This window comes from Macaca thibetana, chromosome 11, assembly GCF_024542745.1.
Source record: "Macaca thibetana thibetana isolate TM-01 chromosome 11, ASM2454274v1, whole genome shotgun sequence".
In the NCBI taxonomy this organism is placed as follows: Eukaryota; Metazoa; Chordata; class Mammalia; order Primates; family Cercopithecidae; genus Macaca; species Macaca thibetana.
The window spans coordinates 55,119,684-55,191,772 of NC_065588.1; the positions used below are offsets into that span (position 1 = coordinate 55,119,684).

A 72,089-nucleotide genomic window follows, 5' to 3' on the forward strand; every position below is an offset into this window, starting at 1 on the left:
ATATTGCAAAATCAAAAACTATGTTACCTTTCTAATCAAATAAAAGTGTACTTTTAAAATAAAAAATAGTTAACTTTTTTTAAAGAATGAAAGAAAAAATGCATACTTGCACCCTATTTAATGTTTATCCCCAACAGAATTGCCTTCACAGGCAGGTATTTTGATGCTTCTAGACAGTCTTTCATTGCAGTCTCAGACACTGCAATGAATTAGCTCTAACCATTTTTTGGTTGTATTATCACCATGCATGCTTTAGAGAGGCAGAGTCTAATTGGTTTATCTTAGGTTAACTTGCATTCACCCCCTTGATGTGGCAGAGGGTAATAACTTTCCCCAAACACCTATTTTGTCTTTCTCTCTTTCTAAAACAGAACTCCAGAGGTTTAGCTGCATACAGGCTCTGCACCTAGAGACTATATTTCCTTTGCAACCAGGTGTGATCATGTGATTTAGTTCTAGTCAATAGAATGTGAACAAAAAGATGTTCACAACTGTCAGGTTCTCATAAAGATAAAGTCACCTTACCAGGACTTGTTTTTCCCAGTCCCACCTACAGAAACATGAACATGTGGAACAGGTTAGCTGTGTCCAGTGTTGTTACAGCAAGTGAAAACAGTAGCCTGGGGATGGTGGAGCAACAATATGGAAGGATCAGGATCCTAGAATGACTTTCTGTAGCAAAGCTGATCTGCCAACTTGAAATGGCAAGTACTATGAGAAAGAGAAATTAACTCCTACCTCCTTTACTTTGAAGTTTCTTTGTTACATCTGGTTACGGTAACTACTATGCCCTACATAAGGAGGATAAGGGACTGTTTTGCTGACTGTTCTTAACATGAGATAATCATTTCTTCAAAAGAATTAGAAACCAAGAACCACTCCCTAAAATGGAATTCATTCTGGGAAACTGAAACAATGAATCCAGTACAGCTTTCACAGGGTAATAAATATATTGTGCAGCTTTCATAGAAATGGGCAAGTCAAACCAATTACTGTGTTTGCCTGAAGATTATTTTGAGGACTTTATCCATGATATCACTCACTTTTCCCTAAAGTGTCCCTTACAACATTTTGTTTACAATGAAATGCTCAGAGAAGTTTTTATTCCCCTGAGAAAGTGATCTGATTTTGATTTTGACCAAAAAACTACGTGCATGAAAATGTTTCCCCCTTCATTTTGTACCGAGAAGTTTAGAGTTGAATTTACAATTCAGGTAACTCTTATATTGTTCCTTATAGTACGCAAAGTAGTGTCCTTTTTAAGTTTTGGCCTTGGATTCTTAACCTAATTTTTATTATTCTGGATTTTGACTTTTAAACTTTTATGTTTTAGCATTTTATTTTACATGCTTTTATTGTCCCCAGATTCAACTACTAAAAAAGATTGGTGGACTATAAATAAATGAGAAAAGAATTCAACAAACAGAGTGTTCATAATTTTAAAAGATATACATTCAACTTTTTCTAATTTTTCAGGAAACTTATCTATATTTTATTAATCACTACCAAGTTCCCATTCTCTTTCCAAAGTTTCTATATGTTTTCTTGATTCTCTTCCCTGTCAATCTTTAATTATAGTCATTTAGCCTTATGTTAGGAGCAAAGTGGGATCCAGGTTTTGTGGGACCTAAAGCTTATATAACATTGGAGACTCTATTAAATGCACAGCTAGGACTGAAGTGAATATTTATGTAGAATGAGATATGAAATTATAACCACAAATATGTTAGAAATTAAAAAGAAACCATAACCACAAACACAATGAAATCTGCAGAAAATATTAGTAAACTGCCTACAGTATGTTCATGCAAGTATATTTTCAAATTCTTGACAGCTATAAACAATATTGTGCTTGTTTTTTTCTCATTTAATACTCCATCATTATTTTCCCATGACATTTAGGATTTATTTTTAAATATAAATAATTTACTATTAAAAGATTTGAAATAAAGAGCCCCAAAACAAAACAGATGCTTGCAAGGATGAGGGGAAAAGAAAATGCTCATACATTGTTGGTGGGAATGTAAATCAGTATGACCACTAGGGAAAACGGTATGAAAAGCTTTCAAAAAACTAAAAATAGAGCTACCATAGGATGCAGCAATCCCACTACTGGATATCTATTCAAAGAAAAAGAAACCAATATATCGAAGGAATACCTGCGTTCACATGTTTATTGCAGCATTATTCACAATAGCAAAGATATGGAATTAAGTGCCCAGCAACAGACTACTAGATAAAGAATATGTGGTACATATACAAAATGGAATACTATTTGGTCATAAAAAAGAATAAAATCACATTATTTGTAGCAGTGTGAATGAAACTGGAAGCCATTATGTTAAGTGAAATAAGCCAGCCACAGAAAGACAAATATCTCATGTTCTCGTAAGTGGGAGTGAAAAAACCTGAACTCAGGGACCTAAAGAAATAACAATAGATAACAAAGACTGACAAGCATGGATGGGTGGGAGTGGGAACTGAAAAGAGGTTGGTTATCGGTACAAACATACAGTTAAATAGAAGAAATAAGTTCTAATGTTTGATAGCAGACTAGGGCGCCTATAGTTAGCAACAATATTATGTATATTTCTCAAAGCAACTAGAAAGAGCACTTTGAAATGATGCCAACACATAAAAATGATACTCAAGGTGATGGATACCCCAATTATCCAATTACATGCAAAGAATATATGATTTTCTATCAGACACTCACATGCATGCCATAAATATGTAAATTACATGCCAATAAAAGAAGATTTGAAAATAAAATATAATTTTTATGTGTTTAAAAATGAAATCAATTTAAAAACTCATTAAAATTGAAAGCAAACTGAAATGAATACATCTGTGGATCAAATTTGTGATATAACTACACACTAAAGATAAGTAGAGCTATTACAATCCCTACTAAATGGAACCAGAATTCCTTGAGAAAATGGCTAATTCTAGGTCTGGGGCAGAAAACATATAACATGAGTCTAGGATGTGCCACAAAAGAGAAAAATTTCAAGGACTGATGGAGTTGTATCAGTTGGTCATGGAAGCAAACATAAAGGATCTCCACTGATCAAAGATGAGAAAAAATGAATAAAAATTAATGGAAGTAATTGATTGAAAGCAATTAAATAAAGCAAATTTTCTATGTTCATAATGATGAAGAGGAGAGAGATGGTGAGAGAGAAACAGGTCAAAATTTAAAACTCAGTAAACATCACTAGAAATAACTAGAGTACCAAGTACTATTTACAGAATGGATAATTTAACATAACTGAACACTTATTTTGCCTTGAATATAAACTATAGTTCAAGAAAACCAAACAGTCATAGTTGATGAAAGAATGATATTCTTTATAAATTTCATCTAAAAAAATTAAGAAGCATAATAGAATTAGAAAATTACCCCCAATGAAGAAATTAAATCAGGAAACTATCATAAAGAAATGTAGACATCATATCAAAGATTAATGTAAAATATTAAAATGGAGGGACCAGATTGTCACCACCTGAAATCACTGATCAATCTCAGCATCACTAAATTGGGAACAACCAAATATTTCAGGCCTTTGATGTGATATCAGTTGAAGCATACAACACCATCTCTAAACATTCGTGGCAAAAATGTTGAGCCTAAATCTAATAAAAACTCTAGAAGTAATTTCCATTTAGAGAAAATATGGGAGGTGGAGGCACATGTTAACTCCATGAGGAACAAAGCAGACAAATTTAGAATGTGGAACATTCTACAGAGCAAATATTTTGTTTCTGTAACAAGTAAATTGTACAAAAGAGGATAAAAGAGATGAGCGGAAAGTGGGCTAAATTTCAGTTGGTGGAAGGGCTGTGTCAAGTGTAACATGTGATCTTATTTGGATACTGTTTCAAGCAAACTAACTGTTAAAAAGGCACTTTTTATAATTGAGAAAATTTACTTATGGACATTATATTATCTCAAATAATTATCTTTACTTTCCTATAAATGATCATTGCATTGCCATTGTATAAAAATGCAATTGTTTTACTTGTATAATGGAGCATGTAGGGATAAAAGAACATGATGTATAGAATTCACTTTTAAATACTTCAGTAGAGAAGAAAAGGAGACTAGATGAAGCAAATTAATTGTTAAATTTGGTTGATAAGTATATGAAAGTTCATTGATTATATATGAAAATTTATATTTTATAAGTCTGGCTTAAAATGCCATGAGACCGAATGTTTTAAAATAAATGGTTATTTTGGTATTCAAACAATACATTTTTACTGTATGTAATATGAAAGTAAAAATAAAATTAAAATCCCCTGAAATCTGTTCATGGAGAAATTACTATTGTTGGCAACTGGATTTAATATTTACATGAATAAAATATTACAAAATAAAAATGAAGTTTTTAACTTGCTAGTATCCATTAAATCAATATCATCATATATATACACAATATGAAATTATCACCCCCAAAAGAACTATTAAGAAAATGCTAATCTAAAATGCTGAATTACCATTACATATACGTTATGCTATGATAATTTCTATTGTTATGATTTCTTTCTAATTGGTCTTGAGGTCTCTCTATTGAGAGAGGCCTAAAGCCAAGATAAACAGGAGAGCCCTGACAGGGGAAAGTTAAGTTCAAGCGTGTGTTTCAGGTGAGGCACAATGAAGAAGTAAAACCAAAGTGCATGAAACAGAGCAAATTTATTACTCACTGGCCCCAGAGTGATTCAGTGTGTCAACAAGAGGCCGCCTGGGAGATTTGGAGGTGGCAGGGAGCTGGAGCTGTGGAAGTAGAGGAAAACATGTAGAGAGAGAGAGAGAGAGAGAGACCTGGGAACTATTCCTTTATTAAGGTCCAGGGGGTTATCCTTTAGGCTTTCCCTTGGGAATTGTGGATTAGCTAGTTTAAGGAAAATATTTATTTATTTATTTTTGAGACAGCATCTTGCTCTGTCACCCAGGCTGGAGTGCAGTGGCCTGACCTCGGCTCACTGCAACCTCCGTTTCCCGGGTTCAAGCAATTCTCCTGCCTCAGACTCCCGAGTAGCTGGGATTACAGGCACGTGCCACCGCGCCTGGCTAATTTTTGTATTTTTAATAGAGATGGGGTTACACCATGTTGGCCAGGCTGTTCTCGAAGTCCTGACCTCAGATGATGCACCCGCCTCACCCTCCCAAAAGTGCTGGGATTACAGGCTTGAGCCACCGTGTGCGGCTGGGGAGAACTTATTGACGACTCTAGAGTTGACCATTAGGTTTTATCGCGGTCAGGAGCTGTGAAATGTTTTGGGTTTTAGATCACTGAGATGAGGAACAATGAGCTATATCACAAACAGCTGCATAGGAAGAAGGAAGTTTTAACTAAACCAGGTGACAGGGCACAACTGGGTCCAAACAACTTAGATCAGCCCTAAAAATAGATACTGAGGCAGCATGTATATGAAACAAATTTATGACACATCACCTAGTAGTTAATAGAATAAACCCTCTCTGCAATGTCTGTTTTTGAATTTATCTTTAGCATATACATTAGTTTGCCTACCTCATATGTCCTTGATTATTTTTCTTTGTCCACTATTGTAACTTTTGATAGAAATGGCTTTCAAATAAAAATAAATTCAACAAATATTTATTGAATGCTTACTGTGTGCCAGGTATAGGGGTGGCAGGATGCACTGATAAATTAGATATGGTTGCAGTCCACAAGGAGTGAGAGGCTGTTAAAGCTTGTGGATATAATAAATTTAAAATCTACGATAAAATATGACATGTGCTCTAACAGATGTTTACTGGAGGTGATACAGGGCATAGAAGAGGGAGCAATTGACTTTCCCTGGCAAAGTAAAACAAACAAAAAAAAAACCCTTCAATTAGCAGGGATGTTTTATGTCGAATTTTAAAAGATGATTGAGGTTTGCGGTGGGAGTCATAGTGAAATGTCGCCCAAATCAAAGTGAAGATGGTAGAGGCAACAAAGGCAGGTTGACATAAAGTCAAGTTGCAAGGTAAGCAGAGTGCCAGGCAGTTCATGATGACTGTAGGGTCGTGAAGGGAATGAGGGGAGTGGGCATGGAAAAGGAGGTTGTGGGACATTTATAGAGGCAAGACTAGCAGATAGGCACAGCCAGATCTAGAATAGAACACAAAGGTTAGACTAAAACTTTTTATTGTTACAAATTTACACATGATAGTAAGACACAAAAACGCTAACTTAAAAGTATTTTCTCAGGCTCTTCATATATATTTTATTTTTTCCCATCTTTAAAATTTAGACACTAGAGGATTTTACTTTCAATCTGCAGTAAGAAGGCAGTAATAGATTTAAAAAGACATTCAAGTAAAGAGAGTACATTTGGACAACCCAATAAATGCATGCATGAGATTGCCTGGTGTTCTGTAATGAGAGTTCTGGAGGCTTTCAGGGCTGTGTCTGTTGGCAGCAACTAAGGAACTAGCAGACAATGTTACAGGCAAAGCAAGCTTGAAGGAACTCACTTCTAAGTCTCATGATGGGTTTTGGACATGTTGATTTTGTTATAAAACTGAACAGTTTTATTCCTTTTTCAAAACATTTTTAAGTTCAGGGATACATGTGGAGGTTTGCTATATAGGTAAATTTCAGGTCATGGGTAAATTGCATGTTATGTTTAGTGTACAGATTTTGTCACCCAGGTAATAAGCATATCTGAGAGGCAGTTTTTCCATCCTCCCCCTCCCCCCACCTTCCACCCTCAAGTAGGCCCCAGTGTCTGTTGTTCCCTTCTTTATGTCTGTTGTGTAGCCACTGTGTAGCTCCCACTTATAAGTGAGAACAAGCAATAATTGATATTCTTTTTCTGCATAATTTCACTTAGGATAGCGACCCTCAGTTCCATCCATGGTGCTGCAAAGAATATAATTTTATTTATTTTTTTTATGGCTGGCTGCTTAGTATTTCATGGACACACACACACACACACACCCCATGGGATATATGTGTGTGTGTGTGTGTATATATATATATATATATATGTTCTAATTGGTCTTGAGGTGTCTCTATTGAGAGAAGACTAAAGTCAAGATAAACATACACACACACACATATACACACCACAGAATACTAAGCAACCATAATATGTGGCTTTATTTTCTTTATCCAACCAATTGTTGATGACTGCTAGGTTGGTTCTATGACTGTTATTGTGAATAACGCTGCCCTAAACGTACTAGTGCAGATGTCTTTTTGATAGAATAATCTCTATTTTTAGTGGGGCTGAATACCCAGTACTGAGGCTGCTGGGGTGAAGGGTAGTTCTATTTTTAGTTCTTTGAGAAATCTCCATACTGTTTTCCATGAGATTTGAACTAATTTATATTCCCACCAACAGTATATAAGCATTCCTTTTTCTCTGCCACCTTGCTAGCATCTGTGTATTTTGACTTTTTAATAATAGCCATTCTGACTGGTGGGAGTTGGTATCTCGTGGTTTTGATTTGCATTTCTCTAATGATCAGCGATGTTAAGCTTCTTTGCCTATGCTTGTTGACCATGTGCATGTCTTCTTTTGAGAAGTGTCTGTTCATGTCCTTTGCCCACTTTTTAATGGGGTTGCTTTTGCTTGTAAATTTGTTTAAATTCCTTGTAGATTCTGGATGTTAGACCTTTGTCAGATGCATAGTTTGCAAATATTTTCTCCCATTCCATAGGCTATTTACTCTGCTGATAGCTTCTTTTGCTGTGCAGAAGCTCTTTAGCTCAATTAGCTCCCAATTGTCAATTTTTGTTTTTGTAAAACTGTTATTCTGTCTAAAATCAGTTATTTGAAGAAAGAATTAGAGTACATCAAAAGGTATAATTCACTTGACAAGTCCAAAATTACAAAATGTTTGCCTTTTATTTTATTGTTTATTGTTTCTACACTGTTTTCTTCTTTGAAAAATGAGATGGTCTATTATTTACTTGGTAAAGCATTCCAAAGGCTCAAAGACACACACTGGGCATCAGATCAACTTCAGTTTCTCTTTATGTTTCTAGAAGGTCAATTTCTTAGTCTCATAACAAATCATCTCAGTGAATCCTGGCATTTTTTTCTACCTCCATTTTTGGAATTAGAGATGGTATATTAAACATGCAGAAGTTTTGTTTATTTAGCACATAATTTTTTACAGTTTCAACTTTATAGAATATTTTCTATCTCTCGCTCTTTGAAAGAAGAAATATTTTTGTTCCAAGTTGATAAAATGTTAGTTCTAGCTTTTTCCTTTGTTTCAGCTTATGAAAAATATGAAACAAATTTCATAGGTCATCCATTTTGATGACATATAGATGTCTCATTGCTAGAGATGAAACAAAATTCCTGTAAAACTAAAGCATATATTATAGAAAAAATGGAAGGCAAAGTTTCTTGGCCTCAAATACTTAGAAGTATAGCTTTACATTGAAACTACTCCATGCTTTTAGATGAGTATGATTATGCTGTCACATAAACAATCCATATGGATTCTTTTGTACCAGCAATTGTAAAATAAATTGTTGTCAAATATTTTCATATGCCCTCTTAATATCAAAAATAATCAGAGATCACATATTTCTGAAATAGTAACATTGGAGAAGGTAAACTATGTGAAGGAAAACAAGTGGAAAAATATACTACAAAGCAATTTTCATAGCGCAAAGAAGCCTTCAACGATATCCAGTTATATATATGAGTGAAATTTCTCCCTTATAGAAGTTTCATAGGCATTTCCAAAAGTTCTAGAAGTTTAAGTATAGAAAATGCCTTTTTTAACCTTTAAAGACAGTTGAATCTGCAGGCAAGACAGTGAACATTATGAAAAAACCAAGGACAATTGAGATTTTTAGATTATCCTTTTGTGACCCTGGCACTCAGAAAATAGAGAAATTTGTCAAACCTCCAGCATACTATTTGAAGAGGCACCTATACAACAATTAGAAATAAACACAAGAATGAGTGGCAGCTGTGACAGACATTCTGAAACTTTGTCTCACAAAATATATCTCAAAGTCTGAGTGCAGCATCTATCTGGAAAATCATAATATTTTAAATAAAGACAAAGATATTGAAGCTGTGTCCTTTGTGACATGCACATGTTCATGTGTACACGTGCCTGTGCGCACACACACATAAAGATGTTCTCCTTACCATTTTTCATGCTGCTTTTCTGTACCAGCAAAAGTGAGCTTTGCTCAACATTATGGGAAGCATTCCAAAGGAAAACTCTTAGAACTGATGCATGAAAAAGAAAAACCCACCTGTTACTAGGATACCAAAGTCCTTTATCTTCTGACGTTCAACAGTAAATTGGAAGCAAGTTGAAGACTCACTCATAATGCAAGAAAGCAGCTTGAAAGACAAGCTGCTTCCATAGACATTTTATTACACACTGGCTTCAAGAACATTGCCCACATTTAATGCACTGGTATACCTTGCCATAAAGTAAGAGAGTCACTAAGACCTGCATTAGAAACAGTAGAGAAATTTAATTTGAAAGAACTGCGGAAGGATTGTGTCATACTGCCAAAGCAAAATAGATCTGTGCCTGCGCTTTCACGGTGCAAGGCTTAAGCTGAGTTAAATGAGAAAAATATTTGAATATGTTCAAAAGCTTGGAAGTGATTTTCATACTTTACATGTGCAGTGTTACTGTACCTATCAGGAGGAGACATAGTACAAGAATATAATTATTAAATTACCCTTCAGACTTGTCTTCCCTGTCCTAAATAATATTATTTCCTTTAACATTCCCACAGTTCTTATGCTCCCCCATTTCTGAACACCTTATTTCTATTTCCTGACTTTTCCATCTTCTCTACCTCGATTTGCTGCACTGAAATAATTTGGTCAAATGGCTTTGTAACATAGCAATTGGTATTTAAATGTGTGAAAGTTGTACAGATCTGTCATACCAATTTTCATATAATGTATTGACATATACATAAATTTTAATATTTTCTACTGATGGTAGCATTTATGTGAAGCATCTAGGGAATTTCTACATGATTAATTAGAGCCTCAGTACAGTATTATTTGAGATTCATTGAGACTTAGATTTAGTGGTTGTCTTGTTACTGTAGTAAGGTGTTATAACATGTAAGAGCAATTTAAATATACATTTTCTGCAATACTTCAAAGATAGTTATCACAGGCACTGAAACTGAATCACTTGGTGTCCTTTTCTTTTCAGAGAAATAAGAAAATCCGTTGTGAGCGATTTTAGCCATAAGAGTACATTCAGTTATCTTTGCACAGCAGTTTTCTCTCTGTTCCCAGTCTCATGCTCTGAGCAGTATAGTACCAACAGACTGACATTTAAAAGAACTCTTGAGACCAGGTCATTTATGCCAGCAGGATGTTTTGTGAAATTAATACATTGTGCTCATCAAAGGGACATTGTAATAGAAATCTATTCTTCTGCAGTTGACTCCAGAGACCACAGATCACTTGGCCTACCTGGATACATGTTTTTAAGAAAGAAGCCAAGAGATGATTTTAGGTTGTTAGGGAGGTGACATTGCTGACAAAGGCAAGCTAAAATATACGAAACAGAACCATAGTCAAACTTACCTTACTTCTAAAATATGACAGCTACAATCATTAAAAAGAGACTGTGATAAAAGGAATTTTTCTTTAAATCCTCTAAGATCTTGACTTTTTCATACTCTTTACCTTAGACCATTTTGAAGAATGAGCCGTAGGACTTTGGATCTTACAGGAAGAACCTTTTGGTGTCTGGGGTCTCTTACAGCAGCTATCATGCAGTGTTATGAAAAGTGCCCTTTTCCAGGAGACTTATGTTTGTTTGACTCCAGTTAGGCCACTAGTTGACCAGGTAACCACTTGGCCACTTAATCATTACAGGTTTCAAGTTCTTTATTTGTAAAATGAAGGGATTAGACCAATATTTCCATCATACTATAAGAAATCTGTTTTGTTACACAATTTGCTGGTTTCTACTCATTACTGTTAGAACGTATTTAGATTAGTTCAAGAGAATAAAAAGGTACACATCTCACATCCTGTAAGACAAAATAGGGAGTTGCCCACACATCTGAGAGATTCCCCACATCACAGGCTTTGTATAAACTTCATGAGCACCTTCCCAACCTGATTCAAGAATGTGACACCCCGGACTGATAACAAGGGATCAAGTGATCCTGCTTTATTTCCACAAACTCGGTTTGTAAAAACTCTAATAATTAAATGCATTTTCTGTTACTTGTAGTGGGAGAGATAATATTTTGAGGCATGTTTCATCAACAACCCTCTGTGAATTGGCCATTATTATGTCCGTATTTAGGAAAAATAAACATATGTAACATATCAGGTAAAATATAGACAACATTATCAGGCAAGAGTAGTTACTGCAATCTGCATTCTTATGAATTTACATCACTGAGTGATGGTCAGCTTAGTTGGACAAAAAGGAACTCAACTATGCTTTGCCCTCATACAATCTACACACAGCATTGCTTCTTCCTACTGTCAGTTATGAGACCTCGTAAGTGAAGAAATAATTGATGTTGTAATTTATAAGCAATATAGATTGATTTTGAGAAGTCAATTGTTGTTATTAACTAATAATAATGTTAGGCTTACTCAAAAGTTGTCTATGAACAGCAGACAGTTTGAATTGGGTTGTGCAAAAAGGCACATGTGGATAATTTTGGAAGACTACAATTTGTCTCTTACAAAGGTGGCTTTTATGTAGGGCTTTACCCCCTTTATTCCTGTCTCTGTTTAATCATTATCCCAGGATAACAACCAAAGGACAATTGCCAGCTTATTTTAGTCTATTCACCTAGGCAGCTTAATCTATTGTTCTTAGTACAAATTCGTATCTTATTTTTCTGATTATTAATACATTCCTATAAAACAGCCAAAAATTAGAAATGAATAAAACATCCGTTGTAAGTCTCCCATAATTGGAAGGAAGGTAGGATGAGTTGAAATTCAGGGATGTCTGTTGCATGCATATTACTTATACTGTGTCCAACAAAAGAATGAAGCATTTTGCTAAAAAGAGAATTGAAACTAGGAAGAAGAGTTTGTACTGTGTCTGTTTTATTTTCCATATATGGTCATTCAAACAGTAAAGAAGCATTTCTGAAATATAAAGACAACCATGAAAAGAATGAGCCATAGCACATGAAATATTTTGTGAATGATCCTAGTTTTCCATTTCATTTTGTAACAGAACACAAAATTTAACCTGTCCTTTCATGGTCAACACAATAGAATGCAACACAGCAAGACAGTCTGTCTAGTACTCAGAAACCAGATTTAATAATCGATAGAAGTAATAGAACATGAATCAAGCATGCATGTGAATAAAAGGAAGACATAACAAAAGACTGATTTTTCTTTGGGAGGCAAAGGTGGGAGGATAGCCTGAGGTCAGGAGGTCAAGACGAGCCTGGTCAGTGTAGCAAGATCCTGTCTCTACAAAAGAAAAAAAAAATTAGCCAAGCATGGCACAGAACTGTAGTCTCAGGTACTCGGGAAGCTGAGGTGGAAGAATCCCTTGAGCCCAGGAAGTTGACGCTGCAGTGAACCGTGATCACACCACTGCACTCCAGCTTGGGTAACAGAGCGAGACCCTGTTGTTCTCTCTCTCTCTCTCTCTCACATACACACACACACACACAGACTTTTTAGCACTTTTACATGAAAGAAGTGTGAATAATTGATGACAACAATGTCTTTTCTTTCTTCTAAAATAAGTGATCTTATAAGCAGAGAATGAAAAGTTGAAGTAAATATCGTAATTAACCATGAAACACTAGAGGCATTATTATTGCAATCTCTCAAAGAATAAAACAAAGATTAGACTGCTGAATTTGAAGTAAGAATATAAAGTAAACACTAAATTCATGTTAATCCTGGCTTCTTTTATCTTCATTCAGTAACAATCAACATTTAAGAAATATTTATTAGGTGCCATTGATGTGCCAGGAAATTGGTGAGGCCTTGAGCATTTTAGTGATGAGTAAGCACGGTTGTTATATTTAGGGAGTTCCTATTCTAGAGGGGATATAGATAAATAGACAAGCAATATTAGATGGTTATGACACCTACAGTGATAAAGGTAAAGAACTGGTTGCTAGGGAACCATTTAAGAAGGGAACACACTGCAAGAAGGAGTGGCCTCTCTACTAAATCTTAACAAGCTAGTAGGAATCACACAGGAGAGTAGATTGAAGAGGAGGTGCAGACTATAAATAAAAGGGGAGGGACATGTACAACATTGACATACAAGGCAGCACAATATATTTAAAGAACTGCAAATATTTGGGATAATTTCCAAGAAAGTTATTTCAACGGTTCCTAATAAGTCCAGTTCCACTAACTTTTGGATTTTTATATATTTTGAAAACCAAAATATTATATTGTTGCATCTCCTATAGATATGAGTTGGTATTAATTATTATTACAGGAAAGCCTTTCTTTGTCACTAGTTTGACTTGATTCCTAGTTGTAGGAGAGACTTCATACATGCCAATTCATGAATTGTTCATTGGCTTTTATAATTCATTTACTGAAACATCAATGTCTAATCTCTGAGTTTATATTTAATATCTGCCCCTAGAAAGTCCATAATATTCCCAGATTTCTCAAAACCATGGGGCTAGCCACGTAGGATTGTCTTGGAAACCTTAGACAATTCATTATTTGTAGAAGAAGTACTTGTTTAGGAAATGGCTGGAAGCCAGATAAGACTCACACCAACCTGGAAATTATCTTCACATAGTTGTTACTTTTTCCCACAGTTTTACATATTTCAAGTCTTTAAAACTCAGGAATTTTCTGTGTGTTCTACTGAGATGAAACCTTGTGTCTATAAATAAGTTCTCAGATTTCATTTCAGAAAGATATCTTTGTTGACCTTTGAAATGAGCTTCATCTTTTGTTTGCTGTTTGAAATCCATTTTGAGTGAGAGTAGGGTTTCCATTGCAGCTGGAAAGCTTGCAATCTTTGTCTATTGACTTTAGCAACTAACTCCTGTAGCCTGGCAACTATGTCTAGGACACATTGAGCAGTCAATAAATACACATTGAGTAAATAAAGGAATGTTCATGGATCTGCATTCACACTACTGACTAGGTAGTCTTTAAGGACCATTTTAGCTCTAAATTTTTAAGATTCTATAGAAGAAGAACAATATGTGAGGAAGGGTCCATATCTTCTTAGAAATGTTCAGAAGAGAAAGAAGAAGAAAGAGGAGGTGGCAGAGGCAGGGAAAGAGAAGACGGGCAGGTAGGGAGGATGAGAGAAAACATGCAAGTGGGAAGTATAACACAGAGTGTGGAGTCTTTTCAGATAGTCTGGAGGGTCCCATGTCATGCAGATTCAGTCAGCACTGTTCAAATCATCTGCTCCCTCAGGCAGGAATTTGATCCATAACAAGTAGAGTAATGTTAAAGTCTGTTTAATCCATTTGGAGTACACATCCCAGCTAATACAAGTGTCTTGAGCAGTCAAAAAGAGGTTTTGAAAATTCCAAAGCTGCTTTATTTAGTTGAGCAACAGGATATACCACTGGCAGAAGCAGCTTAGGAAATTCATTAAAAGGTAAAGATTTCTTTTAATGAAATACTGTAGCTTGGCAGTTAAACAAAAATTGATATACACCTTGGGAACTTTTACTTCCTTGGTATGCCCTTCATAGCACATGTGCAGAGAATAGTGATGCTAGTTTTCCAAGAAACATCATAAAACTTAGATCATGCCTATATTTAAACACAGTTGCTATTGTTCCACTGAGGTTGTACTCAAAGTTTAGGTGGGTGACATAATGGAGGATGCAACAGTTAAAGCCCTAAACTGATAGACCCAGAGGAAATGTCTAATGGCATTATACCAGTGAGAGAAAGGCACTCATGGTCTCCAAATTAAGGTGACTTTTTCTGTCTTAGGAACCAATTTGAAATGACTTACTCCTCTGAAAACATTGCATTATAAAACCATACTCTCCATATTACAGTAGAGCAGTGGCAAAAAATAAGAACATCTAATTAATAAAATAATTCTTAGAGGAGGGGAGAGAGGAGAGGGAAAGAAAGAAGGAACAAGACAACTGCATTCATTCATTCATATGTCAAGTATTTGGGTGCTTACTATGTGCCAAGTGCTGTTCTAGGACCGTAGAATAGAGCAGTGGGTGAGATAGATGAAATTTCCCTGCCCACTTTGATTTTACACTCTAGTAAAAAATAGTAAAAATAAGTAAAAAGAAATATGAACAAAACAAACTGTCAGAACATGATAAATGTTATATGTAAATTAATCAGAAAAGAAAAGATGGGAATTGGAGAGTTGGAAGAAAAGGGCAGATGTTACAATTTTAAATGGTCAGGTTTGGAAAGGGCTCCCTGAGAAGATTAATTTAAGCAAAATCTGAAGCAGGTGCAAGAGAGCAAGCATTAAGGATAACTGGGGAAGAAATGCTGGCAGATGAAGAACCTCTTTTCTATGTAACAAGAAATTGGCTTCAATATTTTATTTAGCATATTGAAGAAAAGCCAATGTTCCTTAGAAATATACATGGTGAGGACCCTCGGGCCTAAACTCTGAAAGTTTCAGAAACAACTGGCTGAGAAAGACTACCATGAACTTAGAGAAGCATGGAGCCCATGCATCATGCAGGCAGGTTCTTGTAAAAAGTGATGTTGAATGAATTCCTTTAGGTGCATCTGGCTCAGAGCTTCATCATGCTTTTGTGGAGGGATTGTAAGTTAATATCAGAAAGACCTGCTAAAGAATTTGTAGTTGGAACTAATATTTATTGAATGTTCCTTATGTGTCATTCAATATACAACACACATTCCAAGCAGTTTCTCATTTAATCCTCACAATAATCTTAAATGACAGGTAGGATTATTATCCGTATTTTATAAACAAATGAAATTAAAGTTTAGAGTAGTTAAATAATTTGGCCACACAGCTAGTAAGTTGTGGAGCCAAAACTGGAATCCAGGCAATTTGTTTTCTAAGTTAACTAGAGAAAAATGTATTTATGTTTAACTATATAAAAATAACACACAATTCTTATTCTTTCTATTGCTTTTAGTTACATATTTAAAAATTTTTTTTTTAAATTTAAATGATTAAACAAGTTTTTAAAGAAGCACATGAAGAAAACTAATTTAAGGTGTCTTCAGACATTAGTACAACTCTAGATAAACAGGATGGAAGCCCCAACTATCATCTGCTGTGAAGATAAAATCCTCCCCCTCACAGGAAGCTGTCCCTGAACACAGCATATTCTTGCATGTGCTTCCCAGAATATTTGAATGTGGATGCTTAACCCTGACTAAGGAAACTGAGTGGGGAAGGGAAAGCTGTACTTTACATACAAAGTAATTACATACAAAACAAATAAGATTAATGATCTCTAAAGAAGGGGCAGTAGGCTTTGGTTAACTTACCATGAATTTTCAGGGAGGAAATTGCTCTTTTCTGTTTTCCATTTGCTTGGTAGATTTTTCTCCGTCCCTTTATTTTGAGCCTATATGCAGGTGTTGCAATCCTAGTTTGTGACAAAATAGACTTCATAATCAACAAAGATCCAAAAAGACAGAAAAGGACATTACATAATGGTAAAGGGTTCAATTCAACAAGCAGAAAGAACTTTTCTAAATATATATGCACCCAACACTGGAGTACCCAGATTCATACAGCAAGTTCTTAGAGAGGTTCAAAGAGGCTTAGATTCCCACACAATAATAGTGGGAGACTTTAACACTCCACTGACAATATTAGAAAGATCATCAAGACAGAAAATTAACAAAGATATTCAGGACCTGAACTCAGCACTGGAGCAAATGGACCTGATAGATACCTACAGAACTCTCCACCCAAAAACAACAGAATGTACATTCTTATTGCTACACAGCACGTATTCTAAAATCAATCATATAATCAGAAGTAAAACACTCCTCAGCAAATGCAAAAGAACTGAAATAATAACAGTCTCTTGCAGCACAGCACAATCAAATTCGAAATCAAGACTAAAAAATTCACTCAAAACTCTACAATTACATAAAAATGAAGTAACCTGCTCCTGAATGTCTTTTGGGTAAATAATGAAATTGAGGCAGAAATCAAGAAGTTCTTTGACACTAATGAGAACAAAGATATAACATACCAGAATCTCTGGAACACACCTAAGGCAGTGTTAAGAAGGAAATTCGTAGCACTAAATGCTCACATAAAAAAGTTAGAAATATCTCAAGTTAACAGTCTAACATCACAACTAAAAGAACTAGAGAACCAAGAGCAAACAAATCCCAAAGCTATCAGAAGACCAAAAAAAAAAAAAAAAAAAAAAAAAAATCAGAGCTGAACTGAAGGAAATTCACATACACACACACACGAGCAACAAAACCAGGAGCTGTTTTTTTTAAAAGAAATTAATAAAATAGACCACTAGTTAGAGTGATGAAGAAGAAAAGAGAGAAGATTCAGGTAAACCCAAGTAGAAATGACAAGGGAGCTATTACCACTGACCCCATAGAAATACAAACACTATTTAAGAATATTATGAACACCTCTATGCAGATAAATAGAAAATCTAGAAAAAATGGATAAATTCACAGACACAGACAACCTTCCAAGACTGAACAGGGAAGAAATTGAATTCCCGAGCAGACCAATAATGGGCTCTGAAATTGAGGCAGTAATAAATAGCCTACCCACCAAAACAATCCAGGACCAGACAGATTCAAAGCTGAATTACATGAGATGTACAAAGAAGAGCTGATACCATTCCTACTGAACTTGTTCCAAAAATTGAGGAGGAGGAATTCCTCCCTAACTCATTCTATCAGGCCAGCATAATCCTGATACCAAAATCAGGCAGAGATACAACAAAAAAGAAAACTTTAGACCAATATCCTTGATGAACATCAGTGGAAAAATCCTCAACAAAATACTGGCAAACAGAATCCAGCAACACATCAAAAAGCTTATTCACCATGTCAAGTAGGCTTTATCTCTGGGATGCAAGGTTGGCCTGACATATGTAAATCAATAAATGTGATTCATCACATAAACAGAACTAAAGACAAAACCAAAAGACTTTTAATAAAATTCAACATCTATTTATGTTTAAAACTCTCAAAAAACTAGATATTGAAGGAATATACTTCAAAGTAATAAGAACCATTCATGACAAACCCACAGCCAATCATACTGAATGAGAAAAAGCTGGAAGCATTCCCCTTGAAAACCGACACAAGACAAGGTGCCCTCTCTCACCATTCCTATTCAACACCGTATTTGAAGTCCTGGTCAGGGCAATCATACAAGAAAAAGAAATAAAGGGCATCCAAATAGGAAGAGAGGAAGTCAAACTATCCCTGTTTACAGATGACATGATCCTATATCTAGAAAACCTTGCAGCCTCAGCTCAATAGCTTCTTAAGCTGGTAATCTTCAGCAAAGTCTCAGTATACAAAATCAATGTGCAAAAATCACTAATATTTCTATACACCAACAACAGTTAAGCAGAGAGCCAAATCAGAAGCAAACTCCCATTCACAATTGCAACAACAATAAAAACACCTAAAAATACTAGGGAGGTGAAAGATCTCTACAAGGAGAACTACAAACCACTGCTCAAAGAAATAGAGATGACACCAACAAATGGAAAAACATTCCATGCTCATGGATAGGGAGAATCAATATTAAAATGGCCATACTGCTCAAAACAATTTGTTGAAGTAATCTGTACAACAAACCCCCATGAAACAAACATTGAATAGATTCAATACTATTTCTATTAAACTACCGTTGACATTCTCCACAGAATTAGAAAAAAACTATTTTAAAATTCATATGGAACCAAAAAAAGCCCAAATAGCCAAGGCAATCCTCAGGAAAAAGAATAAAGCTGGAGGCATCACCTCACCAGACTTCAAACTATGTCATAGGGGTACAGTAACCAAAATAGCATGGTACTGGTACAAAAACAGACACACAGACCAATGGAACAGAAGAGAAAGCCAAGAAATAAGACCACATACCTAGGACTGTCTGGATTTCAACAAACCTGACAAAAACAACTCCATTAAAAAGTTGACAAAGGACATGAACAGATGCTTTTCAAAAGAAGACATACATGTGGCCAAGAATCATATGGAAAAGAAAATTCAGAATCACTGATTGTTAGAGAAATGCAAATCAGAACCACAATGGGTTACCATCTCACACCAGTCAAAATAACTATTATTAAAATTAAAAAGTCAAAAAATAATGGATGCTGAAAATGAATGCTTACACATTGTTGGTGGGAGTGTACATTAGTTCAGCCATTGTAGAAGATGGTGTGGTGATTCCTCAAAGACCAAAAGACAGAATTACTATTTGACCCAGCAATAGCATTACAGGATATATACCCAAAGGAAAATAAATTGGTCTATTATAAAGACACATGAACACATATGTTTATTGCAGCACTATTCACAATAGCAAAGACATATAATCATCAATCTAAATGCCCATCAATGATAGACTGGATAAAGAAAATGTGGTATCTACCTATCATCTATCTATATAAAGGAAATACGTATACACACACACACACACACACACACACACACACACCATGGAATACTATGCAGCTATAAAAAAGAACGAGATCATGTCCTTTGCGGGGACATGAATGGAGTTAGAGGCCATTATCTTTACCAAACTAAAGCAGAAACAGCAAACCAAATACCACATGTTCTCGCATATAAGTGTAAGCTAAATGATGAGAACACATGGACACATAGAAAGGAACAACACACACTGGGGCCTTTTGGAGGGTTGAAGGTGGGAGAAAGGAGAGGATGAGGAAAAAAAACTAATGGGTATGAGTTTTAACACTTGGATGATGAAATAATCTGTACAACAAACTCTCATGACATAAGTTTACCTATGTAACAAACCTGCACATGTACTTCTGTACTTAAAAGGGTTTTTTTTTTTAAGAGAGCACATGCAAACATGTCTATTTACCAGTGTCATACTCCTTTAACAAGTTTCGTCTGGTTTTTCTTCCCACCTTTATCCTCTCTTTGATGCACCATTATTTTCAGAAAAACATCTGAATAAAATCTGGAAACAATGCTGAGACTTTGTAAGAATAAAAACAATTTTCTCACCTCATTGAAAGTCTAATAAAAGTGGTTTTCAAAAGAAATGTAAATGGTAAAAATAACTTTTTTAGAAACTATTTTTAAAGTATTAATATAAGATCATTAGACTATTTGCTATGAAAATCTTTATATAAAGGTCATTTTGTTATTAACGAAACAAATAATAAAAGTAATGTCATTATTTTTGTCTTTGTATTTCTTCCAAAGCTGTCATAAAGCACTTTTTAAACTAATTCACCATGTATATGTTTTCTCCTGAATTACTTTGTCAGTTGACTCTAATTTTTATCTTAATCTACAAAATAAATGTTTGGTACTTTAGTTGCTTCAATATGTACACATTTATTAAAGTTACTAATTGTTTGATTTTATTATTTTTATACTTAATTAGTGAATCTTATTTAGGTCAACTATATTCTCAGGCATAGTATGTATATCTATGTCTATGAATTTTTTTTATTATATTTTAAGTGCTAGGGTACATGTGCACAATGTGCAGGTTTGTTACATATGTATACTTGTGCCATGTTAGTGTGCTGCACCCATCAATTCGTCAGCACCCATCAACTCGTCATTTACATGAGGCATAACTGCCACTGCCATCCTTCACCCCTCTCTCCTCCCCATAAAAGACCTCGGTGTATGATGTTCCCCTTTCAGAGTCCAAGTGATCTCATTGTTCAATTCCCACCTATGAGTGAGAACATGTGGTGTTTGGTTTTCTGTTCTTGTGATAGTTTGCTAAGAATGATGGTTTCCAGCTGCATCCACGTCCCTACAAAGGACACGAACTCATCCTTTTTTATGGCTGCCTAGTATTCCATGGTGTATATGTGCCACATTTTCTTAATCCAGTCTGTCACTGATGGACATTTGGGTTGATTCCAAGTCTTTGCTATTGTGAATAGTGCCGCAATAAACATACGTGTGCGTGTGTCTTTATCGCAGCATGATTTATAATCCTTTGGGTATATACCCAGTAATGGGATGGCTGGGTCATATGGTATTTCTAGTTCTAGATCCTTAAAGAATCGCCATACTGTTTTCCACAATAGTTGAACCAGTTTACAATCCCACCAACACTGTAAAAGTGTACCTACTTCTCCATATCCTCTCCAGCACCTGTTGTTTCCTGACTTTTTAATGATTGCCATTCTAACTGGTGTGAGATGGTATCTCATTGTGGTTTTGATTTGCATTTCTCTGATGGCTAGTGATGATGAGCATTTTTTCATGTGCGAGTTGGCTGTATGCATGTCTTCTTTTGAGAAATGTCTGTTCATATCCTTTGCCCACTTTTTGATGGGGTTGTTTGTTTTTTTCTTGTAAATTTGTTTGAGTTCTTTGTAGGTTCTGGATATTAGCCCTTTGTCAGATGAGTAGATTGCAAAAATTTTCTCCCATTCTGTAGGTTTCCTGTTCACTCTGATGGTAGTTTCTTTTGCTGTACAGAAGCTCTTTAGTCTAATTAGATCCCATTTGTCAATGTTGGCTTTTGTTGACATTGCTTTTGGTGTTTTAGACATGAAATCCTTGCCCATGCCTATGTCCTGAATGGTATTACCTAGGTTTTCTTCTAGGGTTTTTATGGTTTTAGGTCTAACATTTAAGTTTCTAATCCATCTTGAATTAATTTTTGTATAAGGAGTAAGGAAAGGATCCAGTTTCACCTTTCTACTTATGGCTAGCCAATTTTCCCAGCACCATTTATTAAATAGGGAATCCTTTCCACATTTCTTGTTTTTGTAAGGTTTGTCAAAGATCAGATGGCTGTAGATGTGTGGTATTATTTCTGAGGGCTCTGTTCTGTTCCATTGGTCTATATCTCTGTTTTGGTAGCAGTACCATGCTGTTTTGGTTATTGTAGCCTTGTAGTACAGTTTGAAGTCAGGTAGTGTGATGCCTCCAGCTTTGTTCTTTTGGCTTAGGATTGTCTTGGCAATGTGGGGTCTTTTTTGGTTCCATATGAACTTTAAAGCAGTTTTTTTCCAATTCTGTGAAGAAATTCATTGGTAGCTTAATGGGGATGGCATTGAATCTATAAATTACCTTGGGCAGTATGGCCATTTTCACGATATTGATCCTTCCTATCCATGAGCATGGAATGTTCTTCCATTTGTTGGTGTCCTCTTTTATTTCACTGAGCAGTGGTTTGTAGTTCTCCTTGAAGAGGTCCTTTACATCCCTTGTAAGTTGGATTCCTAGGTATTTTATTCTCTTTGAAGCAATTGTGAATGGAAGTTCATTCATGATTTGGCTCTCTGTTTGTCTGTTACTGGTGTATAAGAATGCTTGTGATTTTTGCACATTAATTTTGTATCCTGAGACTTTGCTGAAGTTCCTTATCAGCTTAAGGAGATTTTGGGCTAAGATGATGGGGTTTTCTAAATATACAATCGTGTCATCTGCAAACAGGGACAATTTGACTTCTTCTTTTCTTAACTGAATACCCTGGATTTCTTTCTCTTGCCTGATTGCCCTAGCCAGAACTTCCAACACTATGTTGAATAGGAGTGGTGAGAGAGGGCATCGCTGTCTTGTGCCAGTTTTCAAAGGGAATGCTTCCAGTTTTTGCCCATCCGGTATGATATTGGCTGTGGGTTTGTCATAAATAGCTCTTATTATTTTGAGATACATTCCATCAATACCAAATTTTTTTGCAAGTTTTTAGCATGAAGGGTTGTTGAATTTTGTCAAAGGCCTTTTCTGTATCGAGATAATCATGTGGTTTTTGTCTTTGGTTCTGTTTATATGCTAGATTACGTTTATTGATTTGCGTATGTTGAACTTTGCATCCCAGGGATGAAGCCCACTTGATCATGGTGGATAAGCTTTTTGATGTGATGCTGGATTTGGTATGCCAGTATTTCATTGAGGATTTTTGCATCGATGTTCATCAGGGATATCGGTCTAAAATCCTCTTTTTTTGTTGTGTCTCTCCCAAGCTTTGGTATCAGGATGATGTTGGCCTCATAAAATGAGTTAGGGAGGATTCCCTCTTTTTCTATTGATTGGAATAGTTTCAGAAGGAATGGTACCAGCTCCTCACTGTACCTCCAGTAGAATTCGGGTGTGAATCCGTGAGAGCCTGCTATTGGTCTATTCAGGGATTCAGCTTCTTCCTGGTTTAGTCTTGGAAGAGTATAAGTGTCCAGGAAATTATCCATTTCTTCTAGGTTTTCTAGTTCATTTGCGTACAGGTGTTTATAGTATTCTCTGATGGTAGTTTGTATTTCTGTGGGGTCGGTGGTGATATCCCCTTTATCATTTTTTATTGCATCTCTTTGATTCTTCTCTCTTTTCTTCTTTATTAGTCTTGCTAGCAGTCTATCAATTTTGTTGATCTTTTCAAAAAATCAGTTCCTGAATTCGTTGATTTTTTGGAGGGTGTTTTGTGTCTCTATCTTCTTCAGTTCTGCTCTGATCTCAGTTATTTCTTGCCTTCTGCTAGCTTTTGAATGTGCTTGCTCTTGCTTCTCTAGTTCTTTTAATTGTGATGTTAGGGTGTCAATTTTAGATCTTTCCAGCTTTCTCTTGTGGGCATTTAATGCTCTAAATTTCCCTCTACACACTGCTTTAAATGTGTCCCAGAGATTCTGGTATGTTGTATCTTTGTTCTCATTGGTTTCAAAGAACGTCTTTATTTCTGCCTTCATTTCGTTATGTACCCAGTAGTCATTCAGGAGCAGGTTGTTCAGGTTCCATGTAGTTGAGCAGTTTTGATTGATTTTCTTAGTCCTGAGTTCTAGTTTGATTGCACTGTGGTCAGAGAGACAGTTTGTTACAATTTCTGTTTTGTACATTTGCTGAGGAGTGCTTTACTTCCAACTATGTGGTCAATTTTGGAATAAGTGTGACGTGGTGCTGAGAAGAATGTATATTCTGTTGATGTGGGGTGGAGAGTTCTGTAGATGTCTATTAGGTTCGCTTGGTGCAGATGTGAGTTCAATTCCTGGATATCCTTGTTAACTTTCTGTCTTGTTGATCTGTCTAATGTTGACAGTGGGGTGTTGAAGTCTCCTATTATTATTTTATGGGAGTCTAAGTCTCTTTGTAAGTCTCTAAGGACTTCCTTTATGAATCTGGGTGCTCCTGTATTAGGTGAATATATATTTAGGATAGTTAGCTCTTCCTCTTGAATTGATCCCTTTACCATTATGTAATGGCCTTCTTTGTCTCTTTTGATCTTTGATGGTTTAAAGTCTGATTTATCAGAGACTAGGATTGCAACCCCTGCTTTTTTTTGTTCTCCATTTGCTTGGTAGATCTTCCTCCATCCCTTTATTTTAAGCCTATGTGTGTCTCTGCATGTGAGATGGGTTTCCTGAATACAGCAAACTGATGGGTCTTGACTCTTTAGCCAATTTGCCAGTCTGTGTCTTTTAATTGGAGCATTTAATCCATTTACATTTAAGGTTAATATTGTTATGTGTGAACTTGATCCTGTCATTGTGATATTAACTGGTTATTTTGCTCGTTAGTTGATGCAGTTTCTTCCTAGCATTGATGGTCTTTACATTTTGGCATGTTTTTGCAATGGCTGGTACTGGTTGTTCCTTTCTATGTTTAATGCTTCCTTCAGGATCTCTTGTAGGGCAGGCCTGGTGGTGACAAAATCTCTAAGCATTTGCTTGTCTGTAAAGGATTTTATTTCTCCTTCACTTATGAAACTTAGTTTGGCTGGATATGAAAATCTGGGTTGAAAATTCTTTTCTTTAAGAATGTTGAATATTGGCCCCCACTCTCTTCTGGCTTGTAGAGTTTCTGCTGAGAGATCTGCTGTTAGTCTGATGGGCTTCCCTTTGTGGATAACCCGACCTTTCTCTCTGGCTGCCCTTAAGATTTTTTCCTCCATTTCAACTTTGGTGAATCTGACAATTATGTGTCTTGGAGTTGCTCTTCTTGAGGAGTATCTTTGTGGCATTCTTTTTAATTCCTGAATGTGAATGTTGGCCTGCCTTACTAGGTTGGGGAAGTTCTCCTGGATGACATCCTGCAGAGTGTTTTCCAACTTGGTTCCATTTTCCCCCTCTTTCAGGTACACTGATCTGATGTAGATTTGGTCTTTTCACATAATCCCATATTTCTTGGAGGCTTTGTTCATTTCTTTTTCCTTTTTTTTTTCTCTAGACTTCTCTTCTCGCTTCATGTCATTAATTTGATTTTAATCATTGATACTCTTCCAGTTGATCGAATCGGTTACTGAAGCTTGTGCATTTGTCACGTATTTCTCGTGTCATGGTTTTTATCTCTATCAGTTCGTTTATGGCCTTCTCTGCATTGATTATTCTAGTTATCCATTCTTCCATTCTTTTTTCAAGGTTTTTATTTTCTTTGCTCTGGGTATGTAGTTCCTCCTTTAGCTCTGAGAAGTTTGATAGACTGAAGCCTTCTTCTCTCAACTCATCAAAGTCATTCTCCATCCAACTTTGATCTGTTGCTGGTGATGAGCTGCCTCCCTTTGGAGGGGGAGATGTGCTCTGATTTTTTGAATTTTTTAAATTTCCAGCTTTTCTGCCCTGCTTTTTCCCCATATTTGTGGTTTTTATCTGCCTTTGGTCTTTGATGATGGTGACGTACTGATGGGGTTTTGCTGTGGGTATCCTTTCTGTTTGTTAGTTTTCCTTCTAACAGTCAGGACCCTCAGCTGTAGGTCTGTTGGAGATTGCCTGAGGTCCACTCCAGACCCTGTTTGCCTGGGTATCAGCAGCGGAGGCTGTAGAAGATAGAATATTGCTGAACAGCAAGTGCTGCTGTCTGATTCTTGCTCTGGAGGCTTCGTCTCAGGGGTGTACCCTGCCGTATGAGGTATGAGGTATCGGTCTGCACCTAGTGGGGGATGTACCCCAGTTAGGCTACTCAGGGGTCAGGGACCCACTTGTGCAGGCATACTGTCCGTTCTCAGATCTCACCCTCCATGCTGGGAGATCCACTGCTCTCTTCAAAGCTGTCAGACAGGGTCATTAACATCTGCAGAGGTTTCTGCTGCTTTTTTTTTTTTTTTGCTATGCCCTGTCCCCAGAGGTGGAGTCTACAGAGACAGGCAGGTCTCCTTGAGCTGGGATGGGCTCCACCCAGTTTGAGCTTTTCGGAGGCTTTGTTTACCTACTTAAGTCTCAGCAATGGTGGTCGCCCCTCCCCTAGCCTCGCTGCTGCCTTGCAGTTACATCTCAGACTGCTGTGCTAGCAATGAGGGAGGCTCCATGGGCGTGGGACCCTCCCGGCCAGGTGTGGGATATAATCTCCTGGTGTGCTGTTTGCTAGGACCCTTGGTAAAGCACAATATTAGGGTAGGAGTTACCCGATTTTCCAGGTGTTATGTCTCAGTTTCTAAAGGGATCCCCTTCCCCCTTGCACTTCCCAGGGGAGGTGATGCCTCGCCCTGCTTCAGCTCTCACTGGTTGGGCTGCACCAGCTGACCAGCACCAATTGTCCAGCACTCCCCAGTGAGATGAACCCGGTACCTCAGTTGAAAATGCAGAAGTCACCCGTCTTCTGTGTCACTCGCACTGGGGGCTGGGGGCTGCAGCTATTCCTATTCAGCCATCTTGCTCGCACCCCCTATATCTATGAATCTTAACTGGCAGTTATCTCAGCGAAAATCAGAGTTTTGAAATGGCTTTAATGTTTGCATCCCTTACCATTTCAAGGAAGCTAATCCTTCTGGGTAAGAGAATACCAAAGAGAAAAAGGTCTAGCATTTTCAGGCTAAAGCTTATCTCTCTTTAGTGACAGGGTAAAATCACTAAGGTACAGAACTGCTATGATATGAATGTCCCCTTTAAAACTCATGTTGAAATTTAATTGCCATTGTAATAGTATTAGGATCTGGCACCATTAAGAGGTGATTATGCCATGAAGGCTTTGCCTTTGTGAATGAATTAATGAAAAGTAAATTAGTTATCACGGGAGTGGACTCCTGATAGAAAGAATGAGTTCCGCTGAATTTTCTTTCTTCGTCTTGTGTGCTCTCTTACCATGTGATGCCTTCTGCCATGTTATAACACAGCAAGAAGGCCCTTACCAGATACAACCCTTTCAATCTTCCCAGTCTCCAGAACTCCAGGAAATAAATCTCTTTTATTGAGTTACTCAGTCTGTGGTATTCTGTTATAGCAGCAGAAAACAGACTAAAACAAGAACTTTCAGTTCCTTACTCAAGATGACTCTTTCAAATGACTTATGTGTATCAAACTCTGGTTCTTCAGAATCATCACTGATTTTATGGAACAGAGCATGAAAGCAGGTATATACAAGGGTTATAAAGATATCACCTTATAGATGGATCTCTGTCTTTTTTCAGAATGAGAAGCTACACTCAATGGCCATTCTTAACAAATATTATGAGATTTCATTTTTGTACCATAATTATATAATTTAGACTGGGTCCCTCTGATGAACTGTTTTAACAGTCTACTGGGTCCCTCTGATGAACTAACAGTCTATATTTTTATGTTCCTGAGGCATGTGTCAATGGTTCTTTGTATTTACTGGAATACTGAGTAATGACCTAGTATTCATTTTCTAAGTATATTTGTTTGTATAGCAGTTTTCCAGCTATAATATTCAGAAATTCAAATGTTCTAAGTTCACCATTACAACTATATTGTTAATAATCTTTTCTTTTGTGATGAAAAGGTGCATTTGATGACAAAAGAGCTTATTAATTTTTCTGTATGTGAAGGCTTTGACTTCCTATTAGAAAGCTTAATATCTTGGCTCTTCCAAACTTGTTGGTCGTCATCATCCTTGTTTAGAGTTATTTTTGGAGTTGGATAAGATATTCTTCATTACAAACTGTAGCAGGAGTGTCTGCCTTTTAACTTCAAGAAAATTGCAACCAACATCATTCCAACAGTTAAACCCAAACTTATCTTTTTGCTGTTTGTTTAACTTTGTTGTCTAAGGCAACATTTGCTGAAATTGGCAGGAATTCTGTTCAACTCATTTTTCTTGGCCAAATATGTCAGCAGTTCTCCATTTTGTCCTTCAGTGATTCTCCATACTTGAAAGAGATAAAACCAACTGGCCGTTGTGTGTCTGGTTATTTTCCCACTGCAAGGCTTAGTAATCTCTCACAAAAATAGAAACCTAGACAGTTAACAACTTCTAACATCTCATTCATATGTCAATATGGAAACTGAAGGTTTTACTTTAAACTCCCAGAAAGCAAGCACTATGGTTATATTTGCAAATGTAATATTCAAACACCAGGTTGATTTTTGAAGACTTGATCAGCTAGTCACTTATTTAGTTCATACCCTGTCAGACAGATAATCATTACAAATATAATTTATCCAACTAATTGAACTCTAAATTGACTACATAGACAGGTTATTTTCATAAAATAGATAGCCAGAATATTATATTAAACTGACAATAGAATACTACAATGTAAGAATAGTAAAGGTAGGCGAACTGATATAAAAAACAATCCCAAAATTTCAATGACTTAGCACAGTGAAAATATTTCACTCAGTCATATTTCAATGAGAGTGGGTTGTGGGAGAAAGGAGAGTCATATTGCACTCCATTCAGTTGTTGGGGGGACCTGGGCTCCATTCCCCTCGGGCCCTTCCTTTTTCTGGATTGATGGAGCCCTCTGTTAAGCTAAAAGTTAGGGAAAAAGCTCCAGAGTTGTAAAGGGGAGTATTTTTAAGTTCAGATCTGAATTGCATTACATCACTTTCACACACATTCTATTGTTTAGAATTTGGTCACATGCATCTCCTAATTGCCAGGCAAGCTGGAAACTGTGGTTTTAGCTATGTGCCCAGAAGAATGAAAACTAGTTTGGTAAATGCTTAGCACTGTTTGCCACAAATGGCACCATATATATATGGGCCTTTCTTAAACATTATTTATTTACATTGTTGGGATGGTGGTAGAAATAATGATAGTGAAAATGACCAGTGCCACAAAAGTCTATCAGGTTGGAATATGAAGAAAATGATACCCACACTTCAGATTCACTGACAAACTATTGAGACACATGTATTAAACAAATTAATGTATTTGGCTTATAATACACTCTCATCTGTCTGGAAACTTGTTCTCTAACTTTTTAGCATGTTGCTAAAAACCTTATTTCTTCTTCTCAGCTTTTAATGCATTTCTTTCCCTTGCAGCACAAATGAGTATTATCTACAATATATTATCTACAATAATGCTTCATGTGTGTATAGCACTTTAACCTTCACATTTTCCAAAATCTATATAAAATTTGGGAAATAGATATCATTATCCTTGTTTCAATCATAGATCAGCATCACAGTATCTAACGGAGTAATTAGAAAAGCTTGGAACTCACTAAGGTACAGTTTCTAGAATTCAGCTTGTCTTCTTTTTTCTTTTTAATATGACTCCTCTTATCAGCATTTATATCATAAGAACAGGGAAATGAAAGGTAGTAAACATCAAATTCACTAGTCCATTATACCCTTATTTTCTAGATCCAGTAAGTAAACATGAGGAATTTTTATTGGCTAAACTAAGATTGGAGGCTTATTTGTATTTTTTTCCTTCTGTAAACAATTCTATAATGGTAGTGATACAGTCATTATAATATGACCCTGTTCTCCTCAAAGTCTTCTTGTTCATATGCAAAAAGAAGGTGATTTTCCAGAAGCATCAAGGAAAAAAATCATTTTAAATATTTTGTTCAATTCAGTCTTTAAGACCCCCAAAACCTAAGTAAATAGTTTGGATCAGCATTTACATTTAATAGTCCACTTTACTCCTTTGAGGATCACCTATTTATGGTTTGGAAGAGAACACACAAGGAGCATTCAAATCTAATACTGCATGAAACATTTTCTGAAAGTAAGTCTACCTACCAGATCTCTCACTGAAACGTAACATTTTTATAGATATAAAAGTATTTATCATTTTAATTTTGGGGGGACCAAATCCTCATCTTGCAACAAAAGACTTGCAAACTGATTCTTACTTGGGTGGAAATAAAGATGCTTACCATCAATAGGGGAATGAGATTACAAAGGATATAGGGAGAAATTATCTTCAGGCTCACTCAACGTGAGATGGGTTTCAGCTGCACCTAATAGCAGTAGTCTAAAACCAACATGACAAGAAACAGAAAAAGGAAGGAAAACTTACTGCATTACGGCCCACACACACACAACTGCAATGGAAAGAATGACCAAACTCATCGGCATCTGACAGCTGGGCATCAGCAAATGCTTTCTTGTTCATGTTTTCTTTAAAGACTGTTTTTCTTACCCCACGTTCTAAAATTATGAACATATTAATCAAAATAATTTGTGTTATTTGCATTCATAAAGAGATACTGGAAAGTATGGAAAGATATAAAAGCGGTAAATAAACATTAGAAGGAAGGTTACATTTCTTTTGTCATTGTAATTAAAAATTATGTACAGTATATTATAAAATAAAAGCTATAATGCAGAAAATCTTTTCTATCAATTAGTAATATGTCATATCTGTTTCTTTAAGTAAAAAGGGAATCTGATTTATTCACTTATCTGTAATAATAAATTTTATATGTTTAAATATTGGTGACTGATAACTATAGTGATTAATAATGGAATTTTTGTATTAAATTGCAAATATAGATTTCTTCTGCTTTGTATTTCTCCCAGAAAATAGCATTGAACATTTCACATAGCAAAACTCAATATATAGTTGTTATAATCAGTAATAATCAACATAAGAATAATAACAGTGACTGTACCTTGGACAATCATTTTCTTTTCAATCGAATGGTTTCAAGGCCAATTCATCATTTAGAAACTTGTATGGATCAAGATGTTATATTTAAAAGTTAAACTCATTTGGATTATATTAACATGTCAAAAGCTTTGTTTTTAAGAAGTTTTTAATTTCAACAAATATTTCTCTTAAAAAAATAAGCAAATAAAAGTACAAGTTTATTATTAAAATATTTGTTATATTAATATATACTACTGACTATAACTTGTTTCAGTCAAAACTCCCTGGAAAGCAAGAAGAATGCCATCTCAAGAAATGCTGCTACATGTCATTGAGAATGGCAGAGTAAGGACATACAAAAACATCTCCTTCATAAAAGCAACAAGAACTCTGACAAAAACAGTTAAATTTTTCTCTTTCAGAACTCTAGAAATTAACCAAAGGCTTCCAACAATCTCAAGATCATTTACTCAAATACAACAGCTAAATCTCAGTAAGAACAGTGAACTCTGTGGTATTTATTTTGTCCTAGTCCCATCCCGGTTCCCCAGTCCTTTGAGAGTCTTAAAAACCAAGCCCCCTGCAGTCATGATAAAAGCCCGCAACCTCATGGACATGGGACAGTAAAAAAAAAAAAAGGTGGGGAGGGGGCAAGAGCTTCTCCTACACCTTCTTCCCAGAAAACTGTCATTTCAGCTATCGGTAGTTCCCTGAATAATCCCACTCGAAATCTTGTCTTTTTTTTTTTTTTTTGTCCTTTTATATAATTAATGCAAGAGCATAGAAATATTCAAAGGGCTTATCTTTATTTGACCCAACTCAGAACTCTACCAATGTGAACAGCCTTTTTCCTGGGGCATTTGTCAAAAACAATCAGTAGCAGTAGCTTAATACTACAACTACTTGAAGTTTTGATAACACATGGGGCTAAACAAGTGGAACAAAACATCCAAAAAGAAAACCTGGGGAACGAAATGTCCATAGGAGGTTTTAAAAAGTTCTGAAATATTTCCCAGAATCAAGAAAGCCACTTATAAATTGGTTTATGTATATGCACAGGAAAGACTTAAGAAGGCCCTATGTTCTCACTTCTGGCTGAATTTGAGGCCTTGTGTAATCAGGAAGTTAGAATTAAGAGAGTTGTAAACTGCCTACCTGACATTGAAGGCAAATCCCACCACACACACTGAATCCCTCAGCAAAGACTGGGAGACTTACTGTTTTCAGGCATTTAAGCAAATCTGTATCTAATTATTAGTTGATTACTAATGAGTAAAGATTTTAGTGGCCACACATGACAACACAGATTTTACCGAATTGTTCAGAAATGAATTAAACAAGTAAAACATAGAACAACAGCAACAGAAACAAACCCTAGGGATAGGAGAAATCTGATTTTCAGAGATTCCACATAATACCATCTCAAATGTCCAGTTCTCAATAATTATTACAGGACATGCTAAGAAACAAGAAAATATAGGCTATATACGAGAGTGAAACGATAGGATAGAAACTCTATGGTAAGAATATCAGATGTTGGATATACTAGAAAAGATGTCTACTCTATAATCAGCTATTTTAAATATTTTCAGAAAGCTACCTGAAAAGAAAAAAAAACCACAATGTCTCATTAAATAGAAATTATCGATACAGAGATAGGATTTTTAAAAAAGAAACAGAGAAAGTTCTGAGTTGGAGAGTACAATAACTGAAATGAAAACTTTAGTAGGGGGACTCAATAGACGGTTCAACTGGCAGAAGGATCAGTAAACTCGAAGGGAGATTAATCAAGATTATCCAGCCTGAAGAATAGGAAGAAAGAAGAGTGAAGAAAAATTAATAGAGCTTCAGAGTCCTATGGGACACTATCAAATATATCAATATATGTACAATGAGAGTCAAAACAGAGAGGTGATAGAGAAAAGACATAAATAAAATTTGAAAAATTAAGCCAAGTCTTCCAAATTTGATGCCAAACATTAGTCTACACATCCAAGAAGCACAGGTAAATCAAAGTAGAATAAACTCCAAGAGATCTACACTTAAAAATCTCAGAAGCAAACTGCCGAAAGCCAAAGCCAAAGCAATAGCCATGAAAGCAACGAGAGAAGAAGCTCAACACATACAAAGAATCCTCAATAGTATTGCTATGATTTGAATGTTTGCGTCCCCTCCAAAATTCATGCTCAAACTTAACCTCCAGTGCAACAGTATTAAAAGGTGAAGTAAAAGGTGGAGTCTTTTAGGAGGTAATATTGGCCATTAGGGCTCTGCCCTCATAATGGAATTAGTGCCTTATGGAAAAACTGGAGGGAACTAGCTTGTCCTTTTTTGCCCTTTCATTTTTTTCACCATGTGAGGATGTAGCAACAAGGCCCTCACCAGACATCAAATGCCAGCACTGTGATCTTGGACTTCTCAGCCTCCAGAGCTGTGAGAAATACATTTCTATTTTTTACAAATTACCCAATATCAGATATCTTGTTAGAGCAGCATTAGCAGACTAAGACTAGATAATTAAAATGAGAAATTGTTAATTTCTGATAAAAAAAAAATCATGGAGGCCTAAAGGTAATGAAATGACTTTCTCAAAGTGAATAAAGAAAAAACGGTCAACCAAGTATTTTCCATATGGTAATACTGTCCTTCAAAAAAAGAGGGAAAAATTAAGACATTCCCATATAATCAAACACTGAGAGACGTTGTCATTAGAAGACCTACCCTATAAGAAACACCAAAGGTAGTTCTTTGTTTTTATATACTTTTAAGTTCTTCGGTACACGTGCAGAATGTGCAGTTTTGTTATATAGGTATACATGTGCTATGGCAGTTTGCTGCACCAATCAACACGACACCTACATTAGGTATTTTTCCTAATGCTATCCCTCCCCTAGCCCCCAGCCTCCCACAGGCCCAGTGCGTGATGTTCCCCTCTCTGTGTCCATCTGTTCTTATTGTTCAGCTCCCACTTGTGAGTGAGAACATGCAGTGTTTGGTTTTCTGTTATTGTGTTACTTTGCTGAGAATGATGGTTTCCAGCTTCATCCATGTCACTGCAAAGGACATGAACTTATCCTTTTTTTATGGCTGCATAGTATTCCATGGTGTATATGTGCCACATTTTCTTTATCCAGTCTATGAATGCTTTTACACTGTTGGTGGGAGCGTAAATTAGTTCAACCATTGTGGAAGACAGTGTGGCAATTCCTCAAGGATCTAGAACTAGAAATACCATTTGACCCAGCAATCCCATTATAGGGTATCTATCCAAAGGAATATAAATAATTCTACTATAAAGACACATGCACACGTATGTTTACTGTGGCACTATTCATAATAGCAAAGACTTGGAAACTAAAGGTAGTTCTTAAGGCTAAAATGAAATTATTCTAAACAGTAACTCATATCAATATGCAGAGATAAAGAGAACCAGTCAAACAGATTGCATAAGTAGATATAAAAGACAGTATAGACAAACTTTTTGTTTCTAATATTTTTCCTGTTTGATTTAAAAGACAATGGTATTTAAAAAAGCAATAATTATAAACCTGTGCTGATGGGCATACTGTGTATAAAGATACAATTTGCACAGCCATAATAGATAAATAAAAGAAAGAAGAGGAAATGGGACTGTATAAGAGCAAAGTTTTTATAAAATATTGAGATTAAGTAGACATTAAACTAGGTTATTATAAATTTAGGTACTAATAATCCTACAAAAATAGATAGCAAAAGAAACTGCTCAGGAATTAAAACGGTACATTGGAAAAATCCTATTTAACACAAAAGAAAGCAGTAATAGAGTAATAAAGGAACAGAAATTACATAAGATATATATACAAAAATTACAAAATCGCAGTCATATATCCTACTTTATGAGTAATTTCATTAAGTTTAAATAGATTAAACCTCTACTTAAAAGCAGACACCATTAAAAAACATGATTCAGTGGCTCATGTCTGTAATCCCAGCACTTTGGGAGGCCGAGGCGGGCGGATCATGAGGTCAGGAGATAGAGAGCATCCTGGCTAACACGGTGAAACCCCGTCTCTACTAAAAATACAAAAAATTAGCTGGGTGTGGTGGCGGGCACTGGTAGTCCCAGCTACTCAGGAGGCTGAGGCAGGAGAATGGCGTGAACCCGGGAGGCGGAGCTTGCAGTGAGAGGAGATCGCGCCACTGCACTCCAGCCTGGGCGACAGAGCGAGACTCCGTCTCAAAAAAAAAAAAAAAAACAAAAAACAAAAAACAAAACATAATGCAACTACATGCTGACTACAACAGACATATTTTAAAATTCAAAGACAGAATTAGATTGAAAGTCAAAGGATAGAAAAAGATATATCATACAAGCAGTAACCAAAAGAGAACTGGAGTAACTATACTACCATCAGATAAAATAGACTTAAAACTATTATTTTAAAAAGGATTAATTCAATAATTATAATTTAACTTTAATAATTAAAAATTATTTACAAAAAGGATATTTTATGAAAAAAGGGTCAATCCATAAAGAAGATATGACTATTATAAATATGTATGCAATCATAATGATCAAGAGCCTCAAAATACATGGAGCAAAACTGATAGAACTGATGGAGAAATATACAATTCAACAATAATAGGTGAAGACTCCAATACCTCACTTTCAATAATGAATAGAACAACTAGATATAATATTAAAGAAACAGAAGACTTGAACAACACTATAAATCAGATGGACCTAAGTTATATTTATAGAACACTCCACAGAACAACAGCAGAATATACATTCTTCACAAGTCTTACGAACCAGGTTCACCATGAGCCATTTACCAATTCCAGGGGAGAACCCCTGCTACATGGAGAATAACAAAGATCATCACAATGCCAACCACCAGAACTAAAAGTTGAAACACTTCTGTACACTACATCTTGGGCTGTAATTTTTATCACTTGCAGAAGTCCAGTGAGATAGAACACTCATACAAATTAAAAAAAGCAATTCGGTTACTCACAGGCAGGTAGCAACGGACAGCAGAAGCTGTGAATTATGGCAAGCCAGTCCCTAAGTCTCGGAAAAGCTGCCCAGGGTGGTGGACTGAGTCTCTGCAAGTGCCTCACATCTCACTGCAACTGAGGAACCCCAAAAGCACTCTGCTCTATGTTTTATACTACAGAGACAACTTAGATTACTGTGCTACAACATTGTAGGACATCCTGTTGTAGGAGGAACAGAAATGGAACCCAGATTGTTCCAAACAGTTTCTCCTTATCTCACAGTGCTGTGTTCTTGGCACATTCTATAGCCATTCTGAAAATTACAAGTGAGATGGCGGAAAGAGCTGGGCCAGCCAAGGTTACCCAGAGCCCTGTCCTGCAAATCAACATGAGGCATTCTCCAGGACAGACTACATATTAGTCCACAAAACCAATCTCAATAACTTTAAAATAACTGAAATTAAACAAAGTATGTTTTATGACTACAATGGAATGAAATTAGAAATTAATAGAAAGAAAATAAGCAAATTCATTAATAAGCAAAAATGAAACAATGTAATCCTAAATAACCAAGTGATCAGAGAAGACACCACAAGGGAAATTAGAATGTACATTGAGATTAAAAACTATACACACACAAGATACCAAAGTGTATGGAATGAAACCAAAGCAGTGTTTAGAAGGAAATGTATAGTTCTAGATCCTTAAGGAATCGCCCCATTGTCTTCTACAATGGTTGAACTAATTTATAGTCCCACTAACAGTGTAAAAGTGTTCCTATTTCTCCACATCCTCTCCAGTACCTGTTGTTTCCCGACTTTTTAATGATCGCCATTCTAACTGGTGTGAGATGGTATCTCGTTGTGGTTTTGATTTGCATTTCTGTGATGACCAGTGATGTGAGAACTTAAAAAATAATTCAAAAAAGAAGGAAATTTATAGCTATAAACTGTATTTTAAAAATATAATAAAACCCCAAATTAATAACCTATTAACATATGCAAGTCAGTAAACGTGATACACCACATAAACAGAAGTAAAACAAAAAATCACATGATCATCTCAATAGACACAGAAAAAGCATTTGACAAAATCCAGGATTCCTTTATGATTAAAACCCTCAGCAAAATTGGCATAGAAGGTGTGATGGTTAATACTGAATGTCAACTTGATGGGATTGAAGGGTGCAAAGTATTGCCTGGGTGTGTCTGTGAGAGTGTTGCCAAAGGAGATTAACATTTGAGTCAGTGGACTGGGAGAAACAGGTCTACCCTCAACCTGGGTGGGCACCATCTAATCAGCTGCTAGCACAGCTAGAATAAGGCAGGTAGAAGGATGTGGAAGGACTAGACTTGCTGAGTCTTCCAGTCTTCATCTTTTTCCCATGCTGGATGCTCCCTGCCCTCGAACATCAGACTCCAAGTTCTTCGACTTTTGGACTCATGGACTTACACCAGTGACTTGCCAGGGACTCTCGGGCCTGTGGCCACAACTGAAGGCTGAACTGTTATCTTCCCTACTTTTGAGGTTTTGGGACTCAGACTGATCCACAACTAGCTTCCTTGCTCCTCATCTTGCAGATGGCCTATGGTTGGACTTCACCTTGTGATTGTGTGAGTCAATTCTCCTTAATAAACTCCCTTTCACATATACATATATCCTATTCTGTCTTTCCAGAGAAACCTGATTAATATAGAAGGGACATACCTTAATGTAATAAAAGCCATCTATGACAAACCAACAGCCAACATAATACTGAAAGGAAAAGAGTTGAAAGCATTCTCCCTGAGAACTGAAACAAGACAAGGATCCCCACTCTCACCACTCCTCTTCAACAGTGTACTGGAAATTCTAGCCATAGCAATGTAACAAGAGAAAGAAATAAAGGACAATTCCCATTGATAAAGAAGAAGTCAAACCGTCATTGTTTGCTGATGATATAATCATACAACTAGAAAACCCTAAAAACTCCAAAAAGCTCCTAGAACTGATCAATGAATTCAGCAGTTTCAGGATACAAAATTAATGTACACAAATCAGTAGCTCTGCTTTACTAATGTACACAAATCAGTAGCTCTGCTATATACCAACAGCTACCAAGCAGAGAATCAAATCAAGAGCTCAAATCCTCTTACAATAGCTGCAAAAAAATAAAATACTTAGGGATATACCCAATCAAGGAGGTGAAAGACCTCTACAAGGAAAACTACAAAACACTGCTGAAAGAAATCATGCATGACACAAACAAATGGAAACACATCCCATGCTCATGGATGGGTAGAATGAATATTGTGAAAATGGCCATACTGCCAAGAGAAATCTACAAATTCAATGCCATTCTTATCAAAATACCACCATCATTCTTCACCAAACTATTAAAAAAATCCTAAAATTCATATGGAACCAAAAAAGAACCCTTACCGCCAAAGCAAGACTAAGCAAAGAGAACAAATCTGGAGGCATCACATTGCCTGATTTCAAGCTATACTGTAAGGCCATAGTCACCAAAACAGCATGGTATTGGTATAAAAATAGGCACATAGACCAATGGAACAGAATAGAGAACCCAGAAATAAAGCCAAATGCTTACAGCCAACTCATCTTGAACAAAGCAAACAAAAACATAAAGTGGTTAAAGGACACTCGATTTAACAAATGGTGCTTGGATAATTGGCAAGCCACGTGTAGAAGAATTAAACTGGGTCCTCATCTCTCACCTTATACAAAAATCAACTCAAGATGGATCAAAGACTTAAATCTGAGACCTGAATCCATAAAAATTCTAGAAGACAACATCAGAAAAACCCTTCTAGACATTGGCTTAGGCAAAGACTTCATGACCAAGAACCCAAAAGCAAATGCAACAAAAACAAAGATAAATAGATGGGACTTAATTAAACTTAAAGGCTTCTGCACAGCAAAAGAAACAATCTGCAGAGTAAACAGACAATCCACAGAGTGGGAGAAAATCTTCACAATCTATACATCTGACAAACGACTTATATCCAGAATCTCCAAGGAACTCAAACAAATTAGCAAGAAAAAAAAATGAACAATCCCATCAAAAAGTGGGCTAAGAATATGAATAGACAATTCTCGAAAGAAATACAAATGTCCGACAAACATATGAAAAATGCTCAACATCATTAATGATCAGGGAAATGCAAATCAAAACTATAATGCGATATCACCCATAATCCTGCAAGAATGGCCATAATAAAAAAAATCACAAAATAATAGATGTTGTCAGGGATGTGGTAAAAAGGGAACACTTTTACACTGCTGGTGGGAATGCAAACTAGTACAATCACTATGGAAAAGTGTAAAGATTCCTTAAAGAACTAAAAGTAGAACTACATCTGATCCAGCAATCCCACTATTTTCCAAGAGGAAAAGAAATCATTATATAAAAAGATAATTGCACATGAATGTTTATAGCAGCACAATTCGCAATTGTAAAAATATGGAAACAGCCCAAATGCCCATCAAGCAACAAGTGGATAAATATAATTTCTTTATCCACCAGCAGGAAGGGAGAAAGGGGGACAAGGGTTGGAAAACTACCTATTGAGTACTATGTTCATTACTTGGGGGATGTGTTTACTAGAAACTCAAATTCCAGCATTAAGCAATAGATCAATGTAATAAGCATGCACATGTAAAAAAAATTAACAACATAACCTTCCACCTTAAGAAAATGGAAAAAGAAAAACAAAGTAAACTCAAAGCGAGCAGAAAAAGATAAGAGCAGAAATAAATGAAATAAAGAATAGAAAAGTAATAGAGAAGATCGAGAAAACCAGTTAGTTCTTTGAAAGTGAGAAGTCAGGGTAATAGCCAAAACCCTTTGTATCATTTTTCAAGGCAGACCATGGGGAAAAGCTTTTACTGGCAGGTCTAAAGGGAGAAAGCTGCCCCCTTGTCTCCCCAGATTTTGTGCACAGCTGGTGCATTGCCATCTCTGATGAGAGTTACAGTAAGGAACGAAGACCCCCCTGACCTGTCATGCTCTTACATGTGTCAGCATTCCTAGACTAGGCCCCCATTCAGAGGTCTCTTTATCTGGAGACGTAGCAGAGGCCTTCTTTGGGTATCTCTGCAGAGATTCCTTATTGGGGAAAGGAGGGAGGAAACTCTAAAGATACTTTTTTTCACTCTGACTGAGTACTCAATACTTTTCCACTCCAAGTCCTTTTCCCTTGCTTTCACCTGGCTCCTGGGTCCATAAAACTGAAAAAGGTTTTTGTTCCGGGTTCTCTCAATATTGAGATCATCTCGACATCTGTACAGATCCATCTGACAATTGACCAGTGCCATTCAGTGGGAGGAAATAAACTGGGGCTGGGTAAGGGGGTCAGGAATCAGTGCTTTCTCTGGTTTAGTGTCTTCATCAATACTATTGCAGTAAGTGATTAAAGGCTTAACTATTAATATTACATTTATTTTGCTTATTGTCTTAATTGGCTACTCTAGCAGCCCACTTCTCTGCAGCTCATTTGAGTTCTTAAGAAAAAGCACATCAAAACTGAAAACCCTTTAGCTTGACTGACCAAGAAAAAAAGACAGTGCTCAGTTTATTCAAATCAGGTAAGAAAGAGGGAGCATTACTACCAACATTATAAAAAATTTTTAAAAGGATTATAGGAGAATACAATCAATAATTGTATATCAACAAATTAGATAACCTAGGTGAAATGGACAAATTCATTGAAAGGTAAAAACTACTAAAAATGACTCAAGAAGAAATTAAAAATATGAATAGACCTATAACAAAGAAGACATTAAATCCATAATTAAAAAATTTCCCACAAAGAAGAGCCCAGAATCAGAAGGCTTCACCAGTGAATTCTACCTAATGTTGAAAGGAGAATTAACAGCAAAATTTCATAAAATCTTCCAAAAACTGTAAGAGGAAAGAACACTTTCCAACTCCTTTCACAAGGCCCATATTAAACTGATATCAAAAACAAAGACATCACAGGAAAAGCAAACTGCAGACAACATTCTTTATGAATATAGATGCAAACTCTCAACAAAATAATAGAAAACGAATCTACCAACACATGAAAAGGATTATACAATATGACTAAGTAGGATTTATCCCAGGAATGCAAGTTTGGTTCAACATATGAAAATCAATCAATGTAATATACCAATTAGTAGATTATTATAGTCGTAATATATACCTTAAAAAGCATTTGACAAAATTCAACTCCAATTTATAATACAAAACACTCAACATGCTAGAAATAGAAGGAAATTTTCTCAACCTGATAAAGAAATTGTATAAACCTATAGCAAAATGTCATATTCAATGGTGAAATATGGAGTACTTTCTCCTACAATTAAAAACAAGGCAAAGATATCTACTCTCACCACTTCTATTTAATATTTTACTGGAAGTTTTAGCCAGGGTAATTAAGAAAAAGGAAAGGAAGTCTTCCATAGTGGAAAGGAAGAAGTAAAAGTACAGATTGGGCATCTCTAAGGCAAAAATCCAAAATCCAAATGCACTAAAATCCAAAACTTTTCCAGTAGCAACATGAAGCCACAAGTGGAAGTATTCACACCTCATCTCCTGTGATGGATCACAGTCAAAATGCAGGCACATAACACAGAGTTCATTTAGCATCCCCAAGGGACGCTCCCAGCCCTCTTCCATCGTAATATATCTTTTACAGGAATGCGAAGATTTCCTCATGCAAGCACGCCCACAAAGGGTAATGCAATGGCAGGAGTGTGGGTTAGATGTACCAACAGTAGGTTCCTCATAATGGCCCCCATGGAGCTAAGACCTACATACATTAATCACTGTGTTTTTGTTGTTGTTGTTTTGCTTATTCTCTGCTCTGTGGTGAAAAGATAATGCTGAAAATGTCAAAAAGGCCTGTTGATACCCGTATGGGTAACAATAATAAGAAAAAGAGAAAGTCCGATTTGTCTATGTTTGTTTTTGTTGCATTTTCTTTTGAGGTCTTAGTCAAATTCTTTGCATAGGCCAATGTCCAAAAGTTTTTCCTAGGTTTTCTTCTAGGACTTTAATAGTTTCAGGTCTTACATTTTAAGTCTGTAGTCCATTTTGAGTTAATTTTTGTATATGGTGAAACATGAGTCCGGTTTCATTCTTCTGCATATGGCTAGCTAGTTTTACCAGCACCATTTAATTAAACTAAAGAGTTTCTGCATAGCAAAAGAAATAATCAACACAGCAAAAAGACAAATCTATAGAAAGAGAGAACATACTTTCAAACTATGAATCTGACAAAGATCTAATATCCAGAATCTATAAAGAACTTAAACAAATCAACAAGAAAAAAACAACTTTGTTAAAATGTGTGCAAAGGACATAAACAGACACTCCTTAAAAGAAGACATACAAGCAGCCAACAAACATGAAAAAATGTTCAACATCACTAATTATCAGAGAAATGAAAATTAAAACCACAATGAAATACCATCTCACACCAGTCAGAATGACTATTACTAGATTCAAAAAATAAGAGATGTTGCCAAAGGGGTGGAGAAAAGGGAATGCTTCTACACTGTTGGTGGAAATATTAAATTAGTTCAAACCCTATGGAAAACAGTATGGAGATTTCTCAAAGAACAAAAAATAGAACTACCATTCAACATGGCAATTCCACTACTCGGTATCAACCAAAGTAAAGAAATCATTCTATCAAGAAGACACCTGCACTTGTATGTTTGCTCTGTTGCCCAGGCTGGAGTGCAGTGGCACGATCTCGGCTCACTGCAAGCTCTGTCTCCGGGGTTCACACCATTCTCCTCCCTCACACTCCCTCGTAGCTGGGACTACAGGCACCCGCCACCATGCCAGGCTAATTTTTTTGTATTTTTAGTAGAGATGGGGTGCACTTGTTTGTTTAAGGCAGAATTATTCACAATAACAAAGTCATGGAATCAACCTAAGAGTCCATTGTTGATTGACACTTAGGTTGATTCCATGGTATATATGGATATACCACATTTTTAATCCAAACAACTGTTATGGATTGTATTCCATGGTATATGTGTGCATACATATTGGTATATGTTGATTGACACTTAGGTTGATTCCGTGGTGTATATATACCTACCACATTTTTAAGCCAGTCAACTGTTGTGGACTGTATTTCATGGTATGTGCATTTATCATGGAACACTACCTAACCATAAAAAAGAATGAGATTATGTCCTTTGCAGCAACATGGATGGAGCTGGAGGCCACTATCCTAAGTGACATTACTCAGAGAAAAAAATCAAATATTGCTTGTTCTCACTTTTAAGTAGGAGCTACACAATGGATACACACAGACATAAACATGAAAATAGATGCTGGAGATTCCAAATGTGGGGAGGGTGCGAGGGAGATGAGAGTTAAACATTACCTATCAGGTACAATGTTTACTATTCGGGTGATGGCTTCACTAGAAGCCCAAACCTCAGCATTATTCAATATATCTGTCCAACAAACCTGCACATGTACTCCTTGAGTCTACAGTAAAATAAAATAACAAAAAAGGAAAAGTACAAATTAGTGTATGTATTGTTCTTAATGTTACAATAATAAGTCCCTATTGACTGCTTTATATAAACTTGACTAGTAACATCCAGAATTTTTTTTTTTTTAAAGCCAGAAAACATTTTTGTCCATAGCACAGAAAATCAGGCTATTGGTGAAACTGGACAGTGGTGTAAATGTGAAATGCCTTATAGAAGTATGGTGTCACAATGACCACCATATATGACCCGAAGAAACAGAAGGATAAACTGTCAAAATTCTATGCTGAAAGGGATGAACAGAAGAAAAATAGGAAAACACTGCATAAAGCTAAAAATGAAGATTTCGATTACCTGCTGAAGGGGTGGATCTATCAGCGTTGCAGTGAACACATGACACTCAGTATGTTGATGAGAAACAAAGATCTATCACAATGAACTGAAAATTGAAGGCAATTGTAAATATTCAACAGGCTAGTTGCAGAACATTAAGAAAAGTCACAGCATTAAATTTTTCAACTTTTATGGTGATAAAGCATCTGCTGATCATGAAACAGCCAAGAAATTCAGTGACAAGTTTGCCAAGGTCATTGCTTGTGCAAATCTGATGCCAGAGTAAGTGACTTCAGAAAGATACTGATTACAATTTCCCATAAGTTTGGTATGCTGTGTGTCTATTTTTGTTTCCAAGAAATTGTTAAATTTCTCTTTATATTTCTTCTTTTAATCATTGGTTGTTCAGAAGTGTGTTATTTAATTTCCATGTACTTGTGGATTTTTCAATTTTCCTCCTGTTATAAATTTCTACTTTCATACTTTTATGGTTGAAAAGATACCTGATATGATTTCAGTCTTCTCAAATTTGTTAAGATTTGTTTTGTGGCCTAACATATGATCTGTCATTTGCACTTGAGAAGAATGTGTATTCTGCTGCTGTTGGGTGGTATGTTCTGTGTATGCCTGTTAGGTCTGTATGGTCTATTGTTTTGTTTGGACCCACTGTTTCCTTACCGATTTTCTCTCTGTATCTCCATTATTGAGAGTGGAGCAATAAAGTCCCACCACTAGTGCTGTTTATTTCTCCTTTCAGTTCTGTTAGTAATTGCTCTATATGCTTAGGTATTCATGTATGATACATAAATATTTACAATTGTTCTATCTTCTTGATTTATTGACCCCTTTATCATTAAATAATAAACTTCATTGTCTCTTGTGATTATCTTAGACTTAAAGTCTATTGTTCTAATATAAGTACAATCTACCAAGACTGAATTATGAAGAAATAAAAATCTGAACAGAAAAATATTCAGCAAGAAAATTGAAGCAGTAATCAAAAACTTCCCAGCAAGGAAAAGCCCGGGTCCAGATGTCTTTACTTGTGACTTCCTTCAAATATTTAATGAATTAACACCAATCTTTCTCAAGTTTATAAAAAAAAATTGAAAAAGTGAGAACACTTGCTTCCAAATTTATTTTATTAAGCCATCATCACCCTGACACCAAGGCCAGATAAGAACACTATAAGAAAAGAAAATTACAAGCCAATATCCCTGATGAACTTAGATACAAAAATTCTCAACAAAGTGCTAGCAAACCAAATTCAACAGCATATTAAACATATTATACATGATGATTCAGTAGGATTTATCCTTAGGCTGCAAAGATGGTTCAATGTGCACAAATCAATACATGTCATACACTGCAGCAACAGGATGAATAAAAATCATGATCATCTCGATTAATGCAAAAAGTTGACCAACATCATTTCATGATGAAAACTCTCAACAAAATGTGGGTATAAAAGAAATGTACCTCAACATAACAAAGGCCCTATATTCCAAGCCCAAAGCTAACACCATACTAAATGGTGAAAAGCTGAAAGCTTTTCTTCTAAGATCAGGACAAGTCAAGGATGTTTACTCTCAACGCTTCTCTTAAACATAGTACTGAAAATCTTGGCCAGGGCAATTAGGCATAAAAATAAATAATAGGCACCTGAATTAGAAAGAAAGAAGCAAAATTGTTCCTGTTTGCAGACAACATGATGTTATGTGTAGAAAACCCAAAAGACTCTACCGTAAAACTGCTAGAATAAAGAAATTCATTAAAGTTGAAGGATACAAAATCAACATACAAAAATCAATTGTGTTTCTCTACACTAACAATGAACTATCTGAAAAAGAAATCAAGAAAACAATTCCATGTACAATAGCATTAACAATAAAATACTTAGGAATAAAGTTAATCCAAAAGGGTAAAAAATCTGTATGCTAGAAAACAATACTGCATTAATGAAAAAAATTAAAGACACAAATGGAAAGATATCCTGTGTTCATGGATTGGTATTATTAATATTGTTAAAATGTTCATATTACCCAAAGTGATCTATAGATTCAATGCAATACCTATCAAAATCCCAATGGCATCTCTAACAGAAAAAAAAATTCTTTAGATTCATCTCTAATAGCCAAAGCATCTTGTGGAAGAAGAAAGAAGCTGAAGGCATCATACTTCCTGATTTTAAACAATATTACAAAGTTATTATAATAAAAATAGCGCAGTACTAGCATGAAAACAGACACTAGACTAGTTGAACAGAATAGAGAGTTCAGAAATAAAACTCATGCATATGTAGCTGACTAATCTTTTACAAGAGCATCAAGAATACACAATTGGGGAAAGGTCTCTGTAATAAATAGTGTTGGGCAAATTGAATGTTCACATCTGCAGGAATAAAGCCAGACCTCTACCTTATACCATGTACAAAAATTAACTCAAATAAAAGTGAGAGCTAAAACTATACAACTCTTAAAAGAAACATAGGTACAAATATTTGTCTTATATATCACATCAAAAGCATAATCAGTAAAAGAAAAATTAAAACTTTCTATTGGGATTTAAAGCTTTTATGCTTGAAAGGGCACTATCAGGAAAGTGAAAAGATAACCCACACAATGAGAAAAATGTTTTCAAATAATATATCTGATAAGGGGCTTTTATCCAAAATATATCAAGTATTCTAACATTTTAATAATTTTAGGAAGTCCAAATAATCCAATTAAAAAATTTAAAGATACACCAATTGCTAATGAGCACATAAAAAAAGTTAAACATTATTGATAGTTAGGGAAATGTAAAATAAAATCACAATGAGATATTCCTTCACACCTGTTAGGATGACTATAATTTAAAAGAAAAACAGAAAATAACAAGGATTTTCAAAGATGTGGAGAAATTGGGATCCTCCTACATTGCTAGTAGAAATACAAAATGGTACAGAAACTGTGGAAAACAATTTGGTAGTTTCGCAAAAATGTAAACACAGAATTACCATATGACCCAGCAATTTTACTCCTAGACATATATCCAAAAAAAATTAAAAGGATATGTCCACACAAAAACTTGTACATGAATGTGCATAGAAACATTATTCACAATAGTCAAAAAGTAGAAACATGCTAAATGTTTATCAGATTATGAATGGATAAAACAACATATATCCATACAATGAAACAGTATTTGGCCATAGAAATGAATAAATTTCTGTAACATGCTGTAACATGCAGTAACCTTGAAACATTATGCTGAGTGAAAGAATACAGAAACGTAAAGGTTACATATTATATGATTCTATTGAAGTGAAATGGTCATATACATAGAAGAGACAGTAAGTAGACAAGTGGCTACCAAAGGCTGAAGGGAGGGAGAAATGGGAAACAATAGCTTATAGGCATAAGGGTTATTTTGTGGGTGATAAAAATGTTCTGAAATTAGATGATGGTAATGGTTGTGCAATTTTGTGAGTATACTGAAAACCACTGAATTGTTCACTTTAAAAGGGAAACATTTTTATGTGTAAATTATATCTGAATAAAAAAAGAATTAGTGCTGGTTTTCATGAAAGTTCATAATGTTGCCAGAGTGTATTTGAGATACAGGTAATGAATTATTTATTTTATATAATTTGCATAGTAGTCATATTTCCCATGCTCTGTCTTTTGCTTTCTATAAGAAAACATACCTAATGTAATCATTGGCATCATTATTCTATAATTGTCTACATAAAAGAGGTGTAAGAAAACTATTGACTATCATAAACAGACAAAATTGATTTACAAGGTAAATAAAACAAAGTAGAATAGCTAATTGGAAATTCTCAAAGATATAACGCAAAAATATTTACAGGTTTGGTAGTGTTTTATGTAGGACTCTATATGTCTATACATTTATGTGTATGCATGTGTCAGGGAATAGTAATAAGTAAAAGGTATGTTTCTCATTAATGCGAAGGCTATATGTATCCAGAAATCTAAAGTATCAGTAGCATGGTAACTGGCAGATTACTTACAAAGTGAAAGTGTGCTGATGGTGTTAAAAACAAACCAACAAAAGATCTACTGTGATCACTCAGTTTCCCATTATGCGCCGCAGTCATAAGGAGTCCTGGGCTCACCAAAAATGAAAGATAAAGAGTAATAACTGCTATAATTTTCTGTTGAATCACCTAGTTGTATAAGGGAAATATTTTTTATTTTGCTTGAAGGATTTGTCTCTAGCAGTGTTGAATTAGTATATTTATTTATGTATATACCTTTCTACCCATTTTTTAAAAATCAAGTAACTTTAGTTAAAATTCTTTCAATTATCACAGTTTTAATTTCAGCATTAAAACTTAAATAAATAGGACTCATTCTTAATTTTAATTTTAAAACATTTATCAGTTAAAGTAAAATTTCAATGCTATCACAAAGATTTCTGAATAATTATTAAAAAGTTTTAAACTTTTCTCCTATTAGACTCAAATTACATATTATGCTCCATTCTTAAGTTATTTCTACATATTCATGTTAAAACTTTGGTAGTAAGTTTTTTGGGTTTCTAATTTGTGGAGATTTTTAAAATTGTTATATTCTTATACAGAATTCAACCATGTGATTATTTCAGCTGTTGTCTCTTTTGAAAGACATGTTTTTCTATTTCAATGCTCTGGGATGCCTACATTTGTTCTTAAGAGTTTTCTGTTTAAAACTATTATAGTGCATTATTTTTCTCAGAGAAGAAATGAACTGTAAGTTGCATATTTATTTTTATCTAAGCTATAATAATTGACTTTAGTTATTGCCCATGTTACTATTTTTTTTTTTACTCTTTTTTATTATATTACACTTACCTTTGATTCCTGCATTCTTTGTGATTAGGTATAACATTAATGAGAAATAAATGACCATTATTTGGAGACAGAAAAGCAGGGGAAAACAAACAGTAGGTAAGTTAGTTAAGGAGGTAAAAAGAGAAAGGGCAATTGAGAGTCTAACTAGGTTTTACTTACATTCATTTAAAAAAGAAATAAAAAACTCATAATCATAGCTTTGATTTAAAAATAAAAAATTTTACACAGGACATGGAATGTATTAGTGTATGCTTATGGTATTACCACACATCCTCGGTAGCTCAAAAGAATTATCTCTGCCCAACATTGTCACCAGAATATGTAAAGATGAGGCTACGTCAGTATGGCTTGGTTGCATAAACTTTATCGGGTTATTTGACCAAGATCTTGATGTCTTGAATGACGGATATTTAACTTCATCTTTTTATAATTGTACAACAGTTAAAGTTTTCAAAAGTAAAAGACAATCCACACTGGAAACAAATTTTTGCTGTAAGCTGTTTTTTATAGAAAAACATACAATTCAACTGTGTCATTAATTAGCTCAATATTTACACAATAGTCTATATATGCATGTCTGTTTTGCAATCTCTACAAAATCATAAAGTTGTTATAGATCGGGAGCCATCTGGTTTCCCCAAAGGCAAGTTTTTTCAAATGTATGTTGGTTATCATTTGCTGCATAACAAATTATCCCAAACTTAGCAAGTTAAAATGACAAACAGCTTAGCTGGGTCAAAGTCTCTCATAAGGTAGCTGTCAAGCTGTCAGCTGGGGCTGTAGTCATCTCAAACCATAACTGGGCTGAAGAATTCACTTTCAGCCTCACATGGTTGCTGGCAGGGTATGGTTCCTCACATGCCATCTGCAACTGAAGCCTTTGGTTTCTTGGGATGTGAGCCTCTCTATAGGTTTTCTGAATGACCTCATACATAATATGGAAGCTTGCTTCTCTCAGTACACTTGGTGAGAGAGAGCGCGCATGTGCAAGAGAGTGCACACACCCAAGATGGAGGCCAGTCTTTTTAAAACTTAATCTGGAAGTGGTATCGTATTACTTCTGTCACATTCCATTTGTTGCAAGTGAATCACTAAGTGCAATCTACGCTTAAGGGAAGAGGATTCACAAAAGGGTGAACATCAGGGGACAGAATCATTGACGGCCATCTTAGAGGCCAGCTAACACCACATACTCAAGTTACCTTCAGTTGCCAGAAAATCGGCCACACAAAACTGTACTCTTTTCTGTAGACAAAATAGTGACTTCTGAGTTTTCATTTTCGGCATCTGGATAAATAATAACACCATTTATTAAGACAGCACTTGTGGAAGGCTGGGTTTGAGGAAGGAGATCATGAGTTCAGGTATGCACATATTAAATGTGTTAGGTTTGTAGTTTTTCTAAGATTTCCAATTGGTGATTTTATGTAGGCAATTTGCTATTTGAGTCTGGAGCTTAGAGGAAAACTTTGGAATGAAGATACTCACTTGAAAGTATTCATAATATAGATGGTAATTAATAATTTGGGCATGGATAAAATCATGAAGTAGAGAATACAGAGTAAGAAGAGGAAGAGATCAATGACAAAACCTTTAAGAACTCAAGATCAAAAACTAGATAAAGGAAAGTGATCTAGCAAGCAAATCTGAGAATTAGTCCCAGAAGTAAATGAAAATGAGGGAATCTGGTGATACAGAAGCCTAGCGTCGAGATTGTGTCAAGAAGACATAGTACTCTACACTCTCTAATGATACTGAGAGAGTCAAATAGCAGAAGTCTGTCTAGAAAAATGTTGAATGGCTTAGTTTGATTGTTGCAGGAGCCATGTGCATGAAGGGGTGGGAGAGGGTCACCGCCTGGAGTGAGTTGAGGAGTAAGTGGCTGGTTAGTGAATCAGTGAGCTTGGGTGACTTTCTCAAGGCTTTGTAAAAGAGAGAAAAAATACAGCAACAGTAGAAAAGGGAAGTAGAGTCCAAACATGGTATTTTCTTGAAAATATGAAAATGAATTGCATATGTTTAAATGATGATGGAAGAGTGCAATAGAAAGAAGTTAAAAGAACAAGAAAGAAAACTGTAATGGATAATGTGAGTTTCTGTGGAAAGTTGGGATGTGGATCCTATAACACAGATGGAGGATTATCTCCAGAACTATAATAAGATAGAAAGAAAACAGAAGATATGAGAGATAAGGATGCAGGCAGGTTTCTAGGTTTGATGGCAGAAAAGTGAAGACATTTCTTTCTGATGGTTTTATTTTCTCTGTGATGTAGTGGAAGAGGTCATGTGCATGTTAATGCTGTTATATATTATTACCCATGCTGTATTTCTGCTAATTAAAGAAACTCTCTGAAATAATGGTATATACATAACCACCTATTAGGGGAGGAAACAATTTACTCATTCATTAAACAAATGCTTCTGAGTGCCTGTCTGCCTGCCCAAACTCACAATCAACCTGAGAGGGCAGGAATGCACATATTCACAACATAATGTGCCAAGTGTGACACTAGAGATAAAAACAACATTCTATGAGTGCATAGAGGAAGACAACCTGGAGAATTATAGGAAACTTCACAAAGATGGAAAGCTGAAGATGAGTTTTGAAGAATGAGTAAGAGTTTGCTAGAAATAAAAGTTATCAAATCATTACAGGTAATGGGAACAATGTGGACATAGGACCCTTAGTCAAGAAAAATTATATTTATGCAATTTTAAATCCTCCAGGGTTTGGGAGACTTCAGGCTAGGAGTAAACACCTCATAAATATTGCTTCAGATCTAGAAATTGGACTGGTAGCCTGGGAAATGGTTGTGCAATGAAAGAAACTCATTTTAGCAGGAAATAATGGCCAAATATCTGTTACCCTGAAATTAAGCACAGAGATATGGAAAAACACATGAAAATCCAGTTTTGACTTCGTGAGTTACCAACAAGCAAAACAAAGTTCTTTCATACAAATGTGTTTATCACAGTAGAGTTATGAGGATAATACCCCAGTACACATGAAGAACATCAAAGTCAGCTCTGGCAAAGGCTGTTTTAGTTAAGTAGATTTTAGTTAAAGTCTATTTTAGTTAAGTAGATTACCTGAATACAGACTATACACATGTATAGTCTGTATTATACTGGTGTATAGTCTGTATATACTATACAGATGTATAGTCTGTATTATACTGGCAATTGTGGTAAAATGTCTAAGTTCTGGTCAATAATAAGTGTAGGAAAGTGGTGTGATGGTTTCTGAAATGTGTCCTTAAAGGGGAAGTGTATTTCCTTCTTCTTTTTGCTTCTCGGATGCATATGAGATTGCTGAAGCTCTATCTGGAACTCTAAGGCGCCTGATAGCTCACTTTAAGGATAGTGGAATGAAAAGCTGGAAACAGCCTGGGCTCCCAAGGATTGCAGTGCAACAGGACCAATTCCTAATTGCCTATATCCACAAAATTAAATTATATTTTATTTTGTTTTATTACTTAAGCAACTGCTTTTTAAAAAAAATATTGTCACCAAACCTCATACATTCATTGTAACCAGACACATCAACTAGCAAATAAAACTCTACTTCTTTCTCAAAGTTTTAGATCTGTTTTATGTTTCTCCATTCTTATTTCTACTCAAAGGGGTATCTTTGTTAGTTGGTGGATTTTTTTCCCTTCTAAAGGACACAGTGGTAATTATTTTCTAAAAACAAATAAATAGAAACAGCCTATTTAGAATCCACATGAAAAATTAAATATGTGTTTCCTACCAGGGAACTCTCAAAAAGTATAATGACTTCTCTGGCTATACTCACTCTGATCTTTCCAGTATCTGGGTTAAGTACTTGCCATGGATTAACACAATCAATCCTTCCAACACTCCTATTAAGTAGTAACTATTTTCAGCCCTATTTTCTTATCATATTTAACATGTTATTTTATTTTTAATTTTTATTTTACATTAAGTTCTAGGATACATGTGTAGAATGTGGAGGTTTGTCACATAAATATACATGTACCATGGTGGTTTCCTGCACCTATTAACCCATCATCTAGGTTTTAAACCCCACATGCATTACGTATTTGTCCTAATGCTCTGCCTACCTTTGTCCCCCAACCCACAACAGGCCCTAGTGTGTGATGATCCCTTCCCTGTGTCCATGCATTCTCATTGTTCAGCTCCTACTTATGAGTGAGAACATGTGGTGTTTGTTTTCTGTTCCTGTGTTAGTTTGCTGAGAATGATGGCTCACAGCTTCATCCATGTCCCTGCAGAGGACATGATCTCATTCTTTTCGTTGGCTGCATAGTGTTCTATGGTGTATATGTGCCACAATTTCTTTATCCAGTCTATCATCGATGGGCATTTAGGTTGATTCCAAGTCTTTACTATTGTGAATATTGCCACAATAAACATACGTGTGCATGTGTCTTTATAGTAGATTGATTTATAATCCTTTGGGTATATACCCAGTAATGGGATGGCTGGGTCAAATGGTATTTCTGATTCTAGATTCTTGAGGAATCCCCACACCATCTTCCACAATGGTTGAATGAATTTACACTCCTGCCAACAGTGTAAAAGTGTTCCTATTTCTCCATAGCCTCACCAGCATCTATTGTTTCCTGACTTTTTAATAATCGCCATTCTAACTGGCATGAGATGGTATTTCATTGTGGTTTTGATTTGCATTTCTCTAATGACCAGTGATGATGAACTTTTTTTCATATTTTTTTTTGGCCTCATATATGTCTTCTTTTGAGAAGTGTCTGTTCATATCCTTTGCCCACTTTCTGATGAGGGTGTTTGTTTTTTTCTTGTAAATTTGTTTAAGTTCCTTGTAGATTCTGGATATTATACCTCTGTCAGATGGGTAGATTGCAAAAATTTTCTCCTGTTCTGTAGGTTGCCTGTTCACTCTGATGGTAGTTTCTTTTGCCGTACAGAAGTTCTTTAGTTTAATTAAATCCCATTTGTCAGTTTTGGCTTTTGTGGCAACCACTTTTGGTGTTCTAGTCATGAAGTCTTTGCCCATACCAATGTCTTGAATGGTATTACCTAGGTTTTCTTCTAGGGTTTTTACAGTTTTGGGTTTTACATTTAAGTCTTTAATCCATCTTGAATTAATTTTTGTATAAGATATAAGGAGGGGGTCCAGCTCAGTGTTCTGCATATGACTAGCCAGTTTTCCCAGCATCATTTATTAAATAGGGAATCCTTTCCCCATTGCTTGTTTTTGTCAGATTTGTCAAAGATAAGATGGTTGTAGATGTCTGGTGTTATTTCTGAGGTCTTTGTTCTGTTCCATTGGTCTATATACTGTTTTGGTACCAGTACCATGCTGTTTTGGTTACTGTAGCCTTACAGTATAGTTTGAAGTCAGGTAGTGTGATGCCTCCAGCTTTGTTCTTTTTGCTTAGGATTGTCTTGGCTATATGGGGACTTTTTGGTTCCATATGAAATTTAAAGTAGTTTGTTTTTTTTTTTTTCTAATTCTGTGAAGAAAGTCAATGGTATCTTGATGGGAAGAACATTGAATCTATAAATTACTTTGGGCCGTATGGCCATTTTCACAATAGTCATTCTTCCTATCCATGAGGATGGAATGTTTCTCCATTTGTTTGTGTCCTCTCTTGTTTCTTTGGGCAGTGGTTTGTAGTTCTCCTTGAAGAGGTCCTTCACGTTCCTTGTAAGTTGTATTCCTAGGTATTTTATTCTCTTTGTAGCAATTGCAAATGGGAGTTCATTCATGATTTGGCTGTCTGCTCATCCATTGTTGTTGTAAAGAAATGCTTGTGATTTTTGCACATTGATTTTGTATCCTGAGACTTTGCTGAAGTTGCTTATCAGCGTAAGAAGTTTTGGGGCTGACACTATGGGGTTTTCTAAATATAGAATCATGTCATCTGTAAACAGAGACAATTTGACTGCCTGTCTTCCTAACTGAATGTTTTATTTCTTTCTCTTGCCTGATTGCCCTGGCCAGAACTTCCAATACTATGTTGAATAGGAGTGGTGAGAGAGGGTATCCTTGTCTTGTGCCAGTTTAAAAAAGGGAATGCTTCCAGCTTTTGCTTATTCAGTATGATATTGACTGTGGGTTTGTCATAAATAGCTATTATTTTGAGATATGTTTTACCAATACTTGGATTTTTGAGAGTTTTTAACATGAAGGGATGTTGAAGTTTATCGAAGGCCTTTTCTGCATCTATTGAGATAATCATGCGGTTTTTTGTCAGGTTCTGTTTATGTGATGGATTACATTTACTGGTTTGTGTATATTGAACAAGCCTTGCATTCAAGGCATGAAGCCAACTTGATCATGGTGGATAAACTTTTTGATGTGCTGCTGGATTTGGTTTGCCTGTATTTTATTGGGGATTTTTGCTTTGATGTTCATCAGGGATATTGGCCTGAATTTTGTTGTTGTTGTTGTGTCTCTGCCAGGTTTTGGTATCAGGATGATGCTGGCCTCATAAAATGAGTTAGGGAAGAGTCCCTCTTTTTTTGATTGTTTGGAATAGTTTCAGAAGGAATGGTACTGGCTCCTCTTTTTACCTCTAGAAGCATTCTTGCAGCCCTATTTTATAGCTCACAGAGGTGAGCTATATATATATATATATATAGCAAGTATATATATGCAAGTAAATGACTTGGTATGAGACATTCTTGTTCATCCATCTTACTTGTTCCTGAGATACTTGCCAACTGGTTTTCCATTTCCTCCTCAGTGTCTGTATTTTCTGCTCCTGATTTCAAAGTAAGTTTCCATAACCCTGCTCTGCACAGTCAGGCATCTGGGACCTGAACATGGTTGGGACAATTTGTTGTCCATCATTATCCTTCTCTTTCAATTCTCCTTGAGCTGCTGTACCATCTTCAGTCCTAACTTCATTATTTGTGTTCCTCCCAACGCCCCCCACCCCCGCTACTTTGGAAAAGCCAGTCTCTGGCTTGAAACCTTTGTTCAAATTCCATACTTAGCCTGCTGCCTTTTAGATATGTCTAGATGTCATTCATCTTGGCCTTATTTCTAACCTCAAGTTTTGAATATTTAGGACTGAGAACATTGAATTTAGTGGATAGTTTGATTCTATAATAAAAGTATGATTGCCTTTGGCATTCTTGGTCACAATCTAGACATCCATTGGCTGGATTCATTCCCTCTTTTATTCTTCAAACATTTATTAAACACCTGTCAGGTGCTAGGCATTGTGCTGTGTGCAGAGATAAGCATGAACAAGTTATTTCCTGCCCTTGCAGAATAGTTACAATAGTAAACAGTAGTTATAACAGTAAATAATAGATACAATAATAAAAAGTTACAATAGGTGTGTTGAGGATGAAAACAGGGAAGTAACGAACAAGGTCAGTGGAGCTTGAACAGAGTTTTGAAAGCTCTATGGTTCATCAGGTTGACTAGGAAGGCAGGATACTACAACCAAGGGAGTGGAATGTTAAAAGGTATAACAACATGGCCCAGCATAGCCTAAAGCTTAGGATAGGACAAAGGGAATAGTCAGAGATGATGTGGGAGAGGAGTTTGGGGTTACATCAGGAAATGTCTCATATGCCATGCAAAGGAATTTGGGCTTTGAAGGGATTTAGGCCAGCCTATAAAATGATGAGATTTGCCAGGTTTACCCAGTCCTTTAGGCTTCTACATGTCAACCTGCCACCAGGCTAGTGAACACACAGAAGTGATTAATGAGCTCTGTGACCACCCAGAAAACATTCCTGGCAGCTGTAAGCCCCAAGATACATCAGGAATCTGCTTCTCTGGCAACATTTAGGTAAGAAATAAGTCTATTTTTGAGAGTTCTGCTGCTGCGTTAGTTGCAAGTCTCTTCATCTGCCCCATTACTGTAGTATACACACTTGATTTTTTTTCCTATGGATTATTTTCAAGGGTTGATACAAACATTAATTGATTGAAAGTTTTTATTTACTCGGTTTTGAAGTAAGCTGAGATTACTTGTGCAAAAGCAAAAATAATTTGGTAGAACACACCAATTCTTACTAGCAAGAAGTATAGGAACTTATTATTCCCTGTGAAATAACAGTACTTTTTAAAAACGAAAAATGACAATATGTATTTGAGATGGGCAGGCTGACAGCTTCCTCATTGCTTCAGCCCAGTCCTTACTTTATGATGTTACCAACAAGAGACGTTTGTAGGGAGGTCCTGTAGTTACCCTCCCTGACTCCAAACCTCAGAAGGTTGATGGATAAAGTCGAGCAGAGTCAATAAACCCAACAGCTCTGTTTCCATGAGTATTTAACTATCATTTTGTATCTTCTGACAGCATTAAAATGTGTGGTGTATCGGTACTGGGATTTATAAGGACAATGTGATTAATTTAAATGCCTTTTGGAGCAAATGGGAAATATCTTATTCCAATTTTTGGAAGATGGAGAAAGTGTGTGGTCCTGAACACAATAGATAACTGTCTAATATTCTGTTCATTTGGGGCTTTCTAACCTGACCTATGGGATGAGAACAACATTTCCCTCCAATTTTACAGTGATTGAAATTTCCAATACCTCAACTTAGCCAAATAAAAAGAGTACAGGCAAGAAAATACTGTCCCAGGGATAGCATGCACATTTTTGTTTATGCAGTAATAGAGTATTGAAGTATGAAGTATGAAGTAATAGAGTATTGAAGTATGAAGTATGAAGTAATAGAGTATTGAAGTATGAAGACAAGAGACATCTCCCTGGAATGTTTTTTCCTTTTTCATAAATGCAGAGGTGGTTACAAGAAGAAATAAAATGTTGGCTGGCAGAAGCAGCAGGGAAGAAGATTTCATATTGAAGACTAACTAGTTCTGAGACATTTTGGATGTCTTCTTGCAAACAAGTAATTGAAAATTAAATATTCTCCGTATAAAAAATAGGTACCTGCTGGCAAGTTTTGTGTTCTATTATTTCTACTTTTCTCCTTTGATGCCGGATTTCCATGTGCTTGGAATAATTCATGAGGATTACTTTAAAATTTCAGGAAAAGGCAATGGATGGAAGCTTGCTACCTAGAAAAATACTGTATAGCTGATCTCTGAGTTTAAAAATAAATGGGAATCTTTCCCTCTGCACTATCTACCATAAACTTGGTGCCATACAAAAAGCAATAATTTTAGACTGAGGAGTCCAGGGAACAAGAACCCAATTCCATTGATAACTAACTGTATCCTTGGGTAAATGCATTCATCTTCTTGAAACTCAGTCATATGGTCTGTGAAGTGATGCAGGCAGGGGTGCAGGGTATGCTCAATAATCATTAAGGACTCTATTAGCTTTTATGTTCTATGACCATTTATTATATTTTAGGTTAAACACAAATAAATTGTGAAAAACAAAGGCAGAAATGTAGGGTACTGCCATTAATGCAACCAGGGGAAAGTGGTATTGCTCTTTCCTCACACCCTAGGCTGAAATAAATGAGCATGCATTTAAAAGTGAAATTGGGAATATAGTAAAGCAAATACATAGGATTGACCAAACCAAAGCTTTGCAGGCAGTGGAGGTTCTGATACGAGATGTACCCTGCAGTTCATGCATTTCACTTGAAGAGTGAGACTATGACTCACAGGTGGGACTCTTTCCTCATCCCTCAAACCTCAGTTCTCACAAATATTCCAGATCAGTGGGAGCCTGCTTTGTCTGCCTTGGAGAGCCAAGTCATTTTGGGCTGGGAAGTAATAGGTATCTAAAATGAATGCTTGAGCAATGAGAGAAAAATAGATCCTCCAATGTCCTGGAACACAAGCTTCCATTGAGGTCCAAGGATAGAATCAGGGTTGTTCTAAATGAATTTTCTTTCATTTTGTTTGTTTTATCACACTAAAAACTATCTTTTTGGTCAATTTTTTCTGTCAAATTAAAAACTTCTTAAGGCAACTTTACAGTAGCTTGAGGCATTTCTGTAGACAATTAAGTTATATATCCTTACCATTGTTGTCATGTTATGATGTCTAGAATAATTTTTCTTTGATAAACATTAGGAATAATGTATTCCACCCTATGACTGTAAATATCTCATTAAAGATTGCTCATTTTAAGGTGCAGATTGAGTTAGCTTAAGCATCAAAAAGAAATTATTACCATGATACCAGATTCTCCCTTGGAACCTAAGGATTTAACTGGACCCCAGAAAGAAACTGCAACAAGAGAGATTAACACTAGTTAAACTCATTTTATTTTACTGGGCTTATTTCTGTCCATCTACTTCATTCTATTGTCTCCTCAAATCAACTTCCAACATTTTTCTGGTCTATGGACTATATAATAGAAAATACAGCCCCCAGCATTTCCAAGTTTCTCATAATATGAGTAAATTTAGCCACCCAGAAAAAATCTTATTTCTCTTACAGTACCAGCTCGAAAATTCCCAGGCAGGGATTTGATTAACTCAGCTTGGGGAAGGTGTGTACCCACAGACGATTAACTGTGTCCAGGGTTTGGGGAACAATAGCTATTCCTGCTGCCACCAATGGATGAATGGGGTAATGCAAGTTCTTAGAAAGATATTGTTATTACTGCATATTATTGTATAGAAATGTACAGTCCACCCTTGGTCCCCCAGTAAACATGAATATAACATTCTTCTCATACACACAACTCCAAAATATCCTGCTTAAAATGTTCCAACTTTCCCAGGTAAAACTTCAAACAGTGGTTTTCTGGCCTAAAATCATACTTGCCCTGCATTCTGTGATATAATGACCTGAGCAATATTTCTCTGTGACTAGGCTTTCTGAGGACTATCTATTCCTATTCCACTCAAGTTCAATTATATATTTATATGGTTCCTTACAATATGTAATACGTTTAATAAACAATAATAGAGAAAAATCGATATATTAAAATAAAACTTATTTTTTGTTAAAAAATGAAAAATGCTATGGTATAAATTGGTCACTGGTTGAGAGAATATCCTGATTATTAAATTATAAGATGAACAAACATCTTGGGCCTCCATTTGTTAACTCCCTTTGAAAGTGAAGTAAATTTTTTGGTTAATGCATTTATTGATTGGGGGGGTTTCCTGTGATAGGTGTTCTTCAGGAGCAACATCTGAGGCTGGGATTTTGGAGGATTTCTCTATAGGAGGCTAAGCCAACTTTGTAGTTCATTTCTTATCAGTGTCTGTATTAGTGCCTTGCCTTCCTGTGTTTTCTGCAGATACAACTTCTATAAAAGATTGGTCAGTTTTCTGTCAATTTCATTTAAGAAAATTCTATTTTTAAATAACCTGTGAAAGAAATACTGAGCTGTATTCTTTGAATCCCTATCCCAACCTAGGTCTTGTTGAATGTGCTTTACGAAAGGGCCATTGTATGGGGTCGTCAATGTGTCTACCCCTGCAGTATTGGTGCTTCAGAGGGGTGCCTTAAGTTACCTGGGACGCCGCAGATATTCTCATTCTGATTTGTAGAATCCAATTTATATGTTCTAACTTCAGAATAGAATGCAACTGAGGAAAAGGCTGTTGCAATTCAGTAAGGTAAAAGATTATCTTACCCCAAGCTGGTTAAAGGCAGGAGCTATGAATTTGTGCTATTGTCCATGGGCTCCTTTCAGGAGAGCCACCTTGAACTGAAGATTATTCCTTTCATAAAAAACCCTTAATGAAGCCTGAATAAATCAGCCAACATACTAAAATAGTTTGACATTTTGCCACAAAGTCTCTTAAAAATCTTGGATACTAGATATAACAGAAGACAAATAACCAACTGTTCTGCTACCACAGGCATAATCCTCCTCCTGGTCCCAAATAAAGAATTATTGCTATTCTCACCCCACCTTTATTCAACTAGTGTGCAAATTCTGCATTCAAAATTATTTCTTGGATAAACAAGTTGCATACATTCATACAATGAAATTTTACTCATCAATAAAAAGAAGGCACCTTAATGAGGCCTTAACTCAGTGATACAAAAATACGGATGTAAAAAACATGCTGAATCAAAGATGTAAGACATGAAAACACATATGGTATGATTTTGTTTATTTATATTAAACAAAATCAAGAAAAGACTATTCTACAGTAATGGAAGTCAGAAGATGATTGCCTCTACGTCAGGGATTGGAGGACTGTCTGGAAAGGGACACAAGTAAACATCCTGGAGTAATGAAAGTGTTCAACCTCTTGCTTTGGGTAGTTGTTACATAGATGCTTAAAATTGTGAAAACTTATCAAATCGAACATTTAAGATTTGTGTATTTTGTGTTTAAATTATATCTTAAACATACAACTATTTTTTAATCATTAAAGATTATAGAAATCTTACTCAAATTAGCTTCAGAAAAAAAAGCAATAGATTATGGGGATTTGAGAGCATCTCATGGAAGGCAAGAGGGATGCATATGGGCCTAAGCAGTGAACTAGAGCCAGGGAGTTGAATGTGTTCGGGAATCTCATTCTCCCACTAAAGCTAATAGTAGCATATCTACTTTGTTTTCCCTGCCCCTCTATATCTTCCTTTACTTCTCAGCTCCAAATGATGGAAAACAAAAATGACGACAGTTCCTGAGTATGGTATATTATAGGATTATTTGATTCTTCATCAATTCAGCAAATATTTGTTGGTATTAATTGCTGATTGCCACAGCATGCCAGGTATTCTTCCAGGTCTTGAGGCAGTATCAGTGAACTAGTCAAGGAAATTAATTAGAAGGGTATATTCTAATTTAGGGAAAAGAGATAAGTAAACAAATACACTAAAATACGATTTTAGGTAATAATTAGATGTTAGAAACAGGAGAATGCCACATCGGGAGGCCAAGGCGGGTGGACCGCCAGAGGTCAGGAGTTCAAGACCAGCCTGACCAACATAGTGAAACTCTGTATCTACTACAAATACAAAATATTAGCCAGGCACGGTGGTGGGGGCCTGTAATCCCAGCTGCTCGGGAGGCTGAGGTAGGAGAATCGCTTGAAGCCAGAAGGCAGAAGTTGCAGTGAGCTGAGATAGCGCCATTGCACCCCAGCCTGGGCAACAAGATCAAAACTCTGTCTCAAATAAATAAATAAATAAATGGGAAAATGCAAATCAGAGGGACTTGAGGAGGGAGTACTTTAAATGAGGTCATGAAGGAAGGCTGAAACTTGGATGATGAGGAGGAGCCTGTCATAGGAAAATTCAAAGATATTTATTTTAATTTTTCGGAAGAGCAAATATAAGGTCTTTGAGACTGGAATGAGCTTGCCATATATAAAAAATAGGAATATTCGTGAGGCTGAATGAGGGGTAGAGTGATACAAAGTAAAGTCAAAAGGGTAGGCAGATGCTGTCCTGTAGTACAGTGCAGATATAGAGACACAGTCGGTCTTTGTCTTAAGAATAATGGACAACCATTGTGTGATTTTAATCAAGGGAGAAATCAAATCTGATTTATATTTTTAAACCTAAGATATTAGGCTCTTATCAGATGGTTCTGATATTCCTTTCTTAAGTTTACTTTCTTAAAAAAAGTTCTTCATAGTAGATCCAAATTCTCCAGAGAAAAGATGTATTTATCCCATCTGGGTCAAGTGTCCATTGCTTAACTCAATGGCTGCGGCCAGTGAATGGATCATTTTACAGAAACATGGTAGCTCCTATGCAACTATACATTTGGAAGAAAAGATGAGTTTTCAGAAAATGTGAACTAGATAGACAAACCTGAAAATGCTCACTCAAAATTCAATGCAAAAACTGGTTTTCTGTGAGTATTTTTTAGTTTTTTTTTTTTTTTTTTTTTTGCATTACCAAATAGAAGGTATGACACAAATTGAAAATCCTTCAAGGATCCATGCTTTGGAAATAGGAGAAGTGGTTTGTGGCTTGGTTTGTAGCTTGTACTTCTGTCTATATCATCTACTCCAGAAATGCTGATATTCACTTAATATTTTGAAGCAAGTCTTAGAGGAATTGACAGATATGCCATTTTCCTTCACCATAAACTAGATGGAATTGCTGGTATCTCCAAGGGCAGTTAGTTACAGTTACTAGCTTTCTTCCTTCACAGCTTACTAGTGGGCATGGGACCAGGTCTATATTGTTTACTACTGCATCTACAGTGAGCGAATAAGTAAATCATGATGCTATCAGAAACACCCTCCTATTTTATGTCCGTTCTGGAAACTTTAAGAAAATTCATATCTTCAGATTTTCAAGAAGAAAAATGCACTATATTTGATTGGAAGAAAAATTGGGACAAAAAATTGGGACATGATGTCGAGCATTTGAAGTGTTTGGCAGCACATCTGGGTTTTTTGTTGGCTGAAGGTAGAAGCTTTGCATATCATCATGGCTTACTGCAGTTAATTATCTTTCCTATTTCCTGCTGTATCCCTCATGCCTAATAAAGGTCCTGATATATAGTTGGTGCTTCATAAATATTTGCTAGATTAAGTATTATAAATACATCAGAATGTATTGAGATCAAAGACTTTTGCCAATTATCTTGAAATAAGTCTTGTCTACTGCTGTGAAATCATCACCTTCATGAAAAACAGAGTTTCTTCAAGAAGTTTGTAAGAAAGGGAAAGAGAATATAACTTTCTTTTCTACTGTGTAGAAAAATCTTTTAGAAGATAAGTTGACTTTTGGAAGACAAGTTTCAAAGGCCTGGATTGAACCTGAGGAATAATTTTCACTTTTATTGAGGATTAAAGAAAGCCCATTCTGAGCAGTTTGACAAGGAGGGGCTCACTACCAATCTGAATTAGTGAATAATTTTAGCCATGCTAATCAGGTAGATTTCTGTTTAAATGTTCTGCAGTAACCAACACAGTTTTACTGAAGGCCTGTAATCTCTTGGCCAAGCTGCTCCACTAAAAGAAGAAAACATGTGTTCTGAGAGCTATCTCATTGCAAAATAAATGCTTCTGTAAAGTGCATGTGCTGAAGCAACAACATAAACAGTGGCAAAATGTTCTGTACATGAGTCTTACACATTTCAGGGGAGGCCGCCCACAGCTTTCAAAGGATTCTCAATAAGCCTTTGACTTCAGAATGTTAAGAACCACTGTTACCTCAACATTTAATTCACAGATGAAACCACACCGAGGTTAGAAAGCACTCTGTGATAGCTTGGGTTGATCGTGGTCATTTTTCCATCATATGAGAGGATTTAATGAGCATAAAAGGTGAAGAAAAGTAGACGGAGCAGTCAGGTCCCTTTCTCGAACAGCTGATTCAGACTATGCCCCAACCATCTGTCTTAAACTCCCATACTCCAGGTCACTCTGTACCAGCCCTAATCATCCTGGGGCCAGGTACCAGACAACCTGGACGGGTTCCAGGAACAGACCTATTCCCTGAAGCCTGAAAAGTTATTCTACAGCCAATCTACAGAAAGTCTGTCAAACCTAGCTAACCCCGTCACACTTGCCGTCCATGAGTTGGCCGCTACAGCTCCAGTTTGCTGTTATCTTGTCCCCAGCACAACTCCCTGTGCTCTCTTTGGGAGCAGTAAGTAATAGAGTTCTGCCTTTCACCTATCCAAATGTCACTGCATGTGTCCCACCATCAAAAGAATCTTTAAATCTTATAGCACATCTTCGTGGTAATTCCATGAAATAAACTGAATGGTTGCAGATGAGGAAACTGAGGTTAGTAAAGTGGCTGAAATTTAACAATCTGTTAATTGATAGAGCTGGTATGACAACCCACATCTATTATATATGCACTGAGTACAAGTTTTAAGTTTATAAACGTAATTAAATAGTATACATAATCCAATGATTGTCCTCAGTCTTTAAACACAAATGAGACACAGAGAAACATTACATAATATTTGGTTAAGATAAGTGACTGGGCCAGTCACGGTGGCTCATGCCTGTAATCCCAGCACTTTGGGAGGCTGAGGTGGGTGGATCAGCTGAGGTCAGAAATTCGAGACCACCCTGGCCAACATGGCAAAACCCCATCTCTACTAAAAATACAAAAATGTGCTGGGCGTGGTGGCAGGTGCCTGTAATCCCAGCTACTCAGGAGGCTGAGGTGGGACAATTGCTTGAACTTGGGAGGCGGAGGTTTTAGTGAGCTGAGATCGCACCACTGCATTCTAGCGTGGGTGACAGAGTGATACTCTGTCTGTCACCCAGAGAGACACAAAAAACCCTTCAAAAAATCAATGAATCCAGGAGCTGGTTTTTTGAAAAGATCAACAAAGTTGATAGACTGCTAGCAAGACTAATAAAGAAAAAAAGAGAGAAGAATCAAATAGACAAAATAAAAAATGATAAAGGAGATATTACCACTGACCCCACAGAAATACAAACTACCATCAGAGAATACTATAAACACCTCTACACAAATAAACTAGAAAACCTAGAAGAAATGGATAAGTTCCTGGACACATACACTCTCCCAAGACTAAACCAGGAAGATGTGGAATCCCTGAATAGACCAATAACAGATTCTGAAATTGAGGCAATAATAGCCTACCAACCAAAAGAAGTCCAGGACCAGATGGATTCACAGCCTAATTCTACCAGAGGTAGAACAGGTGGGAATTGAACAATGAGAACACTTGGACACAGGAAGGGGAATATCACACACCAGGGCCTGTTGTGGAGTAGGGGGACGGGGAGAGACAGCATTAGGAGATATACCTAATGTAAATGACGAGTTAATGGGTGCAGCACACCAATATTATGGACCAGGGCTTTCTTTTTTAACCAGAAATATCAGCATATCACTGCTGCCATGTACATATTGGCAGAAAAGAAATTAATACCTAAGAATTAAAAATTGGTTAAACAAAATAATATAATAAAAATAATAAAGTACATTTATATAACAAAAATATTTTAACCTTAATATCATACTATAGGGAAATATCAATATGGGGTAATATATGATATATATACACACACACACATATATGTAGCATATATATAGAGAGAGCTAATTTTAACCTGCAGTTTGCAAAGTAGAAGTTCAATGTGTGAAATAATAAAGACACAAGGAAAAAAAGACCGGGAGGATATATATGTAAATCTTAAAACTGGTTATATTTGGCTGATGGAATTATGGGTGAGTTTTGTTGTCTCTCTAGATTTTCTAGACTTTCCGCATTTGACACAAATTGCTTTTGCAAAAATTCTGAATTTCTGAGCTCCTCTCTAAAAGTAGGGTCTTGAGGTGAACTTGATTACTTTTGTCCTGTCAGTGATCATGCTTTGGAGCTGTCAAACACATTTAGAGATGACAGGTGAAATGTGTTGTCATGTAGCTGTAGAACTCATAATAGACTGGAAACCAGAAAGCCTGGGTCCAAGTCTCAACATTGTTCATTATTATTTGGGTAACATTAGGCAAGACTTGAACTTCCCTGTAAAGCCAGGAGGGTCATACTTGCCCTTATTATCCCTGCAGGGTGATTATGAGGACAAAGTAACCTAATGAATGAGAAACATTGTAAATACAAAAAAAAAAAAAAAAAGACATTGTTTATGAGGCATTTTAGTGTTCCTTATGTGATTATAGACTAATTCATCTCTTAGGTAGCTGCTTTCCAATTTCCAGCCTTATCTTCTCTGTCCTATCATCTTAATTGCTTAATTTCTAATCACTTATTTATTCTTTTCAGCTTTCTGTTTTTCGCGTGCATTGTGCTACTCAGCTGAAAACAGTATTATGAAAGAGAAGTACTTCAAAAGACAACACTTTACTCAACCCAGAAGAATTACTATAAGGTGCATTAATTTATGGCCGTGATTACAATTCACATTTTAATTTGTAATTTCTCACTTAATGTCTAAGTTTCTTGCAACAGACTGTAAGCTTTCTGATATCAGGCAGCGAGTTTCCCCACGGGCATGTGTCACCTTACGCAGTGACACATTGTAGCCATTCAATAAATACCTCTTAATTGAAGGAAGGAATGCATACTCGACAGCTCAGAAAGCATTCATAGATATATAGAAACGAATAAATGTATAATGTCCTTCATGATATTGAGCACATAACTGTTGTTTCCTTTCAAAGAGGGAAGGGATAAGGTTTGACCTGGAACAGGAGGGATTAATGGACATAGTACATGCCTGATTAACTTGGCAAATGTTTATCTATTGCAGTTCTCAAATAGTAGCTGCCACTTCCAGCGGGGGGAGAAATGAGAGCTCTGTTTGTGGTGATCCAGTATCTCCAGAGTCCATCACCACTGCTGACCTCCCACTCTACATCTCCAAGCGCTCTGCTGTACCTGCCACGGGCAGCTGTCACCTGCAGACTTTGGAAGGTTATAACCAAACCTCTGTTTTGTGACCTGCCTTCTGCTTCAACATCTTGACTTCCCACAAACAATTCTAATAAAAAGCAATTAACCTGAAAGTGTTTCGCAATTTTAATGTATGAGATATGGTTTCTCTCAAAAGCTACACTGCTCTTGTGTCCTTACAAGGTATTTTCTTAGCAAGAATAATCTGTTTACATGGGTGTTAATGACTAAATCCCTTTCTTGTAAGGCTATGCCCATCTGTCACACAAGAAGAATAGTACCCTTTAGAGAGCGCTAAAGAAAACTACAGAAATGTAGGGAAAATGAGCAGCTATTCAAAAAGGTAAAATGCTGCCACAGAGCCTAACTGATAAGAGCAATTAATGAAACATTAAGTGTAGAATAGGGAATATATGGCATGGGATAAATTATAGTCACAATTCATGTTTCTTTTGTCTCCAGAAGTTCACATACAAAACCCCATGCCTTTACAAAACAATAAATTCAGCACTGTCGATGATGCTTGTTTCCTTGTGAATGTTGCAGAGGTCTCTTCAAGTGACTCAATTGCACGGAAAAAGTTGTATCACAAAGAACCAAGGTGAGCTGAAGCACAAAGCGGGAGAAATGGGGTGCAAGGGTGTGGAGGAATAGGATTTGGGCAATGGAGAGTGAAGAAAGGCGGTTCTATATTTAAAACAACCGTGTCTTGCTTCTCTAAACCTTCTCAAAGTTTATCAGCAAAAACTGTCTCTCTGCCTTCTCTTTCACATAGCAATTATAGCAATTTCTTAATCTCAGGAGGATGCTACCATCTTCTAAGGCAATAAAACCTGTTCTAGAATCATGTTTCTAGCTTGCAAAATGCTTTTGCTAAGCCTTCCTAACAATACCATCTAAAGAAGTTCCCTCTTTAGAGATGATATCATATCCCACATATTTGAAATATTTAAGGAGAGCAGAGATTTAAAGTACAATTTATTTCTGGTGAAGACAAAATGGGAAGTGTGTTACATACTGATTGAAAGGCAGCCACGAAAATAGGCTTATTTCAGTACTTTCTATTGTTATTAGAATCCATAAAGCTCTGAAAAAAAGATGTATGATCTTAAATCTGAGTGCGATGAAACCAGTCTGATGGTTTTCTCTAAGCAAGAAGTGAGGAGATGGCATAGAAACCTGTTTTGTGTGATGGTGGTGAGACAGATCATACCATTTTAATTGGTATCAAGATTGAAATGCCTGCCCAAAATTATCCCTCCAGGGTTGTTTTACTGCTGAGGTATTATAGATTTACACCCAGCTCGGTAAAACTTCTTAGAAAAGGTAATTTCTATCCTGAATACAAAGTCTAAACAGAGTTAGGAGAGAAGGAATACACGCAAACTTACAATTGTCAGTTTAAAAACCACATCTACAATGACAGAGTATAAAGTGGCCTGGGCTAATCGGATACAAATTCTGTAAATCTCTCGCGCATGAATCCCATCTCAATCAACTACTGAAATGCAAGAGTATATTAAAACACACACAGACACACACACACACACAGAGAAAAGAGATCTTAAAAGAATTGCACTCCTTCAGATAGTTTGATGAGTCTCTGAAGGTAAACCAGGTCTGTTGCTATGCAGAAGATCCGCAGAATCTAGGGATGGAATGTGAAAGATTCATGACATTGTAATTCAGCATTATAGGATTTGCCAACCACATTTCATTCTTGCCCACTAAATTAGGAATGTAAGGCACGGCCAGCAAGCAACAAGACAATGCAAAAGGAGATAAAAGCCCAAGCAATGTTACTTGTTCACTAATCACCCAGAAAAGAAACCTGTCACCACACAGCTCGATACAGACAACATTGGAGTGAGATACTTTGCAAAAGAGCCCTAGAATGAGTTAGGACACAAAACATTTTTATGAAGCACTATTTCACATAGAAAATGCGAGATGTTTTCTTTAATCATGTACAGAACAGCTACAGCAGTCCAATCTGCCTGGAAGTGTTCTTTCTACACAGAGAAACAGTTAATGACCAATTCTTTATCTAATTTTACCCCCACAGTAGCCTTCCAAGGTATGAATTATTGCCCTGAACTAAAAGATGAGAACACGAAGTCTCCGAGAGTTAAATGACTTACACGCAGTCCTCAGTCAGTTTGGTGGAGACGTCAATCCCTCTTGAGGTCCAGGGTTCCTGTAACAGGTGCTCTAAAGCAGTGCTTCTCAAACTCTCTATGGCAAAGGACTTCTTAAAATTACAATTTGTCACTTTTGTAATGATGCTTTAAAAAAAGAAGATTGTCATGTGCGGTGGCTCACGCCTGTAATCCCAGCACTTTGGGAGGCTGAGTGGGGTGGATCACAAGGTCAGGAGATCGAGACCATCCTGGCTAACAAGGTGAAACCCTGTCTCTACTAAAAACACAAAAATTAGCTGGGCGTGGTGGTGGACGCCTGTAGTCCCAGCTACTCGGGAGGCTGAGGCAGGAGAATAGTGTGAACTTGGGAGGTGGAGCTTGAAGCGGGCCGAGATCGAGCCATTGCACTCCAGCCTGGGCGACAGAGCAAGACTCCATCTCAAATAAATAAATAAATAAATAAAAATAAAAATAAAAAAAGATTTACTAGCAAAATAAAATTTAAAGAAACAAGAAGAGATACTGACTCAGATATTTTAAGAATACGTTTGAAACATATAAAATTACATTTTGAAATTGCTATAAAAATAAATGCTTACCTTCAATTACCACCATAGACTGGTAACAAATGATTCCTGGGCAAACATCAGTCTATATTCCACACTTTGAGTAACTTTGTGTTGATCTACTGGTTGAATGAATATGTATTTGACGGTCCCCAAACCACACACACACAAATGAAAAACTCTTCCTCGCTTCGAAATAAGCAGAATGACTAGCTGAGCCACTCTCAGTCACCCGGTCTTTCCCTGGACCATCCTTCAAAGAACATTTTCACAAAACATCAACACGTGGTCCCCACATTTTTGATGTAGAAGAATGATCTAAGCCTACCCTTGCTCTCCAGACAACTGCTCTGCCAAACTATGTGTAGATTCCGTTCTTGCACTGGGGTGAAATGAAGCTTGACAAGGAGTGGGGAACAGAGGGCAGGTGGGTTTGCATTGTTCTCGGATCTTTTTCACCTTTATTCTTACCTAGGATGGCTCAGAGCTCTGTCTAGGGCTGCACCACAGATCGTGTGTTAGAGCTGTGTTTGCACTGTAAACAATGGCTTTTACTCAGCTTATTCGTTAGAGATCAATAAAAGCATTGTTTTTTTCTGAAGCTATTTGTACTTACACTTTACATAAAATTATAAAAATTATTATCTATCAAAATTTTATATCCTCACTTTTAGTTAGGCTGGCTTGAGAGAACTATGGGAGATGGGCTGGACGCAGTGGCTCACACCTGTAATCCCAGCACTTTGGGAGGCCAAGGTGGGCGGATCACCTGAGGTTGGGAGTTTGAGACCAGTCTCATCAACATGGACAAACTCTGTCTCTACTAAAATTACACACACACAAAAAAAATTAGCCAGGTATGGTGGCACATGCCTGTGATTTCAGCTACTCAGGAGGCTGAGGTAGGAGAATCACTTGAACCTGGGAGATGGAGGTTGCAGAGACAAGATCACGCCCTTGTACTACTCCAGCCTGGGCAACAAGAGTAAAACTCCATCTCTCAAAAAAAAAAAAAAAAAAGGACCTAAGGGAGATGACTAGGAGTGGGGTCTCTAAGTAAAAACATATGTTCTTTCAACTTTCTTCCTTTCCTTGCTACTATCCGGTTTACTGTTCCTCAACAAAGTCACATTTTTTTTGAAAGAAATACTTATACTGTGGAAGCACCATTACTATGATTCTTATTCTTACTATGGTTTTCTGTCATACTTGAGATAAGCTGTTTTAATTACCTGGTTTTATATAGGAAAGAAGAAATATAAGGTTTAAAGTCTGTAATTATCAATGGCTTATAATTCATTAAATCTTAGCATACAAGGAAAATAAAACAAAAAAAAGAAAGAAATACTTATACTGCCTATCACTTTCCATTACTCCCAAACTTACTAGATTTTCTGTTTTTTTTTTAAATAAAAATCATATTTCTGAAACAGCTATGGCTAAAATTGCCAATTACCTTCTTACAATAAACACAGTGGATACATCTTAGACATTCTCTTATTTAACCTATCTGAAGTAGTTAACATTGTTGACCAGCATCACTTAAAAAAAAAAAAATGTATGGAATATAAAGAACTTGAATGAAAGCAAAAACCTTGACCCACCTCCCAAAACTATTTCTCTCTTTAGTTTTTCTTATAGTTACCACCAAATCTAATTTACAAACACTTTTGAAGTCTTTATAAATGTAAAACAATGCTCTGAGTATTTTATAAATGTTGATTTATTTAGTGGCCTCAGTAACCTAATGACCTTATAAAGTAGGTACTACTTTTAGAGTCATTTTGGGTTGAAGAAATTGAAGCTGAAGGATAATTATTTTTTTCTATGGAAATTTTTTTTTTTTCCTAGCTCCAATCTAGACTGATTATCTAGACCTGCCAAGCAGCTTGCATCCTGGAAATTCTCTTTCCTGCTTTCCTGTGTTGAATCTACTCTATACAGAATCTGGTGTTATCCTCTTTCTTGATTTTTTAAAATTTCCTTTAACTCTGTTTTTTTTATATGATAGTGGTTTTATAGAAATAAAGTTGATAATACATAATGTTTCATATAATTAGTTTATATTCATGTTGAGGATAAAGTGACATTTGTTCCCTCTTACACAAAAACAGTTTTTTTTTTAACTTTTAAGTTCAGGGATACATGTGCAGATTTCTTACATAGGTAAACTTGTGTCAAGGGGATTGGTGTAAGGCTTATTTATTTAGTCCCCAGGTATTAAACCAAGTGCCCACTAGTTATTTTTCCTAATCCTCTCAAGAAAGGGTGCATAGTCTTATGGTCTGAATGTGCCTCCCCTAAAATTCATATGTTAAAATCCTAACCGACAAGATGATGGTATGAAAAGTTGGGGCCTTTAGCAGGTGACTAGGTAATGATAGCGGAGCCCTCATGAATGGGATGACTACCTTTGTTAAAGAGACTACAGAGAGCTTGCCTTACCTACAGAGAGCTTACCCTTCTACCATATCAGTACATGGCAAGAACTGAACCAGGAAAGGGTCCTCACCAGATACACAACTTTCTAACACCTTCATCTTGGACTTTCCAGCTTCCAGAGCTGTGAGAAATAAATTTCTGTTGTTTATAAACCACCCATTTTATGCTATTTTATTATAGAAGCCCAAGTGGACTATAAGACACATGGGAAATAAGTTTTATGACTCCTTGCATGTCTAAAAATATCTGTATTCTGCTCATCTACTT

General features: G+C 36.1%; 1 long non-coding RNA gene across 1 annotated transcript; it reads right to left on the minus strand.

Moving 5' to 3' along the window:
• Positions 1-12,359: 12,359 nt before the first annotated feature.
• On the minus strand, positions 12,360-35,959 carry LOC126930418 (uncharacterized). The gene is made up of 3 exons (XR_007717588.1): positions 35,823-35,959; positions 16,423-16,523; positions 12,360-12,435 (listed from the first exon to the last, which is right to left on the minus strand). It is a non-coding gene; the product is annotated as an uncharacterized LOC126930418 (long non-coding RNA).
• Between the last annotated feature and the right edge of the window lie 36,130 nt (positions 35,960-72,089).